The sequence below is a fragment of the Talpa europaea genome (genome assembly GCF_964194135.1).
Source record: "Talpa europaea genome assembly, chromosome: 12".
In the NCBI taxonomy this organism is placed as follows: Eukaryota; Metazoa; Chordata; class Mammalia; order Eulipotyphla; family Talpidae; genus Talpa; species Talpa europaea.
The window spans coordinates 2079022-2151110 of record NC_140079.1 but is presented as its reverse complement, the minus strand read 5'-3'; positions in this window follow the sequence as shown (position 1 = coordinate 2151110).

The following is a 72089-nucleotide window of genomic DNA, read 5'->3' as shown; positions in this document are numbered from 1 at the left end:
TCACTCTCCCTCACGCCCCCTCTGATAGTCTTAGTTTGCACTCAGATTTTTGCATCTGTTTAAGTCTTGTTTTGTCTATTCCTTTACTGTTTCTTTATATTCCACATGAGTGAAAATATCCGGTATTTGTCTTTATCCTTCTAACTGATTTTGCTTATCATTATCCCCTCCTGTCCAATCTGTGTTATCAAAAACAGCAAAAATTCATATTTTTGATAGCTGAGCAGCATGCAATTATGTATAAATGCTACCTTTTAAATCAACTCATCTGTAGTTGGTAACTTGTTTCCATAATTTGGTGTTTGTAACTAGGTCTGTAATGAACAGAGGAGAACAGCTATTCTTTCAAATTAGTATTTTTATATCCTTTGCATAGATACCTAGGAAAGGACTCGCTGGATCATCTGGTAGACCTGTTTTGGTTATTTTGAGAAATGTTGGCAGCGCCTTCCATAGTGGCTGGACAGTTTACATCCTGTGAACAGAGCTGGAGAGTTCCTTTTTCTCCTCACCCTCCCTGACACTTGTTACTTCTGGTCATTTTGATAGGAGCCCTTCTCATAGGTGTGAGGTGCTATCTCATTGTGGTTGTACCTGCATTTCCCTGATGAGAAGCATTTTTTCTGTAATATTTTGTGTTAACTGAATCAACAGCCACCTATAGGTGACATTGAATGCACGTCTGCATCCGCCTGGAGCCTGCTGTAGGTAACGGTGATCTCAGGTGGGGTCAGCAGACATCCCGCCAGCGCCTGTCACCTGTGGGAGTGTCTGGGCACCTGAAGCAGGTGAGAAGGGCCCATGGTAGCTTTACCCTCATTTGACAGAATAAACTTAGGGCGCTTATAACCTGCATGGGTGGGCTGTGACTTAGTCTGGCCTTTTAATAAAGCAGAGACGTCAGTGTCAGGGCCTCTGCTTTCTGCCCCTGACCCTGTGAGCAGCAGCTGCTGTAACTCCTGTCTCTACTGGAAAAGCACAGTCAATTAACAGCCAAGAAATATGAAGGTTTTTGACCTCAATTCCACAGGCGCTTTCACCTTCTCTCTGAGAGCATCCCAGTCCACAGCAGGTGCTTTATGGGGTGCTAACGCTGGGCTGGCAAGCAGGAGAAGCAGTGCAAGGGCACTAAAGCAGAAATTATGGTGACTCGTCTGCTGGGAAATAAGACAGCAGCAGATGGAGCGACCAGACAGCAGCAGCCATAGCTATAACCCTCAGAAAGCAGGAGATGCTGATGCTGGCCAGGGACAGGTGCGCTCTGCCAGGCTCTGCCAAATGTGGCTCCCACCCAGGGCTGTGCTCATGAGCTCTGGCGTGACTTTACCCCCAGGTGATATCAGCATAGCCCTCACAGATGGATGGGAAGGTGGTTTGAATCCTGTTGACTATTTTGTGTGTCACAGGCACTAGGGTAAGTCTTGGGAAGAGTCCTAGTAAGAAGCACCCCACATTCTTAAGTACAGCCCGAGGGAAATGCACGCCTTACGCATGACCAGACTCCATAACTCGGGGGATTATTTCTTCATCTGCACACTCAGGCCACTGGGACTCTCGTGGGAATGTGCTTTAGAATACCTGAGAGGAGCAATGAGGGACCTCATTTCTAAAGGACATCTGGCTGCCTGGGAATAATTATGAAGACAACAGTGGGTTGAACCACTTCGTGCACAGCAGGGGCAATAGACTATATTTAAATATCAGGTGCACAAAAATTTTTAGGGCCTCAGAGAGCAAAATAAAGAAAAGTCTATGGGGATCTAGTTCTAAATGACTGCAGTGTTCAGTAATAAAGTGCAAATATGGAAAGAATCACACTAGAGCTGAAGGCAGGGTTTGCAAGAACTGGAAACTGTAATGGAAAATGTATGTGGGAGGCACAGAGATCATGCTGGAGTCGGGTGTTCAGAAACAGGTGCTCTCTGGCCAGGCAGAGCGACGAGGATAGTCTGCCGGGTACCTGCACCTCTAAGTAGAAAGGCAGTGAGGAAGAGATAGGACATGCCCCCCACCCAGGTGGGCTTGAAAACATTGTCCTGGCCTGACCTTTGGTGGTTCCTATTCTGCTTTTTGAAAGCCTCTGAACTTTCTCTAAGACAAATGTCATTATGTCCCCTGTGTCTAGTACACGTCTCATTCCATCAATGGTGTGTGGACAGTTTAAGTGGTTCATAAAAGAGTGAAATTTTTAGTTTGGTCCATGTTCTTAAGTCATGGTCCATACGGTGAAGCCGGATTGCACAAGAGTGCACGTACTGACTGTTGTAAGGAAAAACTCCCAAAATATCAGTGGCTTCACACAGAGTCCATAAGTTGTCATGAGCAGTTTATTTATTATGTAATATGTAGATGGGCATTTTTAGATCTTCTGTCTGCGACTGGCTCTCTGCTCCCTGGTAATACACCTTTGAAAGTGTTTGCAGCAATTTAGAATTTGATGCCCACGGCTCGTATGGTAGACAATGTTCCAGGTTAACCAAATAAATAGAAGAATGTTTTCTGTGCAAGTGCATTGGGTATAAAAGTATAGATTTTTCATTATCATTTTATAACTTGTAATGAAATAGTAGAGCCATGCAGTCATCATCAATGCCAGCTAAAACTGCTGGGTAAATGGTTGAGGGAGAAATTTATCGTGATGGGCTGATAATACCTGATACTGTTGATGGATCCTGAGAGAAATAGCACTTTGTAGCTTCTGTTGTTATGCAGTGAGTGCAAATGACACAAATTGTGAGTCATCCTTGCCCCCCAAAGGACTTAAATGTGGTCAACCAGCTACATGTAAGTCCCCGTTCAGAGGAAATTGGGGGTCAATGAAAGAAAGTTAATGTTGTGAGCAAATTGTTTATAGATGGTATGGAATTCCAAGACCACTGGCCTGTTTTTGTCAGAACATAAATAGGAAGAAAGAGGAGAGAGGAGACTCTTAGAATATTAAAATTAACATGACGCAGATGAAGAGTGAAATGAATAAACTTTTGTTTTGTATTCCAAGTCCAACAAGGCACATAAAAGACAGTGTTTGTTTATGGTGGAAACGTCTATAATAAAGTGTGGAAGGATGACTTCAAAAACAAAGCACACACTTACAATGTTAAGCTGAAAGGAAAGGGAAGTTGGCAGTTACTGCAGTCCCTCAGGAGGCAAAGAAGAAGAGAGAAAGAAAAAAGAGGAGGGACGCAGGAAAGTTCAGAAGCATAAAAAGAAAGAGGATAAGGAGAGGCGGGGCAGTGGGAGATGAAATAATAGCAGCGAAAAACCCAATGTATGAGAATAAAATTCAGGATTAAATATATTTGGCTTTGACCCCTCCAGCCAGCAGGGTAATGGCGCCATTCATTCCAGGCAGAGGGATATTGACCCAATGAAATCACTTTTAGTGACTTTTGGAGGAAAGCAGCTGGCTCTTTACTATGACTTTCCTCGCTCTTGGATTTTAGGATAAAGAAAAAAAGTTTAATCTTTTCATAAAAATGATCTTTGGTATGTTTGGAGCCATTTCGTATATTCCTCTCCAGGTTTGTGGGTGAAACCAAAACTCCAACTATCAATAGTCAAAGTACAGAATGCTCCTCTTATCTAAAATAGCTTTTTTAGAAGTCTAAGGATTGTGACATATTTATCTCGCCCCTTAAAGTGCAGTTGATCATAATCAGTCAGTTTGTGGTAGATCGTCTATACCCACTCAATTTTGAAAATGTCTTTATGGTACCTGTAACCTTGGCTGATAACCCTTCAAAGGGATTGTTGAAAGTGTGGTTTGCCTGGTCCTGCCAATGGTAAAATAATTGTGGTGGGGGCAGCTTAGTGGTCTGTGATTTTTTTTTCATAGAGACATTATGAGCCCATGAGGTAGAAAATACCTGTCCCACTATCATTTTTTTTCTCATATCTAAATCCCTCAAAACTATAGTAGCCTGCCTGTGACGCCTCTCCTTTGTTTGGATATGCTCAATGACAATTGCCAGCAGCTCCATAGCTACCTTGATGGATGTTTGGGTTTGAATCTTTGGCTACCTGAGGATAAATGACTCATACAGTCTACAATATACACAAGGTCTTTATGCAGTCACCTAATAAGTGTATATCATTTTATCTTGTTTTAATTTTTATGGTTTTGAACTATATTTTAGGCCCAAATAATTGTTATTAATGAGACTGACATTAAATGGACAGGAATCTAGATATTTTATTATCCATCTCCCTTGTGAATCGTTTTTGTATATCCAACAGGACGTATTTGTTGGTGATAACTTTGAGTGAAGAGACAGTCTCACCAGTCTGTAGAATAGAAAACAAAGGCAGCAGGTTGATCTACTCTTCTGTTTCACTAATTCTGTAGCTTCTCTGTCTCTGTTGATTGTTCTTTAACTTATTGCATCATAATAGGCTGGTGATGGAGACTTTATAATACTCAGCAGAAGACTGCTGTTCTCTGTTATCTCCTGATGTTGATAGCTACAGAATACAAGAATATATTTCTCCATAACACCTAATTTGAATGGATTTACTATCTACCTGGATTGCCATGACAAAATCATTTTTTATTACATTTTGAGCTAATATTTTTCTTTGTCTTCTACAATTTTGTCTTTTTTTCCATAGCTACCACGTCAGAGATGCCCTCTCTCCTAGAAGTTAACCCTCATAGACATTAACCTACAGGTTTCCTTTCTTAATTGACAGCTCTTTCTTGTACATTGTTGACCAACTACTGGAATTTAATTCTGATTTTCTCAACTTTTCAGTTAAAAGAGATGATTTTCACAAATCTTAGTAACTTCTGACAAACACTTTGGCTTACTCTGTGCTACTGTTCTAAGCATTTCACATATACACCTTAATAAAAAGAAACCCCTATGACAGCCACCTTTGATGGCTATTTCTTCTATTCATTCAAAGTCATCATCAGTATGTAGCTCTAGGGCCTCCCTGGTGGTGCAGGGGTTAAACACAGCGCTATCAAGGTACTGCCAGCCACTGCAGCACCAGTTTGACACCCTGGCCGGCCAAGGAGCTGCCCACATGGCGCAGAAGACCTCTCCTGTCTCCTTGCTGCTCCCCTCAGCAGTGGATTTCAGTAGATCCACCTGTTCTGCTCCCCACTCTGTCTCTGGTGAATCCTCTCAACCCCTGCACCTCTGGCTTACACTCCAGTTCTTGTATACATAAATAAAAAATATTTTAAAAAGGATTTTAAAAATATATATCTAGCTCTATAATTCCAGGCCCCCAGCAGGTTTTCACTCTCCTCAACTAAAGGGAGCAGCCATTTGATTGACGTTGGCTAATTAAATGTGCTTGGCTAAAATTTGTTCAGGCTAAATTTTGTTTCACCTGAAGGCAGGATTATTTAATTGGCTGAGTTCATCTCCCAGCCTCCTTAGGGGAGCTGTGGTGTCATGACATTTTGGGGGTTCCTTAAGATACAAACTCTCTGGGAATCCCAGTTGACAGCAGATAAACATGGCCCTTGCCAGCATCCAGAGCCATGAGTAGGCTTTGTATGAGCAAGGAATAAACTGTAGTTTATTAATTCACTGAGAGGTTGATATCCAAGTGCTAAATTGCTTAGATGTTATCAGAAAATTCTCTGAAAAAAACTGTATATATATCCACACGTATCTGTGCACATGTACATACACAAAAGTGGTTGATTTAAGACACTGGACTGGAAGAAATCTTAATAAAAAGGATACAGACTAAGCCATGTGACTACTCCAAAACTAAGACATCTAAGAACAAAGATGGATACAGGAGGGAGAAGGAAAACAAAAAGCATAGAATCAATATGTGAAAGCTTCTGATAAATCAATTTACAATTGAGATTTGACATTTGCACTTGTTAACATGTGGTTGTTGATGAACTTGACAGAATAGTTCCAGCAGAGTACCATGAAAAAATACTCATTTTTAAATCAATGCATAACAATATGCGATATATAAGGGGATTGCTTTTGTTAACATAATTGAATTGAAAAATATGAAATACATTGAGAGAAGCCAACAATTTGAGAATGCCCAATTTAAATTACTGTTTGGCCACCTGAACTGCTAAAACTTTGGTTGCACCTAGCACACAAGTAGGTGAACAGACTTAGACTAGAAAGAGAATGTATATGCTCTGCATTTTTGCCTTTAATGCAGTTTGGGAATAATGCTAGCAGCTGCAATAGGTTTCAGATCTTACTAAGGAATGTTTTCTAGACCCTATATATATATATATATATATATATATATATATATATATATATATATGTGTGTGTGTGTGTGCGTGTGCGTGTGTGTGTGTGTGTGTGTGTGTATGCCATCTCTGGGGTATTTAGCGTTATCTTAGTAATCTCTGTCACTGTAACAGTAAAGTACTTCCTAGTAACTGCATACTTGGCAAGATCCCCTTACCTTTGTATATAAAAATCAGAAGCCAAAGGGCCAAACACCTTGATCGAATGACAATATTACAAATGCCAGTTCATATGATGCTGCTGTCGAAACTAGATTCTAGATTTTCTAATGCGTCAAAAGACCATTTGAGATGCAGAGATTTTTTTCAGGTCATCCTTGAGCTCAGAAGGTATTGTTGCACTAAGTGTGAGAATCTTGCTATTAAGTGAAAAACAAATCACCTTTAATTGATGTGTGATGATGACATCACCTTTTGCCCTGCTATTAACTTTCCTGGCAACTATTTTCACACTACGAGGGCTGTGATAAAATAATTTTAATTTCTTTTTCATTATCAAGGAAATGCATAACAATAAATTACACTATGTATTAAGGGACTCTTCATTAACATCATTGAATTGTGAAGCACAAAAGATCCCTTAGAAATTTTAATTTGTATTAGCACAGGCTCTTGAAATATACTTCATAGTGCTGAGTGATATACTCTGAGTAAAACTGTACAAAGTAGTGTTTGGGATTATTGTTCATTTATTCAAGATGTTTTCATTGACATGCTTACAATATTCTGTGTTTGCAAGCATTTGCATAAAAACCATTTTAATTTTATTTTAATGATGCACAACTACTTTACCAAGAAATTTCTGATGTAAATCTAATCTTTTTGGGTAAATTGTAGTAAATATGCAGACATTGAGTATCTTCTACTTCTTTTTTTTTCAATTGAAGTAACAACGGTTAACAACACTGCATGTGACTTAGGGGGACAGTTTGACACCTTCTAAGGTGTGTTTGACCACACCACACCCATCACCAATGCACCCCTAGTCTTTTACCGTAGACCTTTGAGCCTACCACCCCCTTATTCCAGCTCCCACCTCCCACCCCACCCTAGTAGCTGCAATTCTGCAGTCACATTTCTAGAGTTTGCTCTGGTTTATAGTTGTCTGCCCCTTTGCTTTGTTTCTCTACATTCCACATTTCTCCTTCTGACTTATTTCACTTAGAATCATTCCCTCTGGTTCCCTCTATTTTGTTGCAAAAGTTTATTTTTTTTTAAAGTAAAGCTAAGTAGGATAGCTAGGTAGTATTCTTTCTGGACCACATTTTATTAATTCCCTCATCTATAATTGGTCACTTAGGTTGCTTCCATAACTTGGCTATTGTAAATACTACATTTATGGACATAAGAGTGCATCTATGCCTTTAGATTACTGATTGTAATCTTTAGGTATATGCTGAGGTGTGCAATTGCTGCATCATATGGCAGATATATTTTTAATATTTTGAAGAACCTCCATATTATTTTCCTTTGGGGCTGGACCAGTCTACATTCCCACCAAGAGTATATGAGGATTCCTTTTTCTCCACATCCTCAACACCATTTGCTGTTTCTGGGTTTTTTGATATGGGTCATTCTCACTGGAAACCACTCACTGCCATTTCAATTTGCAAGATATCCTACTTCTAACCATAATAAATTATGTTGCTATTGCTACAAATATTAGAGGTGAATAGAATAAAATTCCCACTGCTATTATTGTAGATTAGCAGTGTAAGATCGACTCAGATGTTTAGTAATAGCTATTTCCAAGTGCTGAAATGCACCTCTGAGTGTCTCGTGATGAAGTTGGATTTTAATCAATGGTATATGTACCATTCTTAATAGTACTACTCCATCTGTAATCTAGTCTGTTTGCAAAGGACCTCAGTTGTCTTGAGCTCAGTGGAAATCGGAACACTAGTGAGCAGATGTTTGTCATCATACATCTCAGTCTAGAAATGACCAGGTTTTGAAATGACTCTTCTGTTTTTCTTTTTTATTCCATTGGTTTCTCTACTGAAATTAAGCTAGTATAGGAAGCAGAGTGCAAGTCTCTATGTTAATTTGGCATCCAAATTTATATTTATAAAAGTCAACTGACTCTGTTGGTCCTTTTACTTATTACGTGGAATTTCTGTGGTAATTTCATTTGCAATTTATTTGCTTCTCTTCTCCTTAGAATTCTACCTAGTAAGCAATGTAATAACTATAGAAAATGGTATAAAGTGATTTAAAATGCTGCCTAATTTTCATTTAAATGATATTTCCCTTACTTTATACTTGTCCGTTTTGTGCAAGGTAGGTAGACCATAATGTACAAAAAGTGACAACTCTATTTTTCTAAGGACCCTATAACATGTTAAAAAATAAAAGACTTATATAAGACATCATTTCTTAGTTTGTTTGAGCTTTTAGACCTTGCAATTTTAGAATTCATTAGCTTCAGTTCTGTAGAGTCTCAATACTAGCTGTTTTGGACCTGTTGAAAAAAGGTCCAATATTCAGGAATTTCTGAAGCTAGAAGAAAGGTCATATTCAGAATAAGCTACACACTCTTCCATTAAATTGGATACTCATCCTGGCCACAATATAAGCAATGGATACATAAGATGATGATGTAAATTAGGGGACGGTCACTGCTGTAATAAAGATAAATTCATGTCATCTAGAGGCAGAATCCAAAGGACTTTGTGCTTGGCAGTATCAGAGATGACTGATCAAAATTCTTGGGTCCTATGTTAGATAATTGTATAAATGAATATAATGGAAACTTTGATGTAAAGAAAACTGGATATGGAGATACAGGTACATGTTGCAAACAGGGCATGTAAAGTAATGAACTGAATTTATAGACTTCTAAGAAACAGTGGATGGATATTTGGGTCAAAGACTGAAAGATTGTTTCAAACTTCTTTTTTTGACTCAAAAATTAATTTAATGTGGGCACATTTTACATACTATAGAGTTTACACCCAGTATATCTCATGCACTTTTATTCTAAATTCCCATTCCCCCACCTCCCCAGCCCATCATAGGTTCTTAATATTCAACTGAGATAGACCTTTTACAGAGAAAATCTAATCAATATCTAATTAAGACAAAATAAAATTTTAATTTTCCCTTTTCCCATCACTGTAATGAACAAGGCTGAAAAAGTAGGTCCCTAGACAGGACTATAGAAATGACAATAATTGTATGGGATACCTGCCTGGAGTGTAACCTCAAACAGAACAAGGGATGTAAGGAGATACTGGTGGCTGATTGCACATGTCAAATTCCTAACACGTGCAGCAGCCAAGAGTCAAGGAACTCACTTCTCATAGCAACCAGGTGTTGCCCAGAATATGGAGGCTCTGAGTGCCTCACTCCAGCTAGCTTGTAAGAACTTTAAGAAGATGAGGGCAAGCAAGAAAAACAGATGTAGCTGGGACTTGAACTGGTGGTTTTGGGTGGGTGGTTTTCTGTAGCATGGACGTGGTGACCATATTCTCTCATTTGTAAGTATAGGAAATGCTTTCATTTGCTTCTGTCTTCTTCAATTTCTCTCATCAAAGTCTTGTAATTTTATTGTGTGGATATTTCACTTTCATGGTTAAATTTATTCCTGCTTATTTTATTGTGCTTGATGCTACTGTGCATAACACAGGTTTTTTTTTTTCAGATTGTCTATTGTTAGTGCATAAATACAAAACTCATTGTTATGTGCTGATTAAATATCTTTTGATTTTACTGAATTCATGGATTAATTCCCAGAGTTTGTTGGTTGAGTCTTGCAGATGTTTTATATACAAGATCTTGTCATATGCAGATAACAATTTTGCTTCTTATTTCCCAGTTTTACATGCCTTTTACTCTTTGTCTTGCCTGATTGCTCTAGGTAGGAATTGGAATCTTGTGTTGAGTAAGAGTGGGGAGAATGGTCTCTTTGTCTTGCTCCTCTGAAGAAGCAATCCCCTATAAGAGCAAATGGGAAATAGGTGTGTGTGTGCATGAAAGCTGGTGTGGAATGGCGCATTATAGGACTTGGAGGGAAAAAGTGTGACATCCAGAATAATGATAATTCCATACAACAGTGTATCATTAAACTGTCTTTTTGACTTTTTCAGCTTATTATTTTTTATTTCCTAATAGTTTTTTATAAATTTTATTTTTACATTCCCCATACAATTGCAACCCCTTTATTTTGACCCCAATCCCTTCCCTCCCTGTCCCCCATCCCCATAGAGTGTCTCTGGTTCATAGTTGTTTGTTGATTTTGATTTTCACTTTCTTATAGCTATTCATTTTCCTGGTCTCTTATGTAAGTTTTCTAGATTCCTGCTATGAGTGAGACCATCCGCTATTTTTCTTTTTTTTTTGGCTTATTTCACTGAGCACGATCCCTTCCAGCGACATCCATGTTGCTGCAAACTGCATGTGTTTATCTTTTTTGAATGCTGAGTAATATTCCATGGTGTGTATGTACCACATCTTCTTGATCCAGGCATCTATTTTTGGGCATTTGGGTTCTTTCCAAAGCTTAGCTATTGTAAGCTATTTTATTTTGTCTTAATTAGATATTGATTAGATTTTCTCTGTAATAGTTTTTACTTCAACAGTATCGCCAAGACATTATGGAGTTTCTGAGCTTATAGATATGTCTCCTTCCCTCCTGCCTCCTTACATTCCTTTCTCCTACCTTTGCTCCTCATCTCTACTAGTTCAAATAACCTTTATTACGTGATTGCTCAGTGCTCACTGCTAGAAGTGGTGAACTACTCAGCATGTGTTCCCTCATCAAGTTTATATTTTAGTGAGAGAAACAGTAAACATCAGATAGAAAAATGATGTGAAAATCAGAATGAGGTAAGTGCTGTTTAGAAAAAACACAGAATAATTGGAACAAGGCTGAAATATCTTTTATTGTGTGCTAACAATGTTTCTTTAGGATTTCTGCTGAAAACTGAAGGAGGTGCCACTGTAAGTTTGAACATGACATTAGGAGGACAGTGTCATAAAAAGAAATTTGGTAGTGTAAAATTGGGCTGATGAGTGACCCTAAAAAATAAAAGTGACAACAATCTTTTGAGTCCAAAAAGAATGTAAATGAGGGCCTCCCTGGTGGCACAAGGGGTTAAAACGCAACCTATGAGGCAATCCGCAGCCACTGCACCATGAGTTCAATCCCCCAGCCGGCCAAGGAGCAACCCACAGGGTGCAGCAGACCTCTCCTGACTCACCCGCTGCTCCCCTCAGCAGGGTACTTCAGTCAGTCTGCCTGTTCTGCTCCCCACTCTGTCTTTGGTGGATCCTCTCATCCCCCGCATCTCTGGCCTGTACCCAGTACTTGTATGCATAAATAAATAAATATTTTTTTAAAAAAAGAATGTAAATGATATTAGAGGAAGAAAACAAGTCAGATTATACAAGCCTTGTAAGGGGCTTGGATTTCACTCTATGATGATTTATTTAAAGATTTATTTATTTATTTATTTATACAAGCACTGGGTACATTCAGAAACACGGGAGGGTGAGAGAATTCACCAGAGACAGAGAAGGGAACAGAACAGGCAGACTGACGAAGTACACTGCTGAGGGGAGCAGCGGGCGGCAGGAGAGGTCTGTGTGCCATGTGGGACCCTCGCTGGTGGCCGGGGATCGAACCACCGCTGCAGAGGCTGTGGGCAGCTTCGCAGCCCAGTGCTCAACTGCTGCACCAGCAGGGGAGGCCCTTCACTCTGTGTTGATAAGAGAAATACTGAAAACTCTACGCAAGCTGTGATGTGACACAATGTAGGGTTTGTGCTACCTATACACATACCACTTCAGAATGAGAGGTTTTTTTTTTTTTTTTAGATTTATTTTACTTATGCATACAAGAGCTGGGGTGTAGGCCAGAGGTATGGGGGGGGGTGAGAGGATTCACCAGAGACAGAGTGGGGAGCAGAACAGGCAGACTGACTGAAATCCACTGCTGGGGGGAGCAGCAGGGAGACAAGAGAGGGCTGCTGAGCCCTTGTTTCATAGTGCTGAGAGTTAACCCCTTGTGCCACCAGCCTGAGGATTTCTTATAGAAAAACATAAAGGAAAAGCCAGGGAAGGTGGGCAGCACACACAGGCAGCAGATCTTGCTTAGCTGCCTCCCAGACTACGTGGACAGCCTGCTGTGTGCTTTTGTCTGATGGGCCAGGATGGGCTTTTTCCAGGCTTTTAAGGTGTTTCCAATTGGATACGGCACAGACTAAAGACAGAGGGATGGACAGGAGAGCATCTGGCGAGAGAAGTCATCTGCACATTTACAACAGGCACGTATGGGCACCGTAATTAATCTGTTGCTATTTTATGGCAGAAGTGACATCTTTATTCAGGAGGAATAGATTAATTGTAAGACAATATGGGAATAAAGGCTTTACAGTGATTACCCTTTAGGCCTTAGGTGGCAAAGTGAACCATCAATTCTAAAACACGTTTTTAATACCTCAGAATTGTATGAAACTTGTGAAATGAATTTGATGACACCTAATTGTTATAGTGAAATTAAATTTGTAAATAAGCATATGGGGATTAGTCAACTTCAGGCTGTTCGTAATTGACATGGAGGGAATATTTTTACACCCAGTTAAAAAAAGATTTAAAAGTTCACTCCGATTTTGTTCTCCAGAGAATTTCTTCTCATATAACATGAGTCATTTTGCGATATTGTGAGGGCAATGTTTAAATGTGTTTGCCTACTTAACAGGTATTTGGTAAAGATGCTTTATACTTTATAATTTCCCATGGCTTATTTTTTAATAAAGTTACACAGAGCTCTGCCATGGAACTCATAGAGATTTCCTGAAGATCAGCCAACTTAATGTGAGTCTCTGTGTCCCAACGTGGCCACTTCTGTGGAGGTATCTAATTAAGGGGGTTATTAAATTGCAGGTGTTAGTATTGTCCTGCTACTAATTCAACTTTTATAGCGGCTATCAGATCATTTTATCTCTAACCGGTTGCATATATTAATTACTGGTAAATGAAAGTTGAGTATTATTTTGTAACATTCCGTCAACCAGTCTGAAAGTTAAGAACTATATTAGAGGAAATATCTTCTTCAGTAACTCTCTTTATAGCTGTGCATTTATATTTTAGACAGATATGTGTGCCCCCTAATAAGAGATGGAAATGATACTTGCATAATAGATAGTGTGACATATTATAAATTTATCCCTAAGTTTTGAATTTGGTCTTACAAGTAAAATGTGCACACATTTATTAGATAGTCTCTATTCTATTATTGAAGAATATGAAATCTATGGACAGGGAATTTATATGAGACTATACAGAGAGTATGAAAAACAAAAAGAAGTAAGCTCATGGTACTGTACATATTTTTCTTTAAAGTTAATTCTCTAGGGCTTCCCTGGTGACCTAGGGGTTAAGTCTCACTCCTGTCACTGCCATGGCCTGAGTTCCATCTCCGGCAGGGAGCTACCCACATGGCACAGCAGACCTCGCCTGTCTCTCTGCTGCTCCGCTCCACAATGTATTTCAGTAGATCCACCTGTTCTGCTCCCCACTCTGTCCTGGTGAGTCCTCTCACCACTCTCACCCCCTGCACCTCTAGCCTACACCCCAGTTCTACACAAAAATTAAAAAAAAGTTAATGCTTGAAAATAAAAATGTATACTCTAATTTTAGGAATTTTAATATATAATCTGTCTTACACAAGATTATTCAAGCTCATAAATTCCCTTACAGTGTCACTTCATCTGTGTATTAATTTAAAGATATATGTTGAATATTATTCCTAGCCATTCTTATGTTTTTAAACATATATAACAAATTATATATCTTTTATAACATATATAACAAATTATATATCTGTTTTATTATACCTAATAATAAATTACCTATGAATCCATGCAGTGAAACAGAGAAGTCGAGGATAATTACTATGTAGGTCTCTCAAAAATAAACCAGAAGTCACTATGGGTATTCCAAGGATACGTCAGTCAGGCTGATGATGCAAGAGTCATGTCTGAATTTCAGTATCTTTCCTTTTACACCCAGATAAATTTCTATGCATGCCTTGATTGCCATGTAAAATGGAGATAATTATATAATGATTATTGCATAGAATTGCTACCAGGACTAAATAAATAACACGTGTAACAACCCTGTCATGGTCCTTAGTACATAAGCACTGCTTAACAAATCCTACTCTTGGGGCCTCCCTGGTGGCACAGAGATGAAGTCTCAGTGCTGTGAAGCTATCAGCAGCCTCTGCAGCACCATTTATGTCCCTGGCCAGGGAGCTACCCACAGGGCGCAGCAGACCTCTCCTGACTTGCCCACTGCTCCCGTCAGCAGAGTATTGCCGTAGATCTGCCTGTTCTGCTCCCCACTCTGTCTCTGGTGAGTTCTCTCACCGCGCCCCATACCTCTGGCCTGCACCCCAGCTCTTGTGTGCATAAATAAATAAATATTTAAAAGCAAATCGTATTCTTTCTCCGTGACTAGTTACCAATTTCACATCTCTCCCTCCATCCTGCTCCCTCTTCCTAAGACTTTCTCTCGCTCATTCTTTTTTAAATTATGTATGTATGTATTTATTCATTTAAGTTCTATTTATTTATTTATTTATTTATTTATTTATTTATTTATTTATTTATTTATTTATACAAGCACTGGGTACAGTCAGAAGCTTGGGAGCGTGAGAGGATTCACCAGAGCCAGAGCGGGGAACAGAACAGGCAGAATGACCGAAGCACACTGCTGAGGGGAGCAGTGGGCGAGGCCGGAGAGGTCTGCGCGCCATGTGGGACCCTTGCCAGTGGCCGGGGATCGAACCGGTGCTGCAGAGGCTGCAGGCAGCTTCATAGACCAGGTTCAACCGCTGCGCCACCAGAGGAGGCCCTGTATTTATTTTTTCCATGAAGTACCATTTTCTTACACCCTTGTTAATATTGACAGTATGGGATTTCTACCTCACAATAGAGTATGGTGGCAACTAGGGGTGCTTTGGTGGTGGGAATGCTCTGGTGACCACAGCTTAGGGGAGAAATCTATCTCTTATACGTATGTGTACACATTCACACACACACACACACACACACACACACACACACGGTCCTTCATTCCCTGTCCTATCCCCACACTATCCCTCCTGCTGCTCTGTAGTTGACCTCTGCTATGAAGAGGTTTTGAGCAAAATGTCTTCTTGTAAGGCAGGTGTATTAGGCTTAGAGTTACAATAAAAGCAGATATTTGATCACTTCCAGTAACCTTGGATGACAGAGTGATCCAGATCTGACATATTCAAAGTGGAATGTCAAAAATCCTGTCATCTCTGTTTTTGCCCATGAGTTCCTAGAAAATTCATCGATATTTCCATTAAGCAAGTCATTGCTCGAGTCAAAGGGGCAGGGACAGTTCAGACTGGACAAGCGAGCCCCTCCTCCCACACGGTACGATCTCCTCACTTTTCCTCTTGTTAAAGGTCTTAGCAGATGCCAATGTCAGGCAAAATATAAGATTATGATCACAGGAAAGTTTCCTTAGCATCCCCCAAAGTCCTCCTATTCTTGAAATTGCATTTATGTATAATACTCTTTTCTCATGAATTTGAAAACATAAAACTCAAGTATTTTCTTCCAAATGCACTGGAATTTTTTGCAGACATCAGATGCTTACCATTTTATTTAAAATATTGTTAATAATACAATAATGAATCATGAAAAAATATGGGGAAAAGGAATGAACTAAACTGAAAATTAAATGGGAAATGTAAGAATCAACAGCTAATGATTTTAGGACTTCAAACTGCTACTTTGAACTAGTTCTGTTAATGTTCACATGAGCATATTGGTGTATATGAATCTGTGATCTGTCAAAGGTAAAATGTGCAGGGAAATATTTCATGTTGAGTGTGAATAAAATATTTTAACATAGACATCCATGATGCATAAGCCATCTGTCAAAGCTAGGGATTATATACCCTTCTCGCTCCATTTAAACAAGAAAAGTGAGAGAGATAAGTAATTAAATCCTGAATGTACTCAACTGAGAAACTATCCAGGTTAGTTTAGTTCCCACATCCTCATTTTACTTTGCAGTCTTTGTTTTTGCATTGCTCTCTGGTTAACTGAAACACATGTATTTATTCAGGTGACAACATATGCTTTATCAGCATACATGTAACTCTTCCTGATTCACCCACAGGAAAACATCTAAGTCGCTGAATTTTTCAATTCTTAGATGAAGTCAGTGAACAAGTGTCCTAGGGCCTTGTAGGTTCTATGATAGTTTCCAAATACCATGCCAAGTTGCTTTACAGTTCAATTTATGCTCTAGAAGACATCAGAGATGTGTAACTAAGCCTATGTGAATAGTCAGCAATAATCATGACACTTTTTTTTTCCAGAATTTTTTTTTTTTGTGCAAGCTTGAACAGCAAGGAGGCAGGAGGCCAGGCTCAAATCTATCTCCTCCATCTGGGGCCTAAGATTGTCTTATATGGTAGCAACGGAGGGCCTCCCTGGCCCTCCTCGCCGGCTTATGTCTCAGGCTATCACTGCTATGGCCTGAGTCCAATCCCCAGCCAGGGAGCTACCCACATGGCACAGCAGACCTCTCCTGTCTCCCCGCTGCTCCCCTCAGCAGTGGATTTCAGTGGATCCACCTGTTCTGCTCCCCACTCTGTCTCTGGTGAGTCCTCTCACCCCCGCACCTCTGGTCTGCACCCCAGTTCTTCTATGCAAAAATAAATTTAAAAAAATTAAGGTGGCAAAGGAGGGGGAAGAAGTAGGGATGAGGCAGGTGTCAGCTTGGCAGTGTAACTAGTCAGTCGCAATAGGCCCATAGATGGAGGGTTTCATCCATATAACCGGATCTTCCACGCCGATAGACCTGTGCTTTTGAGTGTAGGCTGGTTAGTCCTGGCCTGTGGTCTCTTGTTTCCTACTGGCTTGGAGTTCAGCTTAAGGTCATTGCTTCTGTGCATCCTCAAGTTGTGTGTCCTGCAGAGGAGAGTCAAACTTAGATGCTCCTTTGAAAAATGCTCAAAAGGTGATTAAACACATCTAGCTACTCAGCTGAATGGTGGACCAATTATCACTTCAGATGCATATTTATTTTTATTATTTGTCTAAATCATGATAGTACCACAGGTTAAATTGTATAATCCACGGGATTTGTGTCATTATTTGCAGCTAACTACAAATTCTCTTCTATTTTAAATTAGCGTTAATGAGTATTTACAGAGAGCAAAATAATTGGGCAATTAGAAAAACTGCAGTGGGGGTAGGATTATATTACACTATCAAGGTGATGACTTAAATAATAAAAGAACAGAAAATATGTCAGTTGATTTCTTATGGAGGGCAATCAATAAAATGGGATGCCGTGATTTCTAAATTATGATAATTTTTCCCGGCTGCCCAGTGTCTCAGTGCTTCTTACACTTTTGTAAGAAGGTAAAAAAGCTCTCCTTTGAAAAGAACCTGTGACTGATTTCAAATTCTGACACTAGCTTTGTAGACTTAGGCAAATCAGTATTTCCTTGTTGGTATAAAGGAAGACTCTAATGATTTTTATGCAAATAATGGTTAAAGTAATCATGTATGCAGGATACCTAGCAATGCTGGACACATACTGGACAAATATTGATTAACATAAATTCAATTAATTTGGTTTATTTACTATCAAGCCTCCTCTATAAAATCAATTCTCACTGAGGTTTTTGAAATGCTTAACAAAAATAGCAAATATTACCGATTTCATACTTCCTTTGAGAAATCTATCTTAAAAAATCTTTTTACACTTTTAGGTTGATTTAGAGTGAACTGAAGATTCTAATCAGATTTTTTATTCTTGTTGTTGAAATAGGACACTTGAACTATTAGATATAAAGCATGATGTGTTGGACTGTCTAGAACACTGCAAAGATGTAATAGAGACTGAGAGCTTCTCTCCTGCTTTCATCCATCCACAGGCAGGAAATATCAGTGACATATTTTTAGATCAAAATTTGAATGCCTTTTCCCAAACACATCAAGATAATTTAGAGAGTGACTACAGTTATAACAGTGGCTTATTTTTCTACCATGAAAAGTATGTGGAAGAATGAAAATTGGGATATTATTTTTGGTAAGTTAGCTTTTACAAACGCAGGATGTGCTGGCTACATGAATAAAATACAAAGGAGGGAATGAAGGTGGTAAAACAAAGAAACTATAGAGATTGTTGAGTATCAGAAGGCGCGGTGCATGAGCAAACAAGTGAGTCTAAGTGCAATCCCGAATATTCATCTACCTGAGCATACTTCAAAGAAGGCTGGAATAGGTGATGGGGACTAAAAGTGCATGTGGAGACTCTCCCCCTGGCCTGATAAGCTGGAAGGAAGTTCAAAGCCCCTGCAGAGCCTAAGTCAGAACTGGCTGGCCCTGAGCTGTGAAGACCTGCAGAAAAACCCATAAATCAGGGAGAGAAAGAAATCCACCACCTCTCATCTCTGTTGCTGACCAGAAAGTAGCTGCAGAAGATGGAAACAATGATTAATCAACCAGGAGCCCCACAGCAGGATTAGGGTAGAGCTTTAACTACCCTGATGCTTGGCTTCCCTCCACCTTCAGTTTCTGAATCAGAACAGCTAGGACAGTTTGACACTTCACACCGATGCCTGCAAACCAGAAACCCCTGTCAAAAATTAATATATTGATCACTGTGCTTTTTGACATTAAGAAAATGATGATTCCTTTTTCCTAAGGCACATGAACTTGCTCAGCTTGTGTTTGGCAGAGCCGTTCTCTACGAGTAAAAATTCTGTGCAACTGCTTCCCAGGTTCTGGCCTTCATTTGATGATCAAATAAAATTAATGCCTAATTATCACTATTGATGGGATTATTATTTCAGTCCATATAGGCAATTAAATAAATTCTAGGTACATTTTAAAGAATGCTATGTTTAAAATGTCGATATTAGTATGTAGGTGATTACCATTTCTTCTGTATTCTATTAATTTAAGAACACATATTCTAGTAAGAAAAAAATGTCCCTCACAAGTTTATTTCACTGCATATTCACTATATCACTGACTTGTTTTCACCTTTCTTTGCAGAAATGTAAGTTACTTTATCATGTGGAACTAACTATATATAAGGAAATAACTGTAATAATAGCTGGAGTCCTAGTTGACATCAGTATATAAGACAGAAATAAGCTATCATGAAGAGGGAAGCTGCCGGAAATAGCAAGGGTTAGGGAAAAAATTCACAGGTCTATAAGTTACATGATGCTTCCTGTGATCCTTGAAATGATTACTCTCACTAAAATCTAACAGAGTCTTCCTTCATCCATTCTAAAGTAGAGGATATGGTGTATTCATCATTCCTTAAAAAAATGGAAGACCTCTGTGTTGCTATTTGCCATTTGGATCTGTATCAGATATCCATTAGATTTTGTAAAGGAAACCATTAAATATGTCCTAGGGGTATAAAATATCCATGAATAGAAGAAAAATACCGGAAATAAATGCAATATTAAATATTAAATTTCCATTTTTCTGCATCTACTTTTCTGTAAATTGACCTTTAAATTAACTTTTCACATCAAGAAAAAAAAATTAGGGGATTTTGAGGCAGTAGAAATTCTCATGACTTCAAATATATTGATAAAGTTTGTCTATTTTTTTTTATTTGAGGCAGTACACACAAGCTTTAATCAAGGGATCTTTTCCAAACATTTCCCTAGTTAAACACTTAAAAGATTTGCCAAGATTCTGACCATAACAGAATGTGAAAGTAATTGGTGTAATGCTTCCAACATGTCCCTAAAGTGTTTTTGGAATGGAATGATTAGAGCTACTTTTCAACACTGAATTGTATAAGCTTATACAAATATTTCCACAAGCTGCTCTCCTTTTATATTTTGTCAGAGTCTCAGAGTTCTTATTTACTGGCCCTGCACATTTGTAGCTTTTAATGACATCCTGATATTCCATCAGTGGTTTTTTGAGCATTAGTGGAAGTTCACATCAAGGCCTACCATTAAATCTTATGCAGGGCCTCCCCAGTGGCGCAGCGGTTGAACGCTGAGTTGCGAAGCTGCCCGCAGCCTCTGCAGCGCTGGTTTGATCCCTGGCTGCTCCCCGGCCACCGGAGGAGGGTCCCACATGGCGCGCAGACCTCTCCTGCCACCCGCTGCTCCCCTCAGCAGTGTACTTCAGTTCTGCTCCCTGCTCTGGCTCTGGTGAATTCTCTTACCCTCCTGCGCTTCTGACTGTACCCAGTGCTTGCATAAATAAATAAATAAATCTTTTTTAAAAAAATAAATAAATCTTATGCAACTAAAATACTGTGTAATTTTGCCATGCCAACACATCAGTGTACTGTAATTTAGGTGGAAGTCTTCATGAGAACAGAAAGGGACAAAAATGATACAAACTGAAGGGTGACACTCTTGGGTTTATTGATTACCTGCATCATTTTACTTTTAAAGAAGGGAATATATGTCGAGATTGTCAACAATTTACTTTTTATGGCGTCATTCAATTTTATTAACATATGTCTACATACATGCCTAGTGTGATCTAGTCATTTGAATCAAATTACAAAAATACAATGTTCATTGTGACTCAAGTAATCATTAATTACATATACAGTTTCAAAGTCATATCAGTGAATATGAACTAAATAAACTTATTGTAAAGAATATCCCTTTTATAACTAAACTTTTGTGCAAGGATATTTTTGTGATGAAAACTTTCTGTTCCTTGTTAAAAACTATCCACATAAAGGTTAGTTACTTTTCCCAATTACATAGATGTTTTTATTTAAATGAACTGTTTCAATTTAATCTTAAAATTCTATCGAATTAGAGACTTTTAAAAATACAAAATAGAATAAAATACAAATGGGAGAGAACCACCTTACTGTTTCAGACTCCTTCCAAGTATCAGAATAATTTTTCAATTTTTGTTCTCTGAAAATTTATCTTTAAATCACTAAAGGGCATCCAAACAATAATTTTGGCTATGAGCATGTCTTTTGTATTTTAGCCAATTCAAAATATAATTAAGCAAAGGGATTTTGTGTAAGAAAAAATCGTATAAAATGACATGCTGCATAAATTATATCTGTCTGTACATCGATCTGTCTGCCTGTCTATCTATGGCTCTATTTATACTAATAATAGTGTGTGTATGTGACTATATAATTTACATAACTCAAAAGTTCAGATGGGGCTTCCCTGGTGGTGCAAGGGGTTAAGCACCACACTATGAAGCAATCCGCAGCCTCTGCAGCATGAGTCAATCCCTGGCGGGCCAGGGAGCTACCTACATGGCACAGCAGACCTCGCCTCTCTCGCCCGCTGCTCCCCTTTTCAGGGAAACCCCTGAAAAGTCAGTCTGCCTGTTCTGTTCCCCAAATCTCTGGTGAGTCCTCTCACCCCCCCACATCTCTGTCCTGTACCCCAGCTCTAATGGTTTTCTTTACAAAATCTAATGGATATCTGATAAAATTTCCAAATGACAAATAGTAACACAGAGGTCTTCCATTTTTTTAAGGAATACAGGTAATGACAACGAACAATTATTTTTAAATAATATATTTCAAAATTTGTATAAAAGATGTATTTATGAAATTAAAATAAATTTGCATAAATAAATCTTTAAAAATAGTTCAGCTGAAGATACAATCAAGACAATTTTGATTATGAAAGAAAATGAAATATACCATCTGATTTAACTATTTCTATCTCTCAACTTTTCCCAAAGTGGTTTTAGTGCCTAGGCTAATTTTATTTCTAGCCCACATATTGAAAAATCACCTAACCATCATTAGCCAAATTACATCAACATCAGTCAAATTTAGAATTTCATGTATGCTCTTGGGAAGAATTAGTTGTATGTTTTAGTTTGACTTAGAAATTGAATGTCCATAAATGTCCATAAAATATTCAGTTTTTATAAAACTGTCCTTTTAATTTAACTAAAAGACATAGGCATATGTCACTGGTATAGCGTGTTAGACAGTTTGCCTAAGGAAATTTGTTTTTCATCTCAAATGGGAACAATGATTTTCTACTTCATAAATGTGAGGATAAAAATGAAATGAAGTTTAGCTATGAGCCTGGATATAATAAAAGGTAACATTAAGTTGAAAAGATATTGACCATATTCAGTTTTATGTGAACAATTCAGTTAGTTGATCCAAAAAAAAAAAAAAAAAAAACCTAAAGAAGAAGCAGGCGATCTAAAAAGACCATAAGTCATTAAAGAGTATTAAGATTGGACAAAGTCTTAATGTTCTCTGGTAATGTGGTGACAGCAAGCTTCTCTCTTTCTATTCTACTATTTTTATTTATTAGTTTGGCAAAATCTCACAGTGGACACAGCATTCATGGCAGAAAGCATGTGACGGAAGGAGAGCTGTGACGCATTGTTGCTGGAAATGTATAAATCACTCTGGGGAGGAGATGTGCTTGTGTTTTGATTTTGTTTTTTGTTGTTGTTCAGAAATTTATATGGGATAACTTGCACTTAGAAAAAAACACTTCCATTTTATGAATCTTATGTACTCAAGGAAATAAGAGCAAATCATTTCACACCATCATTCTTGCTTACTTTTTTCCTACCTTGGGGTAAATACAGAGAAACAAATGAGTCAAATAAGGTTCACCTGGAGTGCTCAGTTTTTGAAAAGAAACAGATTTTTACTAATCGGATGTGATCTCCAACAAATATAGTTAAGTAATGATGCTTATGGACTCATAATTTACCACTTACATTTTTATTATTATTATTATTTATCTTGATACAGAATTCAGCTTTTGCTGGGTGCATTAAGAAAAAACGACATAAGTATTGTGATAACTAAAACATGGATAGCCATGATTATTTTCTTCAAACACATCAATTAGTTAAGTGTTTGTTACTTTAGGATGCCTTTTAAAACCATTTCAAGTTCAGTTTACTCAAAATAATCTACATGAGTTTATGGACATAGGCCATTAATATGTACAAGTCGGAATATAAATATAATCATTCTCTGTGGCTCACTTGAAACACACACCACATTATTTCAAATTTAGTCATTGAGCAACTGTCAGTGCAGATAGAATTTTAAATATTAACAACCTTATTCTTCTTTACTTAATGCATTGAATCTGATTCTCTTTTCTAAGTTTCTTGCCTCAAGATACACTCAGACGCATATATGGAATATAGGTCATGACATAGAACAAGTATTTTTAAATAATATATTTCAAAATTTGTATAAAAGGAGATGTATTTATGAAGTGTGTTAAAGAAGATCGATATATGTGACTTTATATCTGGACATATACACACAAATATTTATAACCTCAATATAATAGTCAAGTTTAGTTTTAATGTAGAGTTAAGGCAAAATGATATATAAGAATCAAAATACCTATTTACAATAACATTGTGAAATAACATTTGTAAAATGATGTTCTATTTCAAAGATAGATATTTTAAATTTAGTTTTGGTAACATTGTCCCACAACATTATAGTATTATCAAGCCTCTTCAAATAAACCATATCACACTCACCATACCCACCATCAAAATTCCAATAATGCTTACTAACATCTAAAAACCTCCTTTCTACCCATTCCTTCATCCCCTCCCTGTAATACCCACCACTTTTTGTCAGAATCTACTGGTTGCTTTTGTTTTATTTTGTTTGTTTTTTGTTTTATTTCTTCATTTGCCATACATGAGAGAAAGCATGCAGTATTTAAGCCAGTCTTCTATTTTTGCTTGCTTAGTTCAGCAGTCATCTCAAATTCCATCCATAGTTGAGTTGTATTCCCTTGTTATTGAGAGCACATCTCTATTATTCACTCATATACATGTAATGCATATGTAATATATATGTTATAGATCATGTACTGTATTACATGTAATGTATGCAATATATATTTTATATGTAATATCTATTGCATCATCCATTTTTGTACAATGCATGATTTCCCGTGAAGTTCCCACCACCCATTCATCCGTGCACCATCACCAAAGTCCTTGTGCTCTTCCCATCCCTGTCCTGATCCCTCTCCCTCCTCTCTACAGAATGCCACTGGTCTATGATTGCCTGCTGATTTTGATTTTTACTTTATTATAGTTATTTTTATCCTGATCCCTTATTTGTTTCCTCTACATTCCTCCTATAAGTGAGACTATCCGATATTTTTTTCTTTCTGGCTTATTTTGCTGAGTGTAATCCTTTCCAGCTCCATCCATGTTGCTTCCTTTTATATGACATTCTGGAAAAGATAAAAGCATAGGCACCAAAAGCTGGTTAGTGACTGTCAAGCCGGGTGTGATAAGAGAGTTCAACTCTAAAGGATCGTGAAGGAGTTTTCTAGGGTGGAAGACATGTTCTGTGTCTTGATTATGATGTTGGGTATATAGCTATAGGCCTCCATCCAATCTCATAGACCTCACACTCGTACAGCTTACACCTCAATAGAACTTAAAAATAAAAAAAGATGGATTGATGTTAGATCACAGTACTTAAGTATTGTTATCTTTATGTCATATAATTTAATCCAAAAGAACTTGAGGAGTATATGACAAAGAAATTTGTTTGGTTGTATGCACGGTAGCTGGAGACAAATATGGGTGCAAGTTGATAAGAAGTTGACTTCATTTGTTAGTTGTGTGTCAGCTTGAGTGGACCATGGGATATCCAGATATATAATGAAATATTATTTTGGGTATATTTGGGTGAGATGAAAACTTAAATCAGTAAACCTGATTGCCTTCCATAAAGTGAATAGAACAAAGAGACCACCTGCTTCCAATTAAGAGGGGAGTCGCTAGCAGACTGCCTCTGAGCCATCTGTGTAACCAGTTGTCCTGGGTTTTTCCAGTCCACACTTCAGAGTTCAACTTTCCAGTCACCATAATCTCCTGAACCAGCTCCTTGTAACAAATCTTTCTGTATGTGTGTGTGTGTGTATTGCTATATAGAGATGTAGATACACATATGCACACGTACATATGCGCACACGTAGCCTATTGGTTTTCTTTGGTGAACTCTGACTATATAGACAGATGGGCCGACACAGACAGACAGCTGGATGGTGATGACTTTGAGAGAGATGGAGACATTGATGGATGGAGATAGATTATGAGAAGATTCACATAAACTATTTCATGACATGGACCTTTGAAAAGAGGGAAAAAATATCAAATTTGAGAAGCTAACAAAAATTCCATTATAATAATGCAGTTACTTTCATAATGTGCTGTATAAATGCATCTAGCTGTACAAGTTTTGTTGAAAAAATTATACACACACACACACACACACACAAACACACAGTAAAGTGGGCTAGCCGTTAAAGAAAATGCTAACATATCATGAAGGGAAATGTTTAAAATAAATATAGGTTTACAGAAAAAGCTGTGACAAAATTGCTGCATAGTTAAGGACAAGCAAATCATTTCTTGTGTGACTTTGTGAGTGTCATTCAACCTTTGTTTGCTCTGCTTCATCACCTATACAGAGATCATCATTTCTTTGTCCAAGGAATATTGGGACAGATAGATGATTATTAATGAGTATGTAAATAACTGCAGTGTAAGCATTAATCATAATAGATTGGATTCCTATTTCATCAGAAATTTTGTAGGATTAAGAAGTGTGTGGAATAGTGATATTTAACATCCCTTCCGACATTGAAATCCCTCATTCTGAAAACAATTTCTGAATATTTTGCCTAGTAAACTTGTGTAAATAAAACTTATTTGGATAAAACATAGTCTTTCTGGGAGAAAGACTCTCTCAATATATTCTTCTTTGAGGTATTATAATAGAACTTTATTCTGAATTGCGTTTTTCCTGACTTTGTGGGTTTTAAAAATATGTTGCGTGTTCAGCCAAATTTGAGCTGATTCTTTCATACCCTCATTATTATATTTCAGCATGAATGGCCATTCATTCTTTTCCGTTTCCAAATATAGCACTCAGGGGTCATGCTGCAAGAAAGCAAGTCCACGCTTGTTCCAAACACATGCATTTCAAGTGCATATAAAACATATTGGTCAAAATAAATACTGACACTACGCATATGGCACAGTGCTCTTTTTATACTGTGGTACCACACTCTGAGCTCTGAGATACACGCTGATCTCTCCTCATTAATTTTTGCCAACCTACTGTATAAGCCCTGCACACTTTTGCTTTGCCTAGTCCTCTCTCAGCTCATTACTTTATTCAACCGATATCTACCGAGCAAATACTACATATCACACTATCTCCTGTGTACTGTAAAAAGGAGGCAAAGCAAAGCCTGTCTCAGGAATTTTATGTATGTATAAGAGAGGTAGAAAAAGTTTGTTACATAGACACACGCTATGTTAATGATTAGAATTAAGGAGAAAAACAAAGCACAGAAAAAGGATGTAACATTTGGGGAGCTTGGACACTGACCTTTTATTTACATGATCTGTAAAGAGCAAACTAGGGAAAGGGATTATAATAAATTATTCTTAGTTATAAATCCAATGAAGTGTGTCAATCTCTGTACCAAAAACTATAAAATAATGATGACAGATTGAGCAAGTCAATGACCAATGATGAAACAACGATCAAAAATGAAATAAATGTATGAATATGTTGTAGTCATGGATTTCAAAGTACAGTATTGACAAAAGACAAATTCAAATTCTTCCAGATTCTTATACAGTCAATGCACTTCCAAACAAAATCCTGTAAGAACCATTTATTTTGAAATCAACAATTTATTCTAAAATCTATACAGAACACAGGAAAAGGGCTTTGTTTTATTATACAAAGTATCAGTAAAAACACAGAGACCTAAGCTTGTCAGATAAGCAGAGTCTCCAGATGGATATAGATACGAAAATATTAAATACCTGCCAGTGTCTCTAGGACAATACTGATGGGAAAATGTGGTCTGCTCTAATGCAGAAATTTTGGAGGCCTCCCTGGTGGCACAAGGGGTTAATAAGTACAGCACTGTGAAGCTATCTGAAGCCTCTGTAGCACGAGTTCAGTCTCCAGCCAGGGAGCGACCCACATGGCGCAGCAGACCTCTCCTGTCTCTCCTGCTGCTCCCCTCAGCAGTGCATTTCAGTTGATCTGCCTGTTCTGCTCCCCGCTCTGTCTCTGGTGAATCTGCTCACCCCTCGCACCTCTGGCCTGCACCCCAGTTCTTGAATGCATAAAAAAAAGAAATCTTGGATAAATAGAAGATAAGATATTACAGTGTTGCTAATGTATATTTTTAAAATATACTTATGGGTAGCAAGTAAGATTTGTGACAATACAGTTGTCTGTAAATTATATGTGTACATTTTTATATAGTTTACATTTTGAGATAAGTACTGAATTTAATTCCCCACGTGTCTTCCATTTCGCAAAAGAACAAATGTGTTGCTGGCAATCAAAAATCACATTTTTAGTTGAAATCTTAAGATTGCCTGTCATACCTATGTTTTTATTATTAAGTAAGTTCTGTCATTGGCACAATGAAATATGAGGTTCTTGTGACTCACACACTGATAGATTTATTACATGGTGGTAGAAAGCTTAACTTGAAGACTTCAGAAAATAAATGTGTTTGCCTTAAAATTCCAAAGAATTTGAGGATCTCAACCCTTCTAAAGACTTCACATTTTTTCCATAATTTTCAACTTTGCATACAAAAACGTCATCAAAATTAATCCATATTCCAGACTCTCTTTAGGTTAAATCTAAATACTATTCCACAGTCAGTACACCTTAATTTTTCAGTGTGGTTCCTGATAATTCTCTATGTAGCATTTTAAAACAATATGTTATCTACTAACCTCAACACCTTTTGTTTAGAGTTTAATTTACAGACCCTAGAAGATGTAAATTAAATTTTGGAGCATTTGTGCCACGAATGTCTTTAATAGATGCTGTCATTTTTTTCTCTAGCGCATTTATATGCAGAAAATTCAAATAATTTACTGAATTTTTCCTGTAAGTGCAAAAAAGTAGTTTTTCAAAGTGCTTGTTATGGGTGTATGTGTTAATTTTTGCACTGTGTTATTATAATTTTAAAACAGATGACTTTAGTGATAGTTTAGCAAAAGATATTTTAAATTTTTTGTAAAGCATTGTGAACCGCAAAGGAAAAGACTATCAGGGGGGTGAACATTTAAATTGTGTGTTAACGATGACACACTTGGAGCAAAGTGTAGAGAAGAAAAATAAGTAGAATTCTAGAAGGATATTTAAAAGGACTTATCAATTAAATTTTTATAAAATTAAAAAAGCAACATCAACAACTCTAACATGTTGAACTGCTTCTCTGATTAAACATCTGAAAAAAAAAAAGAAGTGCTTTAACATCTAGCCCATGAAGTGTGGGATGCAGTAATGGCTTGCAGCTAGACTTCCATTTCAAAAGAAACTGTCAGCAGGGAGGGAAACCAGGCAAGATAAAATAAGAAACAAAATCACCTTGACTCTCTAAGCAATACATTTTGGACATTGGGGGAAAAACACTGCATCCTTCTGTCTTTTCATGTATGAGTTTTTGTTTTTCAGAGTTACTGATTTATCTGCATTAAATTAATAAAAAATTAAATCTATTAAGATGCTTAATGATTTCCTTTATGAGTGAAGTTGCATAAGCTGTCACCTGCCCCTCATGGTCCCTAGAGTTCTTTAACTCGAATTCACACTAAGAGAGGAGAATTTCCAAAATCACCTCTTTTACCAAAGTCTTCAATTTTCTTCTCTTTTGGAAATATAGTTAGTACAGACTACAGTTTATGAATTGTCATATATGTTTACGAGAAGTCACATTCTAAAATCCTAAAAAGTATAAAAAAAGGTTTTAATTTTTAACAATGCTGGACTATAATATACTTTTAAAAAATTTGAAGGTGTTGGCTTTGAGAGTGGCAATGATGTGTCGATATATATGTACACACTAATCACATATTATATTAGTATGAATACATAATTCCATACTATGCATCAATTACATATTATGATTAACATACAAAGTATACATATTAAAAATTTTACCAATAATGCCATTAATGACTAAAGAGTGTTATAAATCAATATAATCAATACTATTACTAACATAATAGTGCGTGATTGTGTACATATATAAATTTATTAGCAGAGCAGTTTGCAGCAGTCATGCGATGAGCTTTCATATATGAACAATGATAACCCCTTTGATTTGTTTCGTTGAGAAATAATAATTAAAATGCAAACAATATTTTAAAATCTTTTCCCTAACTGGATCATGTAGGGAATGAAGTATCAGATAAAGGTGATTCTGTAAATAAAATACAAACAAATCAAAAAATCATGGTTATTTAAAAGAATGCTTGACTTATTATTTAATATCTGCCTATGTCATCTACAGAAGAGAGTGAATGGTGCAATTCTTATTTTCTTGTATCAAGCATTTATAGAATCAAAATGCTAAACTGGTGTTGAGAAAAATACCAGTAATTGGGCAAAGTACATTCCCAAATAGGAGGCCAAGTCTTCTTAACATCCCACCACATTCCTCAAACAAGCACCCGGTAGGTGTTCTGAATAAAGGAAAGGTGCAGAGGAACAGCTGAGATGTCTGGCACTTCCTGCGGCCCTCAGGACAGGCCAGTGCAGCCTGCACACCATGGCTTGCGAGGCGGGGCCGTGTCCAGTGGGGCAAACCTAAAATTACTCATCACCCCTTTGGTAGCAGCAGCCTTGAACACGGTTGCGCATACAGCAAATCATTCTTTTTCTTTGTAATTTTTAAGTTAGTACGTGGTGGGAACATACTCAACCATGTTGGTTTTTCACTTAAAAATAAGTGCTTTTTAAATTATCACCAGTGTGGAAAAAGTTCACATTATTAAAACTACATGGGAGTGATCGTGAAAGCATCAAGTAGAATAATCACTACTCACTCTGCATGGGAGATAACTCTGGCCCTTCCCTGGGGCCATCAAGGTCTATGAGTAGGCAGGAGAGTGAAAGTTATAATATAATTAATATGTATTTGAAACAATGAAAGTGACACAGAAGATTGTGGGGACCTAATGCTACAGAGACCTAGAATTAAAAACCAGTCTGCTCTCCGCAATATGCTTAATAAAAATCAAGATCCAGGCCTAGAATAAACTCAGATCTACACAAATCTTAAGTACTTTCTGTCCTTCTATCACTTATTTTTCTGAGCAAAATGATTCTTTTAAGATAATTTATTTTAAATATTGTTTTGTGACTGGAGTTTTCTTTATAATAGTTTTGCTATATATTTATTTTATATTTTACTAGTCTGCCTCTCCACAAATCGTCACTCATAAAATTTTTAGAGGTAATACCTCTGGTTGGGACAAAAATGTGACTATAAATTGTTCAGTGAAATCTGAGCGCACTGGAAGGTATATTTCCGTATACCTAATGCTATTGGAAAGTAGTATTGGGATAATAGCATTGGGGTATAGTATTTGGATATAGTATAATAGAATTGGAATGTAAAATCTTTGTTAATTGTCCTTCCCAAGTCAGACTTTCAAACACCATGGTAGGAAGATACCATGAAATTAATAAAGTGTGCTCTTACCGTGTTCCCTGCTTTCTTAGACTCTTCCTAGAGACTCTGTGACTTTAAAACGCCAGGGTATGTGTTAATCTGTGAATAGAAATCTATGGCAATTAGAAAAGGATCTATTCTAATCAAGATAGGTAGTTCCCTGGAGGCACTGCCTACTAATTTGTAATTAGCTGGCTAAGATGACTAACCTGAAGCTATTGATGTAGAAGCAGGTTCACAGGAGACAGCAACAGAAATGTAAAGGGTGTCAGTTGGATAAATGAGTATCTAGTGCTGGTTAACAGGCGTTAACTCAGCCATCTAGCTCATTAAAGAGGTGGGCATGATTGTGAAACTTCTCCATTATTTAAATGAGATAGACCTCCTATCCAAACTCCTTTGATGATTCACCATCCACAGCTTTAAATGTCAGTTGTTTCAATAACTTACTCTATCTCATAGTATTATGAGAATTAGATGAGATCATGTATGTAAATGTTTATCACAGTGTCTGGAAAGTACCAGGTGGTAAGTAAATGGAAGGTCTATCATTAGACCAGGCTTCCAAAAATGTGGTATATTTCTAGGAGTAGCTGTATGCTACAGTAGCAGTGTTATTAGAGAATTGGGACTCTAAGTTACATGAACTCTCAACAGTCTCTCATTGGCTTACACACAAGCACACATGATACATGTCACTGTGTTGCAAATATGTACGCCTATTCATCCAAACCTGGCTAAATGCAAAGTCGCTGGTCTTGCCTGCACATGCATGTTATGTGCTCTGAACAGCAGGCAGGAATAGATAGCCACATCCATTTCTAACTGTAAAATATGAAAATTTATCTCTTGTGTACGAGTGATTCTTTAGAGCAAAATCAAGCACCACACGGGTGACCTGACATAAAAGCTTCAGGGCCAACCAATCCTCATATAAATATGTGCATGATCTCATGGTTCACAGGTTTTTCTTTTTTTCTTTTTTTAAGATTGATTGATTGATTGATGCATACAAGAACTGGGTGCAAGCCAGAGGTGCACGGGTTCAGAGGACTCACCAGAGAGAGAGTGGGGAGCAGAACAGGCAGATCTACTGAAATCCACTGCAGAGGGAAGCAGCGGGGAGACAGGAGAGGTCTGCTGTGCAGTGTGGGTAGCTCCCTGGCCGGGGATTGAACTCAGTCCCCAGTGGTGACAGTGTGATAGTGCTGTGACTCAACACCTAGGCCACCAGGGAGGCCCACCCATAGATTTTTCTTTACTTTCATTATTTTATATATATATTTACATCACTTCTTTTTTCTGTACAATGTGTGCTTTCTACTCCTAGGTATAGTCCCCACAAAATTCCTACCACAAATTCACCTGGATTTTTCTTGAGCGGATGTAAAGATCTGGATGATCGGAACCAAGATGAAGGTCCAGGCACGATAGGCTGTTACCAGGGTTTGTTGAGTAATGTGGATGAGACAGTCAGAGAGAGAATTCAAGCAAATAGATGCAACTTAATTTTGGCCTCTGGGATCACAGAGTGAGCACGCACAGTGTCCTCTAATTCCAAGTAGTAGGTCTCATCAGCCCCATTTTGAGATCGTTTCCACTTATCTGTGAAATATTTTACATTGACATCCTTGGCTGGAAACTGTTAAAATGTGTATTAATATAACACAAACAAAATTATATTATTGTATCAATAAGTGTACCCAAGCATTTGGAATGTCTTAAAAAATAATTTGTTAACAATGTAACTAAATTTCTCATGCATATATCACTATTCCTTCCATAAAAGACACCAAAGCTAATGATAAGTTAGGAATCTCAAGCTGGAAAATAATTACTTCCGCATATAATTTACCAATATTTTATATATTTAGTTGGAATTATTGATATATATGATATTGCATTTATGTTATTTACATTTTTAACATAAATTTTGAATTTAAATGTATTTTATGCTCCCTCCAGTGAAATGCAGAGACTATTTTTCTTTTAAAAAAGAGTGGAGAGTGAAGAAACTTACAAGAATTTATTGTCCAAATATCAAAAGATATGCAGAATTTTTGCGTTGGTCCTCATTGATTTATTTTTATTTGCTCCATATTCTAAACATGACTAGAATAACTATTACTAGTTAAGCAACCAACAAAAAAATCTCCTTCGGAAAGACACTGATTAAAATGAAGCCAGAATAAAATATGTCAAGTAGTCAAATCTTTATGAACTACACTCATTATGCATCATAGTTAAGTATCTGTTCAAAGGCCTTTGGGGATTATAATCATTATAATGTTCCTTCTACTCAGGTTCTTCTGTCTACACTGTAGAAAATATTTCATTTAATATTTCATACTGAGGACAAATAAGCTTATCCATTAAACAAGGGTTAATGTTTATGGACTAAACGCTGCCCATCTCTTCCATCCTTTCTGTTTCTTTAACCTGTGACGACCCATTATTCCTGGAGGTTAGAGAGCTTTCTATAAATCTGGAAACAAAAATTACATTCCCACAATAATTGCTTCAGTCTTCTAGTAAGTCCCTTTGAAGAATTCCTCTGCAGACTGCATTTTGCTTCATTTAAACATAATAGTGAATTAAATTGTTTTCATCTCAGATATTTCATTTGAAGTAGTGATACAATAATTAGGTGCTTCTTCAATTCCAGAAGACTTTTAAAAAAATGCTGACTTATTTTTATTTTTTTAATATAAAGCTTAAGTCTCTTTTTGCAACCCTTTAGGTCAGATATCTTTCCAGCTGAGGGTTTGCAGATTGGGGAAATGGAATAGAGTCTATTTGATACTGCACACTGTCCCTCCTGTGAACTTGGCCAGCAGCTCCTAATTTAGCAACTTGAACTTTTCAATAACAACATTTATTTAGTAAGTGGCATAAAGCTAGACTACAAATAGTCTTACATCATTTCAAATTATGTTTTCCACCAAATAAATTCAGGCAACACAGATTTTGTAGCAAGAGTATTTTTGAAAGCTTTTCCACTTTTGAAGAGAAACTTTTCAGAATTGGATATTGAGGATAAGGGATTTTACAATCTGTATAAATATTTCATAGCTGGTCACAAAGTATACAACTTAGTAGATTTTTCAGTGCAAAATAACCACAAACAATAACTAATGTACCCCTCAACATTGCACCCACCAAAATCCCAATATTTTTAAAATGTGCATTGTTTGCAATATGAGGAAAATGGAAATGGATTGCCCAAAGAAAAATGTTATGTTTCTCAAGAATTGCTTTGGGCCTATTTTGTCCAGGTTTTTTTTTGTTTGTTTGTTTGTTTTAACTGAGTGTGTGTATCTGTCATAAAGCAAGTGAGTTTTGTTTTGTTCTTATTTTTGTTTTGTTGGGTTTAGAGTAAAGACTATTTTTATGTTCACTGCATTATCCATCTTCCTTTTGGCCCTGGGTGGCAGGTCATGTGAATTATGAGCTTGAGTCCCGGAAAGACTATAACCTTCCCAAGCATAGCCAGTGAGTACATGGGGAGCCCGGTTGAGACATGTCATAGAGCTGAGTAAATGTCTTTTTGAGTTTTATGTTTCAGCCAAATCCTACTAAAATATAAGGTGGTAAGGTAGCATGGGTTCAAGCAAAAGATGAACAAGAGGAGGCTGTAGGGTGAGGATTATTGAGTTTGAATCTAGATCTATCTTTTTGAAGATGTATGACTTTGGAGAAGTTGTTCATGCTTACCTAATCTTATTCTATTATTTTTCTTTACTCATTAAACATTTTAATCACCATTTATTTTCAAATCCTTTTTACCCACTTTTATTACCTGTGGTTCCTTCCCTTTTAATTCTCTCATTTCTTTCAACTTGAATTTATTTCATATCAGTGGGTGTCCTGATGAGTTTTGTCATTTTATTTGTGGGATCAATTTATTAGAGTTTGCTCTGTGGTGTAGAAACCAGTCCCTCCATAAATTATCACTGCAAATAAGTAGTTAAAAAAAGAAATGATAGACTGTGCATTTATTATTAGATAGTGAAATCTTTACATGAACTTTAAGTATCCTTTCAAATGGCTTTGGAATGTGTGCCAAATGAAGCCACCTCTCCTCTTGGTGATCTTCTATAAGTTGTCTTCATCCAGAGTCCCTTGGGGTTCCATTTTTTGCTGACCCTAATTTTAGGAGGGCGTACAAGGTTGTACCCATATACACAAGAAAATCTGCAAATATGGTAAGTTTAAACTGTGGGTGGGAAGATTTCCCAGTGGCTGGTTTGTATGCATGCTCCTCCTTTTCTTACGCAATTCATTTTTAAGAGTGTGTATTTAATTCGGAATCGGTGTGGTTATTTCTTATAATACTTTCCCATACTTCTTTTAAGTGAGGCAATCATATGTCGAGAGATGAAGACTTTAGTGTACAGAAATTCTGTTTATATTTATTTGGTGGACCTTATGAGTTTTACGAGTTTCAGAGTTTTTCTCTCTCTCTCTTTCTCTCTCTCTTTCTGTCTCATCTCTGTCATGTTTTTGGATTGTTTTCTTTGCATTTCAGTTTTGACTCAGAATTTCTGTCTTGTCAAGTGATAATAAGGAATCAAAACTTAGTCCAGGAACCGACTTGGAATTCGATTGTTTTTCTTAACTCTTTACCTTGGACTGCAATTCATCTCACAAGATTTTGCATAAACAGCTTAAAGAATTGTCTGTCCTCAACTATCTCAGGGAATGATGCCAAAATTATTTCAGGTCATCCCCAAATATGTGTGTGTGTATATCTCCTATTTAAAAAGACATTCTAATCATTATATAACCATTAAAGCCAGGAAATTAATATTGCTACAATAAAACTATTAGTTTTGCAAATTTTCCCAATGATGTCTCCCTAACGAAAGTTTTCAGACCTGAGTACCTTTTTTTTTTTTTAATTTAGTTTTCAGATCCTCAGCCCTTCTTCACAATGGAATAGTCTCTCAGCTTTCCCTCTTTTACGATCCTGGCTTTTATAACGATTACAGGCCATTTGTAGAGTATCACTCCATTGGGTCTATCAAATATTTCCTCACAATTTGATAGTTTATCCATAGTTGGCAGTCATACCACAAATGATGCTGTGGGGCCTCCCCTGGTGGCTCAGGCCTTGAACGCAGTGCTGTGAAGCTGTTCACAGCCTCTACAGTGCTGGTTCAATCCTGGCCAGCGAGGGTCCCACATGGTGTGGCAGACCTCTCCTGTCTCGCCCACTGCTCCCCTCAGCAGTGTATTCCGTCAGTCTGCCTGTTCTGCTCCCCACTCTGTCTCTAGTAAATCCTCTTACTCTCCCACGCATCTGGCCTGTACCCCGGTTCTTGTATAAATAAATAAATATTAAAAAAAAAAACTAAAAAAAAAATGATGCTCTGGTCCTCTCCTTGTCAACTGTAAATTGGCATGGAATTTGGATGGGTTTCTTCTTATTGGTGGTATAATTTTGATGATTAAATTTGACTTATACTTTAATATAATTCAAATTCAAAACAGATAAAGTTCTCCTGTGAGGTGTTTGACTCTTATCTAGCACAGGAAGAAATCTGCCCAGCAAATATGATCCTCCATTTACTCAACAGACCTTATTTCTGAACTCCTTTTCCTGCTAACTTTTTCAGATGCTTCTGATAACCCAGGGAAAGATTTGTGAATGATCTAAACCACTTATGTTAGTATTTTTAACTTGGCATTATATAGAATTTATTTCTGCCCAATGAGAAATAAGAAGTATTCCTGGGCAGGTGTTTTGGTGAAGTTTTTGCTTTCCTGGTGAAAGAAAAGGAATGAAACTCACCAATTTTCCCTTCTCTGTCATGTTCTTCTAATCTACAGTGACTGCCTGATGAGTCAGATGCAATAGAAACTTGACCAAGAAAACCTATCAGTTTGGTGGAACAGAGAGAGTGTGAGACTCCTCTGAAACATTAAGTCTCCATAGCTACCTGGAGCAATTCTAAATTTGTTTTTTATACAACACACTCTAAAACCATTCATAAATAATAATTGACATTTTTAAGCAAGCTAATTGAATTTTCACTACTCTTGGCACATGCTATATAATTATTATATGTTAGCTTTTTATTACTGTTATGCTGTGAGTTATCATAAACACAATAAATAGCTTAAAAGTCAAACATGGCATACAAATGTCAGGAATGAAATGAAATGCATGAGAACATAACACTTGTCCTTAAGGAACCCACAGTTCAATGAATATTGATTGGAACCTTAGCACAAATTATAAATGATGTCCTTTTCATCACCACAGCTTCAAGTTGAGACCCTGATGCTGTGAGCAGTCCTGTCCTTGGTGCTGTAGCCTTTTCTTAGAGAACCAGGGCATTCTACTCAATTCCCCCACAGGATGAGAATCCCTTTCCTTACCTTCCATGATGTCCTGATTTTCTGTAGAGTGCAAGATTCCGATGTATAGTTCATTTATTCGTTGAAAAAAATTCTACATCTGAACTAAACACACTAAAGAAATATATACTGCTCCTGTCACCGCCCCATTGGGGGGGCACTCCTGGTAACCTACTCTGTCTCCTGAATTCAGGTCTTCTGTGTTGTAATTCAGGGACTGCTGATGCTATATTATTATCACCACTAAAATTCTGCTTTTCATCCACCCCTATATTCAGTCTGCCCATCCTTATCCCATTCCTCTGCTTCTCTGAAGACCACCATTTTTATTAGTAGTGATCTAAAATTTTGTTGTGGTTGTTTATCTTCCACTATTAGTGAAATCATGTGTTATTTCTCTTCCCACCAGGCATATTTGACTTAGCATGGTTCCCTCAAAGTTCATTCATGTTGTTACAAATTGAAAGATTTCATCTTTTTTATAAGATAGCTGAGCAGCATCCCATTGTGTATACAGACCACATCTCCTCTATTCATCCAACTATGGCTGCTTATGTTGTTTCTATACCTTGGCTATTGTGTATAATACTGCAATGACATAGGGGTGCAAATATTTTTCTAAATTAGTGTTTTTGTGGTTTTCCAGTAAATACCCAGTAGTAGAATACCTGAATATATGGCATTTGTGTTTTTAATTTTTTGAGGCATCTCCACCCTACTTTCCATAAGGACTGTACCAAATTACATTCCCATCAAAAGTATACACAGTCCTGTTCTCTCCACATCCTCAGCAACACTTGTCTCTTGTCTTTTTGATAATAGTGATTCTGAGTGGCAGGAGATAAAATCTCACTGTGATTTTGAGTCTCACTTTCCTGATGATAAGTGGCAATGAACTTGTTTGCACATGTCTCTTGATCATCTGTGTGTCTTATTCAGTAAAATGACTTTCTAAATCCTCTTCTGAAAATTAATTATATTCAGACTCATCATTTTTGGTAGGATTAAAACACATATGGTCCCAACTAAAATGTCCATTTATCACACAAGCTTCTTTGACCATGGACTCTTGATCAACCCAGAGAATAAACTGTGCTCTGGAAATTTTCATGTGAAATCTAGAATGGACTTCATAAGCCTGAATTATTTGTTCTTGTTTAACCTTAGTATTTAGGCCTAGAATACCAACTACAAACCACTGTTTTTATCTGCACTACTTTTAGATTTGAATATTTGTACTCTTTTCAAAGTCCTCAAAAAATTGCTAATTCCCTGGTGACACAAGGGGTTAAGACACAACCTGTGAAGCTATCCGCAGCCACTGCAGCATGAGTTCAATCCCCGGCAAGGGAGGTACCCACATGGTGCAGCAGACCTCTCCTGTCTTGCCTCAGCAGTGTATTTTAGTCAATCCACCTGTTCTGTCCCACACTCTGTTTCTGATGAATCCTCTCACTCCTGCATCTCTGGCCTGTACCCCAGTTATTGTATGCATAAATAAATAAATCTTTAAAAAAATCACTGAAGTGTCTGAATTTCCTTATTACCTGGGAAACTGAGGTCCTGAATGTCAGATACCAATAATACCATAATACCATTGCTAGCAATATTGTATGTAAATAATAAGTATTACATTTTTATTTATAGTTCATTGAGCTTTATGCAACTAATTCTTGCTTCTCTGAATCTTGGACTTGCAGTTTTTTTTTTCCATTTTTGAGCTAAAAATCCTAAAATCCTGACAAGATCACAGTGTTTAAAAAAAAATTCTTTAAGCCGTGTCAGCTAGGTAGCTGGTACCAGGGTCTAGTCTCTGAAGTGATTTCAAAGAATCTGATGCAATTCCTTCCCCAGTGCTCTGAGACTGTGAACAGCTTCTAAACTATAAGAGGAGATATATAGGGAACAAATAGGGAAGCAGAAATCTTTGATAATAAAACTAAATTGCTGTGGTTGACTTATTTTAGTAACTAATTATGTAACAATGGAGGAGTATAAAACTCTCTTTGAATTACAATGCATGGCTATTTCATCTCAGTCTGCTCCATGTTTCATCTTTTCATTGAAGTCCAGTGAAGGTGTGGAAAATATCCAGTGATCTTCCATGAAGCAAGTGATTTCTGAAGTGTTTGTATTAATAACATTTAACCTGACACATTTCACCTAAGGAAAGCTGACTATGTCTCCTGACTTCAGAGTTCTTCCCTGCACAGCTCCTCTAACAGTGATAAAATAATTATGCCCTATATATAAAGAACATGCCTGGCATCTCTTTTTATACAGTAAAAGAACACATCTTTGATTTCTAGAACACCTGAGAAATTTCAGAAGTAGTTTTTGATGCAAAGTTACTTTTTCTAAATTTCGAATTGGGTATTAGTAAGACAGAATCAAGATAGGTATGACAGGAGACTAGGAATTTGAGTGCAGGGGAAAACACTTGATTACAATCAAAGTGATGATCCATTTAGAATAAAAAGAGGAAGGCAACATCAATGGTAGAAAACAGCACTTTGATATCTGAGAAATCTTTGTTCACTTGTTTTTTTTTGTAAATAATTAGGAGAATATCAACATCAACCCAAGCAGAGAAAATTACTCTTCTGATGACATATAGAATCTCTGCTTCTTCTACAAAGAAATGTTCCATAAAATATTACCATTTACTCACTCATTAGAAGCTCAGAAACTAATGTCTTTTGAACAAAGAGAAAGTTAAATTTTCATTTTGTAATAATGCGCTATTTGACAGAACAGTTGCCGCCTGATGCAATTTTTGTTCTTAAATTTTTCGTACATATACTCACTGAAATGAAAGATTTTACCAAAAAATGTGACTCAATTAGTAGCATCTTTCCTGGCCCAGGCATTATAAAACAAAGAACAAAAATAATTTACTCTCAGTGTTCTCTAACACTTTACAGTCCCTCAAATTTTGTTATTTATTATGCTTTCAAAATCAGGAACAAAATGATACTTGATAACAAAATGACTTTTCTTAGTAATAAAAAAATTACTCAATTACTTTATCTACATGATGGTCTTTTTCTGTCAATATTACACCAGTGTAGGCTCAGCCACCATATTTATTAAATTTTTAAGCAAGAAAAAACTTTATGTCAGGGATAACAAAGAGATAGTAAACGTAAAAACTGTCCCCATATACAAATATATAAGCAAAAGGGCAAAGTTCATGAAAACCCATAATCCAGATTTCTATAATCAAGCTATCTTTCATAATTGTAAGTGATAAAATAAGCATGTCTATTCATTAACATAATAGTTATATTTTTAATAAAAACAGCATATAAATAATGCTTATTTACCAATCTCTTATATTACTTAGAGATTATGTGATTGTCTAAAGATTATTTATCAATTTCCTCGACTTAATTCAAGATTCAAATTGTCTAAAGATCATGGAAATTTTCATGTTAACTACTAACAATATGATTTTTATGCTGCTACCTACAATGCATGGAATTGTTACTGAGCAAAAGCCTGCTCCCTGATATGTATAGAAACCAATCACTATGGCATTCATTTTGTCAGGGAAGAAAATATTCACTTTATTGTGAGGCCAGCTAGCAAGGGAACAGGAGGTAAGGCTCAAATCCTTCTTCCCAGTATGGTGGCTAAGACTGGGTTTATGGAAATGGAGGAACGTTGGGGAAAATGCTAGAAATGTAGAGAATATAGGCTAAGCAATACCTGATTGGGTAGCTATAAATTGGTCCAGATATGGAAAGCTGTTTTTCTTTCCAAATAACCAGATTCTTGGGCGTTCTTTGATGGATACTTGCTTGTGAATGAAGTCTGGGCAGTCACTTTTCCGTCTTCTTAGTTCTTTCCCCTGCTTGGTTGTGACTTAAGGTTGATCACTACTGTGCTTGCTCTGGTTGTGTGACTTATCCTAATTTAGCTCTGTTGTTCCTGTGAAAATTATCTGAAAAGGTATTTAAACAGCATTAGTATTTTGACTAATGGTGGATTGACCCGTGTTTCGTACTATAGATACCCTTTTGTCGAGCACAAATTTATATATTTCATAGTTCTAAAGACAATTCAGGAGTAAAGTTCATTATTTTGACCATAAAACTGGTTTAAGAAGTTTAGGAGTTTAATGTGAACTAGTCTATTATGAGTAAACAATCCTAAATATAACTGGAAAATGAAAGTCCCCTTGTGTTTTCTTATATATTGATATATCAGAGAAAAAGTTCTTTAAAAGAAAAAAAAAAAACCTAAACCAAAAATAGTAACCATCTTGATTATGTGAACTTGATTAAAAAATCCCAGCTAACAGTTTCAAAAAGAAAGATTCTTCTTTCAAGTCTAGCAAATTTAAATATTAAAAGTTTCATTTCTCTATTTTCTGTGGACTTGGGGAAAATTGAATTTATATACCCACTGATAAATTTCCATAACCTCTAGGAATCTTTCAGTTTAAGATACACAGGAATATTTTAAGACAAATAAAGATTTAATCAATATCCCCCTTAAAATCAAGAACACTTCATGCTGAGATAAAAGATTTTTGAAATTGTAGACAAGGAGACAAATAGAAATATAAAATTCTCGGGTTGTGAGTTCTGCAATTTCAGTCCACTTGTCAAAAGTAGAAACACAAACACAAAACTCAAAGTTCAGGTATCAGGAACTAATCTCCTAATTGGGCATGAAATTTTCTTCATTGATTTCTGCTCACAGATAGGAAAGGAAACAAGACAACAAAGTAATGTCCTGTCATCTTGCTTGGCAGGGTCTAAATGACCTATAAATGATCAGAATAAAAACTTAAGTCTGAATAATGCCACCAGTAGGAAAAAAGCTTTTGGTCATCAGTGAACTAGCAGCAATAATAAAACAAAAAGTTAGAGAACTAGGAAGGAAGGTGGAAAGTAAGGTATTAGAAAAAGGAAAATTCTAATTTTCATTGAAATTACATGAGGAAAAAAAGTGTGTTTGAGTGACTGTGAGAATCTCTCCTAAGCAACAAAAATTACCTGACTCCATCAGAGAAGTCCACTACGGCAGCCAGTGGACATACAAATGCAAAATGAATGTGGCCAAAGTTTTATTAAAATTTATTAATAAGGGAACAGATAAGATGTTAAAACCACTTCAAAGTATATTTCAAAACTGAATATTCATAGATAATTTAATAAATTCATATCAAGATGTGACTGCTAGGATGATATAAATTAGGTCATCACGTCAAACAGGACAAGAGACTGTAATCTTTTGGATTATCATCTCCATTGATAGAAAATATTTGAAATTTTGATAAAATTTATAAGTAAAGTTCTGATCCTATAAAATCATAAAGAAGCTTAGCTAATGACAAATCCATCAAAGTTGCAAACACACTCCTTCATTAAAAGAACATCTGAAAATCTCTTTGATTTATTGCCAGATTATTTTTCAATCTTTTTATTAAATTATTCACTATCAATTTACCTTCCATTAACATGTGTCCAAGTGGTTTTGCCTACTATATATCTTTTGCATTCATTATATTTTTCATGTTTATTTTTAAAATGACTTTATATGTAGGTATATATATTCACAAATATATATTTTTTTCTTTGTTTTGGTCTTTTTTTTCTTTTATCTCTTAATTGCTGCTACAATATTCAGCCTAACTATGGTTTTCAAAAGATTTCATTTTAGTTTCTTATCACAGATAAAATGTAACAGCAGGGAACTAGAACAACTGATTCATAAAGTACTAACTAAGAGACAAAGGGAATATTTCTTGCTCCCAGAAATGCATTGTTAACACAAGAGTTCAGGCTTGTATTTAATATATCTGAGTCTTGTTTTAATACTCTAACCACGTCTTGAATAGCTCTACTCTCTGAGTTTTTACATAGTTAATTATACAGGAGGGAAACCATAAATTTTATAAGCTATTATAATTTAAAATTTTATTCACATTGAGAACTGGGGAATAAAAAGTCACAAGGATTGTTTATAGATCAGAATTTTGTGTAATTCTATCATTTAAAATCCCATTTTTATCTATTTATGAGAATATATTTAATGTGGCCTTCTTGTATAGCATACCCAGGAAGAAATGTCCAGAGGATTATAAAAACACATCAGTCTGAGAAGGATTAAAAATAATTAGACAAAGTAAAAGTTATTGAGTGTTAAGAAGTATGGGAAAATGCCAAAATATTACTTCCTTTTGTTCTGGAAAAATCAGGAACTAAGGCAATCATGGAAATGTAAAAGTTAAAGATGCTGGTGATTAGAAATGAAGGAATCAAGGAAAATTTGTCAGTGTGTAGGAGGTGACAAGAAGAGTCCTCCCTTTTTTTTTTAAGATTTATTTATTTATGCATACAAGAGCTGGGGTACAGGCAAGAGGTGTGTAGGGGGTAAGAGGATTCACCAGAGAGACTGGGGAGCAGAACAGGCAGATCCACTGAAATCCACTGCTGAGGGGAGCACAGGATGAGACAGGAGAGGTCTGCTGCGCCATGTGCATTGCTCTCTGGCCCCGGCTGGGGATCAAACTCATGCTGCAGAGGCTGCGGATTGCTCCATAGTGCAGTGCTTAACCCCTTGCTCCACCAGGGAGACCTGAGAGTCCTCCTTTGGTCCGTGGTCCTGTTAGCAGCTCATCTTCTCGGATGGCTGAAAATGACAGCCTTGCTCCAGATAGGGCTCTCTCATCTTTATTATTTATTTTTGTCATTTTTGTCATTTTAAAATATTTTGTTCCGCATTTAGATTTGAATAATCTTTTACTTCCAGAGAAAGATTAAAAAAAAAAAAAACCCTCCTTTGAGAAGATTAGTGATTTTGTTTGATTAGCTAATTTCACTTAGTTAAGCTTTAGTGAGTGGTGTACCATTGAACTTGTTTATTATTCACCACATCGGATACCACGGATACCACCAGGCTTTATTTTGGTAACATGAACATAAACACACATGTGTATAGATAATTGTACACCTGGTGAAACCACCCAAACTATATTTTAAAATAGAATAAAGCATACTGATCAGAAATACCTTTTAATTAATAAATATACAAACCATAAATTGACAGAAAATGTGTCCACAATGAATATTTGACAAAGGACTTGTGCATCCAAATTTTATTTTAAAAATTCATACAATTCTGCCCAAAAAAATCCCACACATAATACATTAAAATGGGCAAAATACATGAAAAACTTCGTATAAAGGGAAATACGTATGAATGATTAAGAAGTATAAAAAGTTTCTTAGTATCACCAATCATATTAGGGAAATGCAAACTAAAAAACTTATAAGAAATTGCTATCCCTGTCACACCCCAGAGTGACTAAAATAAAAGCTTGCAAACACCCAAATTTATCATGAATATGGAGAAACTGAAACTACCGTAAATTGTTGGTGCGAATGTAAAATAGTAATACCATTAGGAAGAAAATTAGGAAACTTCATCATTAAGCTATATGATTATATTTATGGATTTTTTATATGCAAAAATGAAAATAAAATTCCACAAAACTTGTATAAGAATGTTCATAGGAACTTCATTAGTGATCGTCTCAAATGAAACAATTCAACTATCTGTTCATAGTAAAATGGATAGCCAAATTGTATCATACTCATAAAATGTAATATCAGCAGCAATAAAAAGAAACTCCACTGCAGATTGATGCAGCAAAATTGATAATATGGATTATACCGAGCAAAAAAGAAGCCTATTTGCAATATGATTTTGAACTATAGGCGCATAATGAATTTGACTGGAAAGTAATAGGAGGGAGCTATTTAGATGCGGTGTTATCTTCTGTCATTGGTATTTGGTTGTCAAAACTCATCAAACTGTATGCTGATAATTTTGCATTTCCTTATGAAAAAATTAACCTCAAAACAGACGCAGTAAATAAATATTGAAATAAGATATATTAAAACATTATTTCAGTTACAGAGGTTGTATTGGTAAGCGGATGCTAATTATCCCACTCCAAAACTGGAAAATGTCCTTTCCACTACAGGTGTATTTATTTCTGTTGTTGTATCAGGGCGCTGTGATGGTAAGAACGATGAAAAGTGCTATTACAAGGAGAATACAAAGCTTCGTTGATAGACATCAGCCATCTTTTCACCCACTAGGAAAATCTGTATTATCCTGTCTCTGGCTGGCTCAGATAAAGAGAGTTTGCCAGATAAAAGAAAGCTACAGACATTTTCCAGATTATATGTGGCTGGAGCAAAAAAAAAAAAAAAAAAGAAAGAAAAGAAATTAAAGTGATAGAAAGGCACAGCTTATGTTTCCATTAAAATTTTCTTCATTTTTAGTTCTGCAGAGGTGTCTGACAGGTGGGCACGTCCATCGGCAGAGTGGAAGAGTAACACTCTGGCCACAGGGGTTTCATACCACCCCTGTACCCCACCTTCGACAAGAAAAAGTGAGTCTTCCGGCCCTTTTAAAGTTATTCTTTCATAAATCTTTCATCAGTAGAAGCAAACTCACTGATGACTCAGATACTGCAGGCAGCAGAAAGTGACTTTAAAGTAACCATGATGATTTTTTTACAAGAAAAACGAGATCAAACAGTGAACGGATATATATATATAAATTTTCAGATAATTTAACCCAATAAGAAAGAGACATGTTTTAAACTGAAAAAAAATACATGTACAAAATAGAAATTTTGTTCTAAAATTATAGACAAAATAGATTGTTGGATAGGATTAGCCAGCTGAAGACAAGGAAGAAATTATGTACATTTTCAAAAGGCTCTTAAAGGTAAATAAAAATATACAGCATAGGTAAAGCTATATATAACAATATATGATCCAAGCGGGAACTATTCATAAGTTATTTTCAAATATTCAATAATTAAGAAATAATGAAAATTACAATCCAAAGTAAATATCCCAAAAGCCACCTTGGAGATTTTGAAGTCTTCAGATGACTGTGATGGAATCTTGAGCTCAGGGACAGCGCTGTGGTGGTGAGCAATGATCTCGCAGGTCTTTCTTCTCCAGCTACTGGTAGCTCAAAAGTCAGCAGACAGCTTGTAACCTGGGGTACAACGTGAACAAGACAAACAATCACTGCTTTTGTGTCACAGATGTTCAAGCCGCAACTCTGGATCTATTTCATTGTGACTATGGGAGTATCAAACAATCGTATGGGGAGTACAAAGTCTGTTTTCAAAAAAATTGTATTATTTCTGAGTAACCTTGGTTTACAACACTGTATAGGGCTCAGAATAGAGGTTCACACTCTCCAGATGTGTGTCACCACCTGCACCCGCCACCAGAGCTCCCAGAGTCCCCACCTCTGGCCACTGGCCAACTTCCCAGCCTTCCCCCCCGTCCTTGTAGCCTCAATTCTATCGTCAGATTTCTAGGTTTGTCTTGGTTTGGTGTTGCTTGTTACTTGGTTTTGTGTCTCTGGATTCCGCATGGTTGTTATCAGCTCACTTGTGTATAAAGACATAACCGAGCTCTTCGTGGTGCTCGCCATGGAGTAATGGCAGCCTCTGCGGTGTCCACGCAGGCCCTGCACTCGGTGGAGCTACGTAGAGGTGAGGGGAGAGGCCTGGGTTGCCACGGGGTTATTCCAATGCCTAGTCCAATCCTTTCCCCATAGGTGACTGGCTAAACACCTGCAAGAGCTGACAATGATCGTCTTCATTCTTTGTGAAGCCAGGTTAAAACAACACATGGGAATGTATCTTGAAAATAGAATACTCAATTCTCAAGGTGGGACCCAGATGCCCTCCAAAAACATAATTATAAATATAATGCATTTCAGTTCTGTAGATTGAATCTACTTGCATTCCTTGTTTTGAGCTACCCTGTTAAGAGCAAACTATTTTTTCTATTTTTGCAAACTTTGTGAAGCACTTAAAAATCTCCAAGCACTGATGCTCAACTTTGAACAAAAAGTCCTCACAGAAAGCCCGTAAGGTCGAAAAAATTATCTTTATTTTGTGGCTGAGCAAACAGGGTGTGCAAGTTTCCACAACAGACAGAAAACCTACATGCAGCTGACAGAAGAGCAAGGTCTTGAGCCTGCCCGGGGCTCGCCATCCACCATACTTTCCACAGCAGCAGAGGCGCTATCAGTGTTTGCCCGTCACATTTGAGAGAGAGCTTGAAAGCCGTTCGTATCAGCATCCTAGTGCTAATCTGTCAAAATTCGAGCTAAAACCTACCTTTATTGCTACTTACATAGCATAATTTCTCTGCGGTGCCTGTCCCTCCTTATGCATAGATATTATTTTCTCCCAGCTTTGGAAACACTTTGCAGACATTACCCAATTAAACCTCAGAAATTTCCCTATGAGGTGATACGGAGTGACTGTTAATCATTTTTCCTCCTATATTTATATCTGCTAAGAGCTACAGAGGGCTGAGCAAACGGATAGCTTATAATTAGCCTTCTTGAAGTTTCAGAGAAAAAAGCTCCTTCAACGAGGGTAGACTCCATTAAACTTGTATTATCGCAATAGAGAGGGAGAATTAGAGAGGGGAAATGACATAACAATACAAAACAGGAGTTTCAGCCCTCCCCGTGAGAGCTGGTGTGCAGAGAGAAGTTGCCTGTATCACTGCAGATGAGGAAGGAAGGCAGGTACTTTGGGCACCATATTTTCCTTTTTATTTTGACACAGATACAGACACAAATTGCTTAAATGCGGTGTCTTCACATGTAGTGGATTCTATAGGAACTCCCGACACTTGAAGAGCTGTAAAATGATTTTCCTAATAATTTGAATAAAGAAGATATTTTTGATATTTTACATTTCATCATTTTACATATTTTCAAACATATCAAATGACAGTAAGATGTCTATTTGGGAATATTCCCAAAACAAAATGGTTTTTTATATATATATATATATATAAATAATATATATTATAAGTATATATTTATTATAAATAATAAATTTATTATAAATTTATTTATTATAAATAATAAATTATAAATAATAATTATTATAAATAATATATATTATATTATATATAATAATATATAATATATATTATTATATATAATATAATATATATTATTTATAATAATTATTATATAATAATAATTATTATATATAATAATTTATATATAATAATATATATTATATATAAAATATATATTATATATATATAGCTTTATATATATATATATCTTTATAGTTCATGGGTTTGCAAAATCCATTTGTACAATGCAGGCATTGCTCCCAGAAATCCATGTTACACCCACCCCATTGCCAGCTCTACTGTGTTTTCTCTAGTCCATCTGTTTCCTGTTATCTGTTGAAGTAAAAGCTCTTCAAGGTCATTTTATGTGTTAAATGTGAACGTATTTGTCAGTATATAAGATGTAAAGATATTCACTATATACTGTAATACTTGTGAATTGACAGGGAATTATCTTGATGCAAATAAGTACGATCCAGCTCATTTGTAAGAATATTATAGTTTTCTATTTTGACAGTCTTGGGTATGTCTTAGAATGTTATTTCTGCCTCATTTAAGGTCATTTATCTATTTCTCTTCTGATACACAAATATGAGTAGTCTATAATTATTTTCTCTAATATTAAATGCTATTTCTGCCTTCAGTCATGCCTGTCCTATCATTTCCTTGTATGTTTTCATTAAATAGCTTCTTATCACCTTGCTTGTCATAAATCCCAGCATACTCATTAAAGTAGGTGTATAGAATTGTCAGGACATTGCAAGGACAAATGAATGTTCAAATCAGACAACTGGAAAAGTTGACTTAATAAAAGTCTAAAAAATGTACGAAGATGTGGGCGGGTGTTGTGGAGGTGGGGTGTGTTTGTGATGGGAATGGCAAACTAATCCACAGATTGTATGTTATGGTGCACAGTACCCCAGACCACAGGGCATGAGGGAGAGAGCAAGACTGAAACCTGGAGGGCACAGCTGGTGGAGAGGGCTGTGGGCTTTGGGAGCAAGATGCAGCCAAACTCTGACCAACCAGCAGGAATGGAAACAGTAGAACAAATGCCCCTTCTTCGTTCCTCCCAGCAGCTGACCCGTGATAGTTCATGGACATTGCCAGTGTCAGTCAGGCAGCAAAGAAGCTCATTTATTCATTCCATGTCATATGCTTTGGGGCCACCAAAGGGTCGGAGGGTGCAGTATGGACTCAGAGTAGCAAACAGGAAATAGATAACACCGGAGACTTTAATATCTATTTTTATGTCTTCTTCTGCTATTAGATCTGAACTATCACACGTGCAATGCATCTTCTTTATAGCTTACTTTCCTCTTATTTCTCCCTTATACTTGTGGCTTCATAGCCATTTTTTTTAAAAAGGGGGTGATAACAAGGTTATAGAATGCATGAAATATTTTTAGGATGTCATGGGAATGCCAAAACATATGTGACTTGGGTAAGATTGAGAACTACCATTTACATTTACCTTGTACAAGTAAACTCAGGACCCGAAGTTGAATTTATTTTCTGCTGGTTGGGAGGATAGGCCTCCCAAGATATCCAGAATGGATCGTCCCAAGACCTGTCATTTGGACATGAGGGCTGCTTTGACCTGAGGTCAATCATGCCATTGCAGGTTGAATTTCACCACCTTGTTAGTTACTTAGAAGAATGAAAATTGGGTGGCATTACCCAGAATTAAGTTTCTCTGGTACAAAGGTTATTTCTGGTAAAAAACCCTGTATGTATGGCAGGGGAAACATCCAATTGTAGACCATCTGCTCTTCATCATGTGAGCCACCCTCTCCTTACCATGTGACCCCTGTGGTCTCCCCTTGAAGCTCCAGACCCTGTCACCATCTCTTTGTTGAGTTGACACCTCCCATTTGGCCTCATTATCTTTGGAATCCACATCTGTGTAGATTTCCCCATTCTTACTTATTTAATTTCCCCCCTGCTAATCTGTCTGATGTTAATTTGACTGCTCTACCAGCCCTAGAACAACCCAGCAGGTAAAAGGAAAGTTGCTATCCTCAATGACACTTTCCAAGCTTTGAACAATCTAGACCACAATTGACCAGACTTTGCTTCGTCACGTGGTCTTACCCACAGTCCAGTATGCCCTCCATTTTTTTTCTAGATTTTTCTTTATCCTCTAATTCTGATTTCTGTTCATTTTGCTCTGTCTCCAGATTGAGTTCCTCCAAAAATCACTGTGAAACTACCCGGCTTGGGCAGATAGTGGAAATTTCTGTTCATAATGTATAGTGTGTCCCTTATACCACTTTCATAGTTCACTTATTTATGAAGACATTATTAAACATTAACATCATTGCTAAAAAATAGAATTAGTTTCTCTTCTTTAATAAATATTCACACATGCAAATTTGTAAAATCTCTCTCTTTCATCCACAGTAGTTGTGGTGTACTTCCAATTTAATGTTATCTGAAATGACGTTTTAAATATCCGTATACCCTGTCTTTGAAACAGACATGAATGTACTTAAGAGTATCATGTGTAAAAACTATTTGTAGATGTATTATCTCTGGGAAAAAAAGATCAATATGAATAATCTCAGTCTCATTTTCACAACAGACATTGTTAATATAAGTTTCTCACATTTACAACCACCATTCCTATCTCACACATACACAGTTTTGTAACATGCTTTGTAGAATTTTTTTAATCATAGAGAACTGTTAACAGGTGGACTGAAGTTCACCCCAGGACTCCCAAACCTGCACATCTAAAAAGTTTCTACCATCTGCCACATAAAGACAAAGCACACACTTAGTGTGAAATGATTTTAATAGAATAGTGTGCATAGAAAGAGAAGAGAATAAAGGATACAGTTTCCCAATAAAACATCCCAAGTTACCCATCCCCTCATGGGTAAATCCCCAGCCAAACAGCGTTGGCCTCAGTGCCAGGGTCATCTGAAAGTTTCCCACATGTCTAGGCACCTTCTGGTGGGACCCACAGGCAAGAGGCAGAAGGGGCCAGGCAAGTCTGAAAGGAAAGGAGCAAATATCAAGATACAAGTCAAGATAAAGGCTGCTGTTGTCTCCTCCACCCGGGCCTCCCACCCATTTGTCTTTCCAATGTCTCCATGTGTCTCTACTGCATGCATCACCTTTCATGTCCCATGAGTCCCTGGAAGCAACTCCAAAGCCAAGAAGCTGAAGGGCCCTCTTCTTGATACATCTCCTTCCCCAGCTCTCCTCACAGTCCTTTTCAGATTCTCTTCCCCGCGCACCTCCACCCTTCATTAGGTGGAGTGAGGAACACGAGGAACTTGCCCTTTTCATGGAGATTCTTCTGTTAGAGAACCCAAGCTTCTACTCTGAAACATAAATGTGCATAAAACATCAGCCTGGTCAAATCTTTGTGTTTGGATGCTGTACTGCACAGATGCAAAAATCTGCCTCTCAAAAATAAGACTTTTTGGCAAAGGGCTGATGTCATGGGAGGGGCTCTTGAAGGCTGGGTGGGGGTCAGGTTTTGTGAAAAACATTTACAGGAATGAAGGGCACGTCCCCCACTGTCCAGGAAGAGCTAATCTCCTAATCTCTTGTTAATATGGATGGAAGACCTTAACCTGCATACTTTTATCTATAACTTCCTCAGAAAACTCCCTCTCCCACCGCCCACTTCTTTTGTGTTAGCTGAGTTATTTAATGTGGTTCCCGAAGTCACTCAGTCATGCTGAGTATCCCCCATATACACAGGAGTTATACAAGTGATCATTAACTTCTTTTTTGGCTTTTTCTCTTACCAATCTGCCTGATGTTTGTTTGATTATTTGCTAGCCCAGAAGAATGCAAAGGGATATCAGATGATTTTCCTCTCATCCTGACAATATGATCATAAAAATGTCATTACATTTAGAGACTAAACTGACAAAAGATTTTGTAGATGCTGGTTTATAGCCAGGCCTTTCTCCATAATTCACTTATATCTTCTTTTTTTTTTTTTTTTTAACTAACTGTCATTGTGCTTCCATAGGTCCCATCCAGTTCCCTGATTCCTTGCAAAATCAATCTCAAGCTCCATTTTATCTTACTGCTCTGTTATTTCGAGACCTTTCATGGATAAAATAACAAATCACTACTACAAGTAATGCCTGGGATTCTGCATCTCGGTCATTTTCCGCCTGCATTCCGACTGTTGCTCCATTTCTATAACCACAAATGGCACAATTTTGCCAGGGTAATAACTGTTAACTTACTTACAGCTGAATGCACAGTCATCCCCATACAATAAACATTCTGCAGTACAATTTATGCAAATGGAACGTCTAAGAGATTACTTGATTACTTCCCCTCACATCCAATAATGTCACTCCAATTTCTCATGGTTATGTACAAATGGGCATGGCTTGCTATGTGTGTTGGTGTAGTCCTCTTTAAGAGGGTTCTTTATCTGAGATAATCCACAAACAGCTTATGCAGATATTACAGTGGTATACTCTGACTATAGAATTGCGTTTTCCTCAACATTCTTAAATTTTCCAATAACATTTTACTTGAAAGGATTTCATATCCTGTAGAGATTTTCTAAAAGTTAGGTAAAGATGAATTCATCTTGTGATGCATGTTCTCAATTATTTGATCCTATAGCTAAGTAGTATAAACAATGCCTTTGTTTTATCTGCCACAGGCTAAATGTCTCAAAGTTATCCATATAACTACCTGAGTTTTCTACTGGAATTATTCTTATAAGAAGTGAAGTAAAAGGTAAAGTAAAGACAACATGTTCTAGAGAAAAATAAATATTCAGATTTTTTTGATAGGATAGAAATTATAAAGAGAAAAACAATGATGTCAAGAACATCAAGTTAAAAATCAAGATTTTCAAAAACACTTTGTTAGGGGGAAAGAATGTCCTGAGATAATCCCATACAGGCTTTGTGGACCCCACCCCTACTCCAGACTAAAGCCATCAGGACATAGGAAAAGACAAATCCCATCACCACCAAGGGGAGGGTGGCTGGGACCTGAGGGTGGAGTTGGGCAGCCAGGTTGGATATAAAAACCAAACACGTGGGCCTTGCTCTCTCTCTGGCTCGCGATCGCTCGCCTCCTGGCTTCACCGCTCCTGGCTGGCGGCCAACTCTGAGAGCGCCATTTTGGGATTCCTGATCGGCGGATCGGGTAGGACTCATTTAAAACTTTGTCTCCCACTTTTCTCCCTGAGCTGTACATTTCCTCCTTTCCCCTTCCCTTGTAAATAAACCTTTTATGAACCTTTCGCGTGTGCCTGCAGTAGAGCATGGATAAGTCCTTTTAAGCGCGCGGGTGAGGACCCACAGTCAGGCACCCCGTTTTGTATCGGGGTTGCTCTACAACAACTTGATTGTGAAGTTGTGGAAGTATCAAAAATATGTTAAAAGAATCTGCAAAAATGTGCCTTTCAATAACAAGGGTTTTACTATAAAATTAAAAAAACTTCTGCCTACAATTCATGGCTAACTTCACTCCTAGTTCATTGGTATAATTCATTTTCAATTTTATGTTTTCATTAGTTGTAAGAGGTAGATTGCTTAACAGTTCATTAGATTGCTTACCGTTCATTAGAATTGAATTTCTGTGAATTTTCAAAATTTAAATCTCTGGTAATAGCTTTGACACTACAAATTGAGGGCAAACTATCTGAAGGATTCTGATTTGAATCACTCTTTCTGAATGCTGAGTTATTACTGTGAGTTAGAAATTCTCATTTATGCCATGGGAATAATAATAGACCTGTCTTTGGATTTGTTATTAAGATTAGATGAGATAATGTATATAAATGTTTTTCTGTGTATATTTAGTGCACATGAGCTCTGAGAAGTCAACTTCATGTGAACCTAATTTCTGCAATATTTTATCTTATACATATTCAGAAAGTTAATGAATAGTAAGCTATTTGATGATCATAGTTTTCCTTTATCCAACATTCAATTCCTCATCATGTCTGATATGTGCTATGAATGTCATTTTTAAACAAATATTATATATCGCTTACATGTGTAGTGCACTATATGGACAAAATATTCCCATTGTGAAGTGGCAACTGTTTTAATAACCAACCCACAATCAGCGCGTTGATGTCTCCATAGAAAAAAGGTTATTTGATCTAATTGCTTATGGGTCATTTTAATAAGTGTAATACTTTGTCTTGACAACTTCTTTTTGGTGATATTTGTGTAATTTAACTTATCCTGAGCTGCTAATTTATTCCTCATAGTTCTATTTTAAAATGTTAATGAAAAGCAAAAAGAAAAGCAAGCTTCTCTTTTTAACATAATCAACTGAGTTCTAGAACCCCATTCCCACCACAAACTCTTTGGATACTCAGGACATATTTGATTTTTCTTCCGTGATGGTCTAGGACATAAATGAGTCAGTAGAAAAAAGAAGTATTAAGTAAGCCTTAACCACCAGCTTGACCATAGACACATAGTTGGAGTTAATGCACATGTTTAATCATACACAGGAGCTACTAAAAGCTTTCAAACAGCAGAAAAGACAATAACCCCTTACCAGTTGGATGTTGTAAAACAGTGATTTATTCAGTCTTTTCACTCAGTTTCCAATATGAGTTTAAAAAATTCATAATATCCACTCAAATGCGGGTATCCAATTCACTAAATAACATGAAGAGAGCCTCCCCTGGTGGCGCAGGTGGTTGAGCGCAGTGCTGTGAAGCTGTCTGCAGCCTCTGCAGCGCCGGTTCGATCCCAGCCATCGGATGAGGGTCCCACATGGTGCAGCAGACCTCTCCTGCCATACCTGCTGCTCCCCTCAGCAGTGTATTTCATCAGTCTGCCTGTTCTGTTCCCTGCTCTGGCTCTGGTGAATTCTCTCTCCCTCCTGTGAATCTGGCCTGTACCCCGTTTCTTGTATAAATAAATAATTAAATCTTTAAAAAAACAAGCAAATGAAGAAACAAAAAACTAACTTGAAGAAAATACTCCAAGTTAGATTGAAAGAAGAAATGAACAAGTATGCAATATCTAAACTGTTGTTTAGAAAAACACTGTCACACATTCCAGAACCCACAGGTCAACAGAGTTTGAAATAACCTTGCAAGTAACAAGGAACCATAAATATTTTCAAAAGTTAGAGAATGACAATAACCTAAATGTCCTCAAACATGAAGCTGTGACAAAATGTGAGAATTCTGGATACATATGTGCTCATAAACCTTCCCAAAAAGAAATGCTGTCTTTTACAGTGTAAGATATGCTAAAAAGTCCGTTGTGCCAATTGCCAATCTGGCAATTGGAAATATGCCTTTGAAAGGGATGGAAAACAGAATGGCCTGAAACACAGAAGGTTTAGACCAGTGCAAAACAGAAATACCTAAAATTCTTAAAATAAGTTGAAATCTTCAGTTCCATCACTGTTACTAAAATATCTCATCTTGTTGCTATGTTAGAGGAAGGCAATATAAAGCAGATGTCTGCCGTCATATATAACACATTTCATGACATGACTATGACCTATTTCCACAATCCAGATTCTAGGTACTTTGTTTTTTTAAATAGAATTTTTCAAGTGTGTTTGAGTTTCTATGACATTCTTAGCCCTGTGCCAGTCCTTTAACTGTCATATGCACAAAGCAGAGACCATCCCTGTACACTAATCGAATTTACAGTTCTCTGTAGAACGGAATATTAATTTGTCAGACAAGTTTAATCCAGAACTGTACAATGGGAAGACCGTAAACCATTTCTGACTCTGCACCTTGGGCTTCTAATCTGATTATCATTTTTGTTAAGATTTCTGATGTGGCTCTGTCACTTAGATTAAGTCTCCAGCCTCAATATGTAATTTTTGTTAAATTCTTATATTCTAACTTCTCATTTCTGACCTTCATAGGTTTGATAAATCTATTTAAGATAAGATTAGCTATACGTTGTTCTTTTGATACCTAGGTGTATGGACAAAATCAAAATATATTCTGTGTAACAAAGAATGTGCTTCTTCAGAGATCTTGACATTTCAAAGAATAAATACAGAGGTAAAATGAACTGAGTGATTTATAGGATACTTGCAATTGCATTGGCTATAAGAATTAAAAAGAGTGGGCCTCCCTGGTGGTGCAGCGGGTTGAGCACAGCACCGTGAAGCTGTCCACAGCCTTGCAACAAGGGTTCAATTCCTGGACAGCCAGGGAGATTCCCACATGGCGGGGCAGACCTCTCCTGTCTCACCCGCTGCTCCCCTCAGCAGTGGATTTCGGTCAGTCGGCCTGTTCTGCTCCCCACTCTGTCTCTGGTGAATCCTCGCACCCTCCCGTTCCTCTGGCCTGTACCCCAGCTCTTGTGTAAAAATAAATAAATCTTTGAAAATAAAAGAATTAAAAAGAAAGTTATGAAAAGTGTAGCAAATTTTTTTTAGAATAACATCCCATAAAGACATATTACCTAAGTCATATAATTTTTTTTTTTACATTATAGCAGGTTTTGATGATGGAATAAAATATAAAATGAGAGGATATGAAATGAGTCTCTTCTGAGACCAAAGCAATCTTGAATAAACCTTTACTAAGATTTGGATACTATTAGATAAGAACTCACCATTTGCAATCACATCAGCTAAATTATTTCTTGTCAGAAAACACTCTGTTGAAAGCTTGAAAAATTAAAGTAAAATATTAAGTCTGTCTCATGTGCTTAGTACATTTTATTTCCTTGCTTGAAACATTCTCTCTCTGTCATTAAAATGTTGGGACAAATTCTGCAGAACAACCTTTAATACACAGCATTATATGCTTATTGTAACTTTGAAACATACTGGGATTTCAGTGGACTATGTGGTGGTTCTTTGTTCTTTTGAATCTGAGTCTTATTAAACCCTTGCAGGAAAAGGTTATGTGAGTGTTTCAGATTTGGATCAAAGTTGTAGAGGTTTGTCTATTAAACAGAGAGATAATGATGTCTGAAAAATTTAATATTAAAGATAAAACACTGTGTTCTAGAGAAGGAGGCAGCACCTCTCTTTTTTCTTCCTTTCACAAAAAGAAGCTATTGAACATGACTGCAATTAAATTGTGTTTATAAAATATTTACGGCAATCCAAGGCAATTTCATCTTCAGGAATTTGCCATTAAGACAGGTACAGGCAAAGGAGAACTTTTTGCAGCCAAATGTGGAATATGAATTTAATACATTAAACTTCTGACTTAGATGCAGGTAATAATTTGTGTAAGTCACCCTTGCTCACATGTAAAGGATATTTAGGGAGGAACTTTCAGTATCAACTTTGTTTTTCTTTATGACTAGGGATGATTATATTAGAACAAAAAAAGAACACAACACACTTAACCATATTAAAATGAGTCAAGAATAGGGAGTAGTGTATCCTTCATGCAAACACACTTGCAGCCATATTTCCTGAATTCTTAGAACATTATCAGGGAAATGCTATTAATCATATCTATACATTATGTCCATTATATATAAGCTTTTATGGTTTTTCAATGAAACAGTCTCCCGTTTACACTTGCCTCTCCTTTGCATGATGCATCGGGCATTAGCATTGATTTCAATTAGTAATGTTTCAATGAAAGCAAATTTATTTGTATCTTTGCATATCTTTATCTGTGATGATAGAAAAACAACATCACATTATTATGATGATTATACCCTGAAATATTTATCAAAACAGCACTGTCACAATTGGAGCATAACTTTGTGCATGTGGTTCAATACTATATCATTTTCATTAAGCTCATTCTTAAAACAACTCTGACCTGTGTCAGAAACATGCCCAATAAGAAGAAAATGATCTTTGTGATATTAACTATGTGTTAATATATTTTCTCTGTATAATTCACAGACAAATTATTGCTTCTTTCTCTTATGTGTTTTTGAACTGTGACATCGGTAAGTGCAACCACAGAATGGGGACACAATTGATACTCAAAATTTAGTTTTATGAATAAACTAATGAGAGGCAATTTCCCTTTATTAAAAGAGCAACATAATGATAAAACAAATTGAAGTTTGCGAGAAGGAATACATGTTGTCCGGGGAAAAGAGAGATAGATACGAAGATTCACACATGTACACATGTTTGTATATAGTTGAGAAGTTCCCAAGAAAGATGGTCTTCCAAAGGCCATCTGTGTAACTCCAAATAATGTTACAACTGGCGAGTTAAAATGAACAGACTGCAGAAGTAAATTTCCTAGTATTCAGCTCTTGCACAAAACAAAAGACATAATCATTTTAGAGAAAATGCAAGAGAAACAAGTGTTTACACACCATGTAATATCCAGATAATGTGTGGCATGCAGTGCAAAATAACAGAGTAAGCCCTTTGCTCCAAAATTATGAATTTCAGGACAGCATGGGGCTTGTCCAAGGACAGGCCATTGCATAACTCCGTGGTCTCCTAACCATCAAGCCAACCCTGGTCAGAGGCTTCTCATCCCAAAGAGGACAGCCATTTAGATGAAGAATGGGCTGGGGACATTCACCCAGAGAGAGAAACATCCCAAAAAATATAGAAAGGACTACTAATATCTATTAGAAATACAAAATTGTCTAGCCTTTCTCGTTCTTTGAATCCTGTTCTAGACAAAGACGGAAAGTGTGTGTGTGTGGGGGGGGTATATCGCTATATAGATGAATGTGGATGTTTGCACACACACTGTTCTGGTGGAGAATTGTGGCTCAGTATTCCATGTAACATTTTTTGTTGATGGAAGGAAAATAAATAATGCAGTTGGAGATCATGAGAGATAGGAAGCAGCTAAATCTGCGTATACTTCTTAAATTCTATGGTAACGACAGAGCCAGGATGATAAGCAAGATGGGGTAGAGGCCATTACTGAGATTTGTATGTGAGCCTGCAACGGGCAGCTCTCTGCACACCTGTGTCTATGCAGGTGTCGCTCTTCTATCTCCTTTCCCTAATAAACCTGTCCTTTCAAAATGTAAAAAATAACAGAAAAGAACTGCACCAGGAAATCAGGAAACAGTGTCTAAAAGACACTTTTGAAATACTATTTTCCTCTGTCTCTCCCCAACATTATTTTTTTTTGATTCATGACCCATAATATCAAGGCTATGTGAACATCTAAACAATATTTTCCACATTTCCCAGGAAACAAGAACGATGCTTTTTTGTTGTTGTTGTTCATGTCGGTGTAACGACAAGTAATACAGATGCTGGCAGTGTCGGAGACTCAGGAAATATATTGTGAGTGAATGAGATTGTTGTGTGAGATGAGTGCTAATGGTCAGTACAACTTACCAGGGCAAAGAGGGAATAAATCTGTAGCTTCCCAGAACATGTGAAGGCATGGAGGTGTGAAAAGACAAAAAAGTATAGAAGAAATGTCTTCCAAACACTGACAGAGATTGTGTCAGTTGAGGGCTGTGAACCCTACTTTAAGGATGGTTTCTAGAATTCGGGCTTGCAATGGAATATAAGGTTGGTTTAACATTCAGAACTCCACGTTATAGGCCATCATAACAGAATAAAGAAATTAAAGGGATCTTAATAGGCGCAGACACAGTGTTTGGCAAAAAGTCAGCATCCCTTCTTGTTAAAAATAAAATCAGAGCAGAGGTAAGTTTCATCATTCTGATAAAGGCCATCTGTGGAAAAAACAAAAAAACAGATAATACTATGCTTATGTAAAACTAAAACTATCCAATCTTGCAAGGTTTCCTATTGCAAAATATAAGGATAATTAATTGAATTCACCTTGTGAAAATTGTCATTTCTGACTTAAATGAATCTTTCTGATAGGGAGTGATCTGTACCTTAGAAAGATAGAGAATTGATAATGTTTGTTTAATAAATAGCTGAATGAGGCAGATTTTTTCCTGAGATTGGCTTCCCGTACATCTTGTTCACACACCATGGAAGAGCTATCCAGTTCAAAACCATTTGATGCAACTCTTATCTACCCAAAATAATCTAAAGTGTATCCAGTGAAGCAGTTTTGGTTTACTGCCACATCTTGTAGAGGATTGATTTGAAGTTTAAGGAACTAATTGAGATGCAGATAAAATGCAGGAAGGGCTTGTTTTTACAAGCCTAGAGACAGAGCTTGCCAAGGTTCAGGAAACCATTATGAAGAGGTAAACAATGTAAAATCTAAAATAGCTCTATCTGGCTTAAAAGCTAGAACAGCATTGAGGCTTATGACACCTTTATCTTTTCAAGGTGAAATTACATTTAAGTTTAAAAAGTGATTTTACAAGTTGAGACAGATGTGAAAGCGATATATAAAGAGATATTCTGCATAAATACACTGATCTAATAGGTGTTCATCATCTTGCATATGAAAAACATTGTGGCAATAGGTCAAGTATTCTCTCAGTTTTTCTGCTCTTAAAATGTTGTATTCTTTAGTTTTAGCTTTTACTTAAGTCAAGGATAAATAAATTGTGTAAGTTTTGTGATGCTGAATTCCACAGAAATGTCTTACAATATAGCAACAAAATCAACTTACAAAATCAACTCATGCCAGAAGAATGAAATTTATTTTCTATACAAGTCTGAGCAACTTACTTTGATTAAATGCCACCAGAAGGATATTCTTATATTTATTTTAATAAATGTTGATTTAAAATGCTGTGATATAATTCAACAAAGCAGGATGACACTTCTTCAGAGGTTATGTCACCACACCACACCCACTGCCATGTCATCTACAATCACTCCTCTGGTAGCCTCAGGCTTATAGTCAAGTTTTCAGGGTTTGGTTTTGATTCAGTTTTGTCTAACAATCGTTTCTTTTTTTATGTTCTACCTACAAAAGAAATCATTTGGTATTTGTCTTTGTCCTTCAGGCTTATTTCACTTAGCATCATCTACTCCAGTTTCATCCATGTTGTTTCAAATAGCAAGAATTCATCTTTTTTATAGCTGAGCAGTATTCCACTGTAAATTTATGCAATATCATCTTAATAGGCACTTTGGGACTCTGATGAGAATTAGGTTGTTGCCATAACTTCGCTATTGTGAATTATGCTGTAATGGACAGAGACATGCATGCCTATCTTAAAACAGTGTTTTTACAGTCTTCAGATAGATAGCTAGGGATGGAATGAGTGGATCATGTGGTAGATATGTTTAATATTTTGAGAAACAACCCTCTAACCATTTTTCATAGCGCCTGGACCAGTATACATTCCTACCAAGAGTATACTAGGGTTCTTTTCCCTCTTCTGTCTCCCCTGGGTCCCTTTTGGTGCAGTGGGTGCTGATCTTCAATGTCCAAGAGGTGCTCTGGTTTCACCCCAGGGATCAGACCCTCTGGTGCAGCTTCTATCAGGTTAACTTTCAGATTATTTTCCCAGGAGTGAAGCATGCTACCTCCTTTGTCACTATCTTGACCTGATCAGTCAGGACATTCTTGATCTGACTTAAAGGTACTAGAATTCTGATATCAGACATGCTTTATTAATGAATCAGTTACTTCCTTGGAGTAAGACCAGATGATTATTAAATTCTGTAAGATAACTCTCAATATATGTCACTAACAGTGTAATTGGTTCTAGCTTAGATTTTTCTTATTGTTTGTGTCATTTTACTTATGCAGGCTTCATTGCAAAATATACTTACCTGAATATGGCTGTGAATTCATGCTGAAATTAATTAAGTATAAAGCAGATGAAAATATTGGAGTCTCTGCTCATAAGTAAAGTGATATAATAAGATGGCAATATTTTAAAGATCATGCATAGACACTCAGCTCTTCTGCTTTCAAAATATATGATTTTAGCGATGTTATTTATTCCACCAATTTGAGTTTTATCATCTGGTTGTGATATTTGGTAATAAATTGTCTTAGTTTCGCAGGATAAAATTGATTCAGCTCTGTCATTTCTATCCCTTTAATATTTATTTTATAATTATATCAGAGAATGAGTTGTTATGATGTTGGCAAAATCATTTAAAATATTTCAACATGGACAGTGTTGATGATATGTGCTTTAGTTTAATTTAAGCTACAATCTAGAAAGAACCAGATGTATTAAGACTTTATGGTCAAGGATGATCAGCTAGTTTTAATCATAATTCCAAAGAGAGGGTTATTAGAAATACTGGTCTTTATGTCCTGCAAATATGACTGGTGGGTCATTAATTATAGAAAGAGCCTCTGACTGCTTAAATAGGGCACTGTCTGAAAAATGTTTTGGGAAATAGGTTAAAATGGTTTGAAGATATTCCCCATCCTTGTTTAAGGCGAATCATAATAATTCTTAATAGTAGTTTACCTTCTGGAATGGTGCCTGCTGTTGGATTCCTACATTGTCCAGTGCTCAGAGGTTACCATTTCCTAAGAGTGTTCTGCCTCTAGGATTTTCTTTATCTGCTCCTACTGCACTTTCCATTTAGTGTGATTAAAATTTAGGTTACATAAAATGACAGCTGTGTGAAGCAAACCTAGGCTGTAAAGCAAACTATGTGACCATTTTGTATTTATTTCCTATTAAATGTTTGTATGAAAGAATTTGGTGGAAGATTTGCTTTCATAAGATCGTGAAAGCAAAAATATGTAGGAAACTTAACTTCCATCTCTATCTGTATCTAATTTTTATTCTTATGAAATAGACCTACCTACACCAGTTCTTGATTTGATAGTAGTTAATACAATTAATTTGGCAACATTTTTGGATTCACCAAAATATTAGATCGGCAATCTCAGTAGATGTTTTAGTTATTTTAATAGCTTTAGCATCTAGTATAGCAACAGCAGATAACAGAATCTCTGTTCATGTTTGTTTTGGATGAAATAGATTCATTATTATTTATGGAAAGATAATGAGGAGTAAGAAATTTTATCTCCTGTGAAACAAAAAATAAGCAATAATAATAAATTTATAACTATAATAACAATGCCTGATATACCACAAATTAGTCAATTGGATTTTTCCAGACATTTTGTTTTTTATTTCTCATCAACACCCCCATCCCTCACCAAATAAAATATTTGGTTGTACTGACATAAATTTGTAAGCTCATTTGCCAAGACTCAAATCGAATTGTATTTAATTCCCAAAACCATGTTCCCATCCTGTTAGAACAGAAGTCCTTAATAGTTTACCCATGTTGTTAGCCATTAAAATGCCATCTGCTATTTTACCCAGTTATCTCAACTTGAGAGGGTATAACTACATTTTTTTCCCTTTTTCTCGTCATTGATTTCCCTAACTATACTGTGTGAACTTACCTCTTCCTTAGTGGGTAGCCAATCTTCTGATGACATCTTGAATATAATCCATAAATTCACATCAGTTTTATCCAGTTTTAAAATCTAGACTGATACCTGAGTCTCAAAACTGTCCCCACCTCTTGTTCAAAATATCACTTTAGGGGAAAGTTATAGGCTCTTTGGCTTTGCTTCCCTTCCCTCTTAGAATGCGTTTCACTTGATTCCATCTAAAATCGCCCTTAAATACTCTGGTAGCGGTTGCTGGGATGCAGTTGACAGGAAAATAAATGGGTCTTTCTTGAAACAATTGCATTGATGTTGATTTTGTTACTTCTCTCGTCATGTTGACAAGACCATATTTGTTATCATGGAAGCAGGCAGAGTTTTATTTGAAGGGACAGTTGTGAGTCCTTTGGATGATTTTGTAGGATTTCCAGTTTACATCAAATTCTTCTAGCATTCCTTGAGCCCTGACACTGGGGTGCACATTTCTGTCATCACCTGCCCAACTGCCAGCAAGATCACTCAAAACCAAATGGAACTTTTACACAGATGACATTTTCAGATCATTCTGTGCCGTAAAAAGTCTTAGAAAATACTCTATTGTCATACTCTATTTCCATTTTTTTTCCCCCTGTAGTTTGAACAAGTGTGAGATCTGTGATTATTCAAGTCAGTTTCCATGCAAAATTCCAGCAGAGAAAATATGGTGAACTCTGAATTACTGACACTGGGAATGTCTGTAAGGAGCTTTCTGGAATCTTCCCTATTTTGCTTTCACCTGAGTTAGACAGCATGGGTGGTTGGTAGAGTCAAGAACTTGTAGGCCAGAAGTCAATATTTTTTTCATACTTTTGCATGAGTAATTTTTTAGGCCATCAGTCTATGTATAATCACCTTTGAATGAGCTTTAACTGGAGTGTGTATTACGACTATTTTTTTTGCATTTCCTGTTACATATAATTCCTTTCCTAAAATGAGACAGGTAAAACCTTATTTTTCTTAGGTTTGCCCACAGTAGACAAATGTGAGATGAAAGAACAATCTCCTCACACATTTTCCCATATATGTGTAACAATGGTCATTTGGGAGATTATTTTTATATGCTGCAGAGGAGTGTTTAAAAAATCGTATTGATGGTATATCCATTTTAATGCATATTAAAATAAATATAACTCACTTCGAAAATGCACAGTTTACATAGACATCATAGCATAGAGTGATCCTACCTTTTAAAAAAGGTTGATTTTATTTCAATTTTTGAAAGTTATTAAGATAATATTACTAGCGATAGTAACATATAGTACAAACATTTATAAGGATGGATGGCAAGGGAATGGATGAAGGCTGATGTCCTAAAAGTCCCAAAGTAAACCAAAGCACAAGACTCAAGTATTTCGGTTAGATATAAAAACCACCTGAAGAATCACATTTTTGCTCAGACAAACCAGACCCATATTATTTACAAACTGAAGCTGTAAATGCAATGTCAGTTTTTAAAATGAGAACAGAGTGATAGTTTCTGGTAATTTGTACGATTCAATATCTTAAGATTAAATACAACCTTTCTCTTGCAAATTAATCATAGTAGCGATAGGATAAAAATGTTATTCTTATTTTGAAAAACTTTTAAATTAGAAAACTCTTAAATCTTACAATTATTACTAATAATTCAAAGTTTGGTAATATGACATCATCTTATTTTCAGAGTCCAACTTCAGTTATGAAAGCTAATTTACAGTGCTCATGGGGTAGCTCTGTTATGGAAATTCTAGAAATTCAAGAAAATCTAACACAGCAAACACTTTGTTTGCTTTCAAAGATGTTTATAGCCTTTGTCGGAAAAGAGATGAGGTAAAGATTTTGTATAAAGGAAAGAAAGTTGGGGGTCTGGAGGGCTAGTTGTGGCTAAAATGAACACTTGATACATTAGCACTCTTAAATGTGTTGCCTTGGGGCCTCCCCGGTGGTGCAGTGGTTGAGCGCTGGGTTGTGAAGCTGCCTGCAGCCTCTGCAGTGCCGGTTCGATCCCCGGCCGCTGGGCGAGGATCCCACATGGCGCGCAGACCTCTCCTGCTGCACCTGCTGCTCCCCTCAGCAGTGTCCTTCGGTCCTTCTGCCTGCTCTGCTCCCCGCTCTGGCTCTGGTGAATCCTCTCACCCTCCCGCGCTTCTGACTGTACCCAGTGCTTGTATAAATAAATAAATAAAACTTAAAAAAAAAATGTGTTGCCTTTAGCATCCATTTCAGAGAGTAACCAATATGACAAACTCCTGTCTTATATATAGACACAAATGTGGAGAAGATAGATCACTGGCATCGCGATGATAGATGTCACAGAGGAAGGTAGCATCGGCTCTTTCAATATCAGAACCTGCAGATGGGGTACAAGATGTGGACACACCCCATGCAGATGTCCAGAAACATAATGCCCTGCTTTGAGGAAGTGGTGAGTTCTCTATGCTACATAGATTCAAATGGAAAATAGATGATCACAGACACATCCACAGAGTGTTGCTGGGTGATTTAGGTAGGAGTGTAGGTATAGTGGCTTCTGAGGATCTACCCATAATTTTGGTGCTATGCTCTCTCAGTGCACCAGATAAAAGAGGACTCATATCTGGAGTCCTTGGGTGATCTGTCTCTGGGAGGTAGATTGATTGAAATATCACACTTGGATGTTGCAAAAATAGGTCCTTTTGAACATAATAGTGATATAAATATCAACCAATTCCATGTGCTAGGCAAAATTACATAGAATGAATGCAGAAGCTTATGTTGATAGGCAAGTAGACACCTAGAGCTGAAGATATATGTATATATGGGTTTACATATACATACACATATGTGTCCAGTGGGATCAGGAAGAGTGTCATATGAAGCAAAAGCTAGGGCTATTTGGATACACACCAAGACTGAATATTCATGATACTTTAATCATAACTTTTGACAAATCTAAGGTGGATTCAAAAAAATTTTTGAAATTTCCATGAAGAATATAACATTGTAAGTGCAAGGCATGACAGATTTGTTAAAGGATCATAAAGAACACATATGCTAAAAGTCATTTTGTGAGCTTTTCCAACCAGAGAGAGGAAACCTTTCTGCCAAAGGCATCTGACCTCAATGAATCTGAAATGTAATTTTAAAATGAATTTTCTGCAGCTCAAAAAGAACAAGATGAATGTCAGAAAACAAACTACGTGACATGTAATGAATAAGGAATAAAGAGGCCAGATTATTCTGAAGCATTGAAATAAGAATTTTATGTGAACAACTCCCATGAGAAAGTAATGCAGATTAATACTTTGGGAATGAAGAGAAGTGAATCAGGCCCTGGGTTAGCCTTTTAATGGGGACCAGAGCTGAGGATAAAAACTTGTTTATAATGTAAAAATGAGCTCCCTAGTAGGCACCTGTGGATAAAACCTTATTAAAAGACGGTGTTATAAAATCATTGTTATATATCAGAAGCACAAATGGTTACATTGTGGAAACCATTGGTGGTAGCCATTTTGTGGGAGTGTGTTACAAAAATAAGAAATACGTAAAAATTAATCTCTTTAGTAAATACATTTCACAGAGTTATAGAATAAGGAGTTCAATGATTTGATTTTGTGTCTCCTCTGTTATGGGTTTGGTATACAATTTTAAATGTGTTTGGAACTCTATTTCCATATACAGAGTAGATGCTTCGTTAATATTTGTTGAAAAATAATTAAGTGAATGAATGAATGACCCATTATATTGCAGGTTTTTAAAAATATCTGATAGTGGTGGTCTGTTTTTTGACTTATATCCCTGGAAAAATCTCAAGAAGTTATTTAATGTTGTTTTTCTTTGGAATCAGTATAGTTCGAGTTAATAAATTTTACAGTATAAACTATAGCTTATTACTGCCTTTTGTACATTTAATGCACTGTAACTATACAAAGAATGATCTTTTAAATATCGATATATTTGCTGAAACATTCCAGAGTCACATATTCCTGTAATTAGTATTATCAAACACTGACTGCTAGATACTGCAGCAAAACTCTGGAGGTTATGAGAAATCAAAATAAGTTTCATCTTGTATTAGAAGAGTTTACAAAACAAACTGAAAATGATATAAGGCAATCTATTTGAAGTCTCTTTTGTAAAAGTGCCTACCTACCTTTTTGAAAATCATTAGAGACTAAATCTGTGCTATCGTCTCCATGGACACTTGCATTGCTTTTTGCCCACCTAATCTTTCCTGATGCTTTGTTGTAACTGTGCTATTCAAAACAGGTGGTCTGGATCCCTCTAGTGTTTTACTAAGTGATTTATTTACCTTTCAAGGTAGTTTCACTTTATTCTTAAAGCTACACCTTTCTTGCAAACTATCAACTCTTCACCTTCTAAAATAGAATGAGAACAAGAGGAAGGAGACATGAAACGAGAAAGCCAGCAAGAAGAGAATAGAATAAAGAAGGGAAGCGAAGAAGTGGAGAGAGACCAGTGAAAGTAGCTAGGACTTAAATCTGTCCTCATTCACGGTAACTTCTGAATGTCCCAGCTCATTCTCCTGGCTTCCTAGGTTTGTTTTCCATTGACCTCAACTTCACTTCTTTCATACATTTCTACATCCATGAACATGGTCTTACCATCACCAGAACAGAACTGTAACACGGTGGCTATCGCACTCCAGGAGAATCTTACAGCCACGGGTCCAGCGATCAGAGTCCTCTGCAAATGCTGTGCTGGAATCAGCTGATGGAAATCAGCTTAACTTGGCTTGATAGCCTTTGTTATTGCCTAACATATTGTAAAAGAGTTTTGTGTTATCTCTGGTTGTTTTTCTATTGACCATATTGTTACATATTCTCACGTGCATACAGAAGAGATTGTGTCAAGCATCTCTCCAGGAATGGCTCTGCTGTGGCACTTAATGAGTATATTCAGCTCTGTTCACTGTAGTCCACTATTCCCTCAGAAAGTGACGTTTTATGACATGTACAGCCTTTGTCTTGCTTCACTGCTGCATTCCCAACACCTAAAGCAATACCATGGTAGAAATTGAATATTTCGGAATGAATGACCGAGCATTGAACATAATTGCTAACTGTCAGATTGTGGGATTAGAGCAGGAGTAGGAATACAGGCCCATTCTAAATATGTAAATGTTATAATGAATCTAGCAAACTGTTAAATAACTAAGCTCTATTCTGCTTAAGTACCTTTTTAAGAGACCTGAGAGGCGAAGGCTTATTGGGTACACAGCTACATGAGAAAAGACCACATTTCCCCACCCTCAGGCCAGGATCCTGCCCCACTACCCTCAGCAACATGGGTTGTGTATTGTACCCTCCCTCCACACAGAGCCCCTCGTCCACAAATTCAGGCTCCACCAATCACCCCTGAAACATCTCTCATCGCTTTCTGGGTAACAGGTGCCTAAGTCAGGCATGTGATTTGCCCTTGTGAACTCAGACCTAGGGAGTGGTTCACAGAGGACCTGGAAGTGGTCTGGGGACATTTCTATAGGGAAAGCAGAGGTTGTGGGTTCCAGAGGCTGGTTTCGTGGAGGAACTGTGGGTTTCAAGTGCACCCAGCCTTGCTTATCTTACAAGAAAGGTTTCTCGCGGATAGGAGCCCTCGGAAGCTTTGTTTTCCAGAATTTCCAATCTGTTCCATTTTAATGATAACACAAAATATTGCTAGAAAAAGTAAGTTAAAAAAACACAAATCATGAGCAGAATGTTTGATGATTAGATTCTACAAGAGAAAATTCTATTTCAATGCATGCAGTCAGCACAATGGGACAGCATGTGCCTCTTGGCGGAAGTGCCCGTGCATACAGGCAGCAAAAGCAGCGAACCACTATTCACTTGAAACACCTCTTCATCCTGCAATTATAATTAAACAGAAATTATAACTGAAATAATGATTCTCCATATTAAATGGGTACATACATTTTGAATAAACACTGTATTAAAAGTTAAAGTATTTTCCCATTAACAGTGAGCTTGCCTTGCTGATGAACTTACCTAACCCTGAAGCAATCGAGGGCATTGACATTTTCAAAATTTACATTCAATCTTGTAAGTACCCAGTTCCAACTATTGTATAAAATACACTTCATATGTACCTTTTCAATGAAAGAAATGATTCTTAGATTCATAAATGTTCTATATTTTTTCTCTTAATGCACATAGAACTTAGGTTTATTATTTCCATAAATTTAAATTCAATGTAAATAAATTCAAGTTGCTTTATCAAATTTGTAAGTTATTCTTGTAAGCGTCCATAGGTCATCTGCTACCTTTGGTAATGCTAAAATTTATGGATCACATAATAGCAGCCTAAAGAAATTCTGGGTTTTTTTGGTCTTTAGATCTTATCAATAATTAAATAAATAGAGGGTGTCCCTTGCTTTCACCAAATTTTTAGAATCATTAAAATTACAAAACATAGACAAAGAAGCAAATGTGGAGGCCTAGTTCATAACATTAAAACAGTAAGAACAGCCTGGTTTCTTATCTTGCATAAACACAGTGAGTTCTTTGTGTAGTTCAAAATTCTCTGCATAAATTATCTCCAAAATAACCACCATCACGCTGCATGTCCCTCTACACGCGTGTATGATTAGCTTCCACATAATGAAAGAAAAATCACAATATGACAGCTTTAAATAATTCATAAGTTTTACTATGTTACTAAACACTGTTTGTTGGTTCTATTTTTGGAGGGAGGGAGAAGAGCTCAGGATGGAGTTGCAAATCTTCCTCCATGAAAAAAATCATCATTGATTGGTAGTCAGGCAGCTGCATACTCAGTGCATTCTACAAAAAACAAAAGGAAAAAATATTTATCCAAGAATTTTTTATACACAGTGGGTCTACAACTGATAAGTTAATTTAAAAATGTTAACTATCACCATCCTGCTGGGACCCTGCTGTAACTGACAAGAGCAGCTACTGACATATGTTCCCGCCACATCCTTTCAACAAGCGCATCCCCAGGATGTCAGGCGATGTCAAGTAGCTGTGAAAATCTTAAACACTGTGCTCAATGTTTAGATTGCTAAATTGTCAAGAAAGTTAGGGCATTCCTAGCTTCTCAGTTTATGACTTGATTTTTATTTCCTTTTCTATAATGGTACATAATTTTTCTTTTTTGTTTTAAACATTTTCTTTTTTTTTAAGATTTATTTATTTATGCATACAAGAGCTGGGGTACAGGCCAGAGGTGTGTGTGGGGGTGAGAGGATTCACCAGAGACAGAGTGGGGAACAGAACAGGCAGATTGACCAAAGTACACTGCTGAGGGGAGCAGCGGGGAGACAGGAGAGGTCTGCCGCGCCATGTGGGTAGCTCCCTGGCTGGGGATGGAACTCAGGCTGCAGTGACTGGTAATAGCTTCACAGTGCTGAGACTTAATCCCTTGCACCAACAGGGAGATCCCAGTACCTAATTTTTCTAAAGTAAATGTCACCTATACAATTAATGTCCTTAGGTAAATGTGGACAAAGCACAGTTTTATTTAGTTCAGAATACGTGTGTGGTCAACACTTAAATGAAAAAATGTTCCACCTTTAAGAATGCCCTAGAACCTCCCCGGTGGCGTAGCGGTTGAGCGCTGGGTTGCGAAGCTGCCCACAGCCTCTGCAGCGCCGGTTTGATCCCCGGCTGCTCCCCGGCCACCGGAGGAGGGGCCCACATGGCGCACAGACCTCTCCTGCCGCCCGCTGCTCCCCTTAGCAGTGTACTTGGGTCCTTCTGCCTGCTCTGCTCCCCGCTCTGGCTCTGGTGAATTCTCTCACCCTCCCTCACTTCTGACTGTACCCAGTGCTTGTATAAATAAATAAAAATAAATCTTTAAAAAAAAATAGAATGCCCTAGAAGCCAGATGTGCATTATTAAGTAACAGTGAAACATCTTTTGCTAACTTCTATTTTTTTCAGTGAGTGGATGTCCCACCTGTCTGGGTGGTTTTGTATAATGAAGATACAATGTCATGGGAGACTGGCATTTGAACTTTTTTGGTCAGATTTTCTCTCAACAATACCAGAAAACATTTGTGACACAGTCTTTGACTAATGTTGGCAAATTAATTATATAGACATTGATATAAATATTTAATCTCAGCAATCGTGATACTTAAAAAGCCACAAACCACTAATGTTTTAGGTGAAATATTAAACATCTTCTATTAAAAGTTTTAAAAACAGATTTATCGAGATAAAATTCACATACCGTACAATTGTATTTAGAATGTGTAGTCAAGAAGTTGTTAGTATATTCAAGGTTGTGTAGCCATAACAGCGTGAGAATGTTGTTATCACCCCAAACAGAAATCCTATTTCTTGTGGTAGATTATTAATGTTCCCTCCTACTATGCCAAAAGTCAAAACAAATCTACTTTATGTCTTGAGATATGTGCCTATTTTGGGTTTTCATGTAAATGAAATCATAAAATAGGTGGGACTTGTGACTGGCTTCTTCTCCTTTGCATTATGCTTTCAAGATTTTCCATGTTGTAGCTTGTAGTAGTTCTCATTTTTATGAAGAGACTAGAGAGTATTCTGTATTCTATTTCATTTGTTTCTGCCTTTTTTACTATTGCAGAGCTGGCATGTACTTTCGTTTTCTATTCTAAATGATCCTGGTGTGAACATTTATACTTGCATAAGGCTTGTGTGGACTTCTAGCGGTATTTCTTGTAAGTATATCTCTACAAGTAAAATGCCTGGGTTCTACGTATGTTAGTTCTATGTTTCCTGTTTGAGGAAGCTTTAACCTGTTCTCTAAAATAGCTGCACTTATATTTTATTTTGTTGCCATGTTCTTCTTGGGATCTTGCTGTACATTCTAGGGTATATCCAATGCCATGTAGATTCAT